The 71,335-nt window shown below is 46.3% G+C and overlaps 2 protein-coding genes across 2 annotated transcripts; one reads left to right on the forward strand and one right to left on the reverse strand.

The window, feature by feature from the left end:
* Positions 1-526: 526 nt before the first annotated feature.
* Positions 527-10,359, reverse strand: CLRN2 (clarin 2). Its single transcript, XM_065913998.1, has 3 exons — positions 10,107-10,359; positions 3,762-3,941; positions 527-792 (listed from the first exon to the last, which is right to left on the reverse strand). The coding sequence occupies exons 1-3, from the start codon at positions 10,357-10,359 to the stop codon at positions 527-529; spliced, it is 699 nt and encodes a 232-aa protein (XP_065770070.1).
* A 2,858-nt stretch (positions 10,360-13,217) lies between these two features.
* Positions 13,218-30,940, forward strand: QDPR (quinoid dihydropteridine reductase). The gene is made up of 7 exons (XM_065914297.1): positions 13,218-13,385; positions 16,393-16,485; positions 19,914-20,010; positions 22,889-23,029; positions 27,205-27,313; positions 27,679-27,762; positions 30,276-30,940. The coding sequence occupies exons 1-7, from the start codon at positions 13,284-13,286 to the stop codon at positions 30,379-30,381; spliced, it is 732 nt and encodes a 243-aa protein (XP_065770369.1). The 5' UTR covers positions 13,218-13,283; the 3' UTR covers positions 30,382-30,940.
* The last annotated feature ends 40,395 nt before the right edge of the window (positions 30,941-71,335 follow it).

Below are 71,335 nucleotides of genomic sequence, written 5' to 3' on the forward strand. Positions count from 1 at the left end.
CCACCTGATGTGAAGAGCCAACTTACTGGAAAAGACACTGACTGATGGGAAAGATTGAAGGTGGGAGAAGGGGGCAACAGAGGATGAGATGGGTGGATGCATCACGAACTCAATGGACATGAATTTAAGCAAACTCCAGGAGACAGTGAAGGACAGGGAAGCCTGGCATGCTGGAGTGCATGGTGTTGCAATGGGTCAGACGTGACTTAGTGACTGACCAGCAAAAAAATCTCATTATAACCTTGCAAGGTCATTAATACTCCCATTTTCTAGATATTAAGTGAATCGTCCAGCATCACAGACAGGCGATGGCAAGTGGCAGAGTCTCTAACTCCAAGGTCAGTGAGAAAGAAGTACAGAGATGCTAGAAATTCAGGAAGTTTTCTCTTCTGGTGCACGTACTACCCTCCCTCCTTCCACTTCCTTCTTCTTTCTGCCAGTAGCACAGACATTCTGGACTGTGAAACCTGGAAAAAGAAAAGGGAGGTTTCCACTCACACCAAAAACCGGTTTTAGGTGCAGGTCATTAATACAAGATGTCCTCGGCCGTGACCGTGGCCTCTTCGATCTTGGCCTTGATCTCCGGCAGGGGGATCTGACTGATGGCCACCACAACCAGGTTAGTGGCGTGGGCTGAGGCGCTGGCCACACAGATCCAGAAGGACTCCTCATACTGTTCCTCCACCACCACGAAGCGAAAGAGCTTCTCCTGGAAGTTGGCGATTCGTTCTGTCAGGTCGTGAAATTTTACCGAGGTCATGAAGCTGGCGATGGCCAAGGCCACGACTCCACCTGAAACCAATCAAGTTCACCCTCATACACAGCCCTTTCTTCTGCAGTTCGACTTCTAGAGGTGAGGTGGCTTTTCTGGGCACAAGCAACAAACTCTTGGGGTTTAAGTTGCTTGGCTGTGTCCGACTCTTTGCGATCCCATGGACTGTAGCCTGCCCAGCTCCTCTGTTCATGGGATTTTTCCAGGCAAGAATACTGGAGTAGATTGCTATTTCTTCCTCCAGGAGATCTTCCCAACATGAGGATCAAACCCAGGTCTCCTGCACTGGCAGGTGGATTCTTTACCACTGAGCCACCAGGGAAGCCCCTTAAAACATTCTGAGGGTGACTCAAATTTTAATTTGCTTTTAAAAGCGGCAGATAGTTCACTGTGTGGGGGGCAAGAAGTGTGGGAATAAACTTCCTATCAGATCAACTTTGAATCTCAAGCCCTTTAATTTTGCTTTACCCAGTGAAGGGCACTTAGCCACGTTGGATACACTCCATCTCTAACTAATGCAGCCCGTGTATGCAGACCCTGAGGGCTATAAGGAAAGACACAAGAGCATCTTATGGGCAGACTGGAGGATCAACAGAGGGCTAGATGGTTCTCTCCTCTTTAATATCCTCCTTCCAAGCTTAGTGATAAGAAGAGTTAAGAGAAGGAGGAAAAAAGAGGAGAGAGGGGAAGGCTTCATGTCTTTCTCTACCTGTTGCTTTGGATTTGTACCTTCCGGGTTCTCTCTGTTTCTCTCTCTCTCCCCATCTCTCTCTTTCGCTCAACTTTTCTCCTACCCTGATTTTAATTAATATTTTTAAAACATATTTATTATTCTCTTTCTTTAGACTATTATTCTTTCCTTGAAAAAAAAAAACTTGGACATTCAAGAAAATCATAAAGATAAGAAGACAAATTTGCTTTTCCCCCTAAAAGTCAAATGAAAACACCTGGAACATTTTAGTTTATTTCTTTACATTTCTCTTTTTAACAGAATTAGTTTTATGGTACTCCTACTGTTTTACACTTGATTTTTTTCTAACTTGAATATTTTTTTCCATGTTGCTGAATATTCTGTTACAGCACCACATTAAATTGGTCTATGATGCTTCATTCCAGTCACACACTTAATTAAGTTTAATTAAGGGTGACTTAATTTCTGGATTTTTAGTTTGCTTCCAATTTTTTATATTATAAAGTGCAGCAGGAAACACCTTTTAATGTATATTTTTGTGCTCTTTTCCAGTTATTTCCTTAGCATAAACGACTGCTTGGGGTTGTTTAATCAAAGGTTATTCATATTTTTATGCCTTTTGAGAGTCAAGTCTTGTCAAATTGCCTTCTTAAAAATAGTCTGAGCTTGAGAGCACTGCCTCAAGAAGGAAGGAAATTGACCTAGATAAGCATTTATTTAAAGAGTGAGATTGAACACTTTCTACATGCCAGTCACTGTGAGAATTCAGGCAGAGATATGCAAGTCTATATGGGAGTGAGCCATGTTTATAAGAAATTCTACAGGATGGTCACCGTCTGCAAATATAGGCAAGTATGTACAACTGATTTACTGACATTAGGTTCTAATGCATGATAAACCAACATCGTTGTCGTTGTTCAGTCCCTAAGTCATGTCCAGCTCTTTGCAACCCCATGGAGGGCAGCACACTAGGCTCCTCTGTCCTTCACTATCTCCTGAAGTTTGCTCAAATTCAGGTCCATTGAGTCGGTGATGGTATCTAAACGTCTCATCCTCTGTCGTCTCCTCCTTTTGCCTTCAATTTTGCCTTCTTCTTTTTTAAAGTGGAGAAAACCAACATTACTTGTTTTTATACTTGCTGATCATCCTGTATAAGGTAGTGAGGTAGTGAGGGGTTATTGACATCAGGGCACCTTCACCATTTGGCCTGGATTTTCTGAAATCATTCTTGTGATTTTGTTACTTTCATTACAAGTGATTTTTTTCAGTGCTGAACTAAAGGTGAATTAATTTCTATATACCAGATATGCTCCTAAATCAACACACCTGCACACACTTACACACATCTTTTGACTTGGGTTTTGTCTTGGAAAATAGGTCATGGTGGTCATAGATGACACCATGGAATAATGAAAAGACAAAAGGCTTAGACTCAGTAATACCTGGGTCGGAATCTTGCCTCTATTACTCATGACTATGTGTCTTTCAGTGCATCTTTTAATGTCTCTGAGCTTCAGGTTCTTCATTTTTAACTATGGGTCTAATAATATGGCAGAGTCCCTTGGGCTGCAAAGAGACCAAACTAGTCAGTCCTCAGGGAAATCAGCCCTGAATATTCATTGGAAGGACTGATGCTGAAGCTCCAACACTTTGTCCACCTGATGCGCAGAGGTGACTCATTGGAAAAGACCTTAATGCTGGGAAAGATTGAAGGCAGGGGGAGAAGGAAGTGGCAGAGGATGGGATGGTTGGATAGCACCATGGACTCAATGGGCATGAATTTGAGCAAACTTCAGAAGATAGCGAAGGACAGGGGAGCCTGGTAGGCTGTGGCCCATGGTGTCCCAAAGAGTCAGACACGACTTAGCTACTGAACAACAACAGACATAGGGAGGTTGTGAGGGTTACAGAAAATAAGGACTGTGAGCCCCCAGCTTCCTTCTCCTCTGTTCTTTGTGAGGCTCCTCCAGCATCATGGCAGCAGCTCCCCTGCCACTGGTCCCAGGGGCCCCACCTCTCCACCCCATCTCTCTGTCTTCCCTTATCTCTCATCCCAACCTTTTTGTGGCTCCAAGTACTCAGCTTCTCATATACACTAAGGCCTGATTCTTCGTGATGACAGCTAGTCTTCAACTTTAGTAAGAAGGACACTGGTGCCCATCAAGAAGGTAACAGACCCAGGGAAGTGAAGCTTGAGGTGGGGTATTGTCATTCCTTCACACCTTCTGCCCACCTGCTTGAAACTCAGCTTCCTGAAGGCGTGGGCAGGAATCTCTCTCCCCATGGGGCCTCCCTTACCTGCAAGAACATTCCATAGACAGATGCCCCCGGGGCCGTTGAGTGCCCGGTACGGAACTTGGATCATGTTGAGAATGGCGAAGCCCATGCTGACCAGAGACAGCGCCAAGGCCAAGAAGAGGAGCAGCAGAACCGTGACGTGGAGGCCCGCGTTGAGCTCGTTCACCAGGTGTGGGAAGACTGCGGAGATAAGACACAGCCAACACGTCAGCCTCAGAGCGCAGCTCGAGGGTACACGGCCCAGACCACTTACTGTGAAGGCGTTAGCATGGTAGAGTGAGGGCAAGGCAGTGAGCCCTGGGCTTCCACAAAGCAAGAGTCTTCCCAGATAAATTTACCCCTTCTCTGTTGGCCAGCAACCTTCGCTTCCTTGGGGTGGATGCAAAATCAGAACATGCCCCAGCTAGGTGTTTAAGCTGCATTGGCCTTGCGGCTCTGGGATCTGGTGTGAGTTGATCCACAGAAGCCTCAGGGGGTGTCTCTTCAGCAAAGGAGACTGGCACAAGAAGCAGGCTAAGAAGACTGATCACAAAGCTTTCATCAGGGTCAGAGTCTTGTTGTTTGTCCAGATCTTTTGCAACCCCATGGACTGTAGCCCACCAGGCTCCTCTGTGCATGGGATTTCCCAGGCAAGAATACTGGAGCGGGGTGCCATTTCCTTCTCTAGGGGATCTTCCCAACCCAGGGATCGAACTCGGATCTCATGCATTGCAGGCAGATTCTTTCCTGTCTGAGGTACCAGGGAAGCCCCATAGTCCTATATACTATATGGTATCTAGAGCTTAGAGTCACTGGTTTCAGTTATTATATATCAATGATTTAAAACAATGAAAGTGGGGACTTCCCTAGTGGTCCAGTAGGTTAAGACTTGGCCTTCCAGTTCAGGGGGTGCAGGTTCAATGCCTGGCCGGGGGAGCCAAGATCCCACATGCCTCACGTCCAGAAAACAAAACATAAAACAGAAGCAATGATGTAACAAATTCAATCAAGACTTAAAAAAAAAATAAAATGATGAAAGCTAAAATAAATAAATAAATAAAAACACCTGGGCAAACTCCTTCCTCTGCAACTACTCCGAGGTTTCTACTGAACACCTCCTGGTCTAACCTGGGGCCATCCTTTGCACTCCCGCCTCCCTGCTTCACTACTTGGCACCAAACAGACCAGCCGTCTCCCATCCCAATTGAGATCCAGGACTCAGAGCTTTCCTGGCTCCACTTTCTGCCTGACCTCATCCCCTCGCTCCTTTGCTGCTTCACCTGCCCATTTTTATTCAGAGAAGGCTGGTGTCTGCCAAGTCTGAGAATAAAAATTTTGGTCTCACTCCCTTTAAACTGTCCTTTCCACTCAGAGGTTTCCAGACACATCACAGTTACATCTTTAGTTCTGATCTAATTTTCCTTTTAGTTCTGTATTTCCATGTGTATTTATCTCCACGCAGTTATCTCCTCGGCCTGAGAAGGTTTACCCTGGAACATGAACTCCTTCCCATGGGACTTTCCCCTGTAGGGCTTCTCATTTTCATTTCCATTCCTTATATCTTGGTGTCCTTTAGTTTTTTATTTTTTATTGCAAACTCTCAGCATTTTTTTTTTTTCATTCCAAATGTGGTAGCTTGTGCCTGATTACCTAATCGTTTCCTTATCCCCTTACTTGCTCACGCAATCCTTAGGACATATGACCAGCATAATAATCCTCACCAAACACTTAAAATAGAAAATCATCACCTATGTGATTGGCAAAGATCAAAGGTTCACTAATATACAGTATTAATGAAGGTATAGGGAAGGAGATGCTGTCAAACCTGGTAGTGATATTAATTCATACAACTTTCTTTGAGAGGAATTTGGCAGCATGTCTCATTGCAATTTCACTTCTAGGAAAAGCACTCCCACATGTGCTTAAAGCTGTATGTGTGTGTGTGTGTGTGTGTGTGTGTGTGTGTGTGTGTGTGTGTATCAGATATTCATTAAAGTAGCAAAAGATTGGAGAGAAACGAAACTATGAATAGGTGCTGTGCTGAGTTCTGTCTGACTCTTTTCGACCCCATGGACTGTAGCCTGCTAGGCTCCTCTGTCCGTGAAATTTCCCATGCAAGAATACTGGAATGGGTTGCCATTTCCTCCTCTAGGGGAATCTTCCCAATACAGGGATAGAACCCAGGTCTCCTGCATCTCCTGCACTGCCAGGCAGATTCTTTACCACTGAACCACCTGGGAAGCCTATGAATCAGTAGGAGATTGATTTAATTAATTAAAGCACGATCCACACAATATAGCTTTTGAAAAGAATTAATCATATCCATGTAATGATATGAAACCATCTCCAGATTTGATTTAATAAAAAATTGAGAAATAACCAATTACTATGATGGGCGAGGGCATTTTGGGGCATATGAAGTGATGTGGGGGCTTCCCAGGTGGCACTGGTGGTGAAGAACCTGCCTGCTAATGCAGTTGATGTAAGAGATGCAGGTTCGATCCCTGGGTTGGGAAGATCCCCTGGAGGAGGGCATGGTGACCCAATCCAGTATTCTTGCCTAGAGAATCCCATGGACAGACAGGCCTGGCGGGCTCTAGTCCATGGGGTCGCAGAGTCAGACATGGCTGAAAGGACCTAGCACATACACACACAGAGCATAGCAGGAAAATCAGATAACTTGGATAAGCAAAGATGTAAAAATTTAGTTCTAGCAGAGCTGAAATTCTAGAAGCTTTATTTTGAATTTGAATATTCCTTTTTAAAAAAGAAATGTATTATTTATTGGCTGTGTCAGATATTCATTTCAGCGTGTGGGATCTTCCATCTTTAGCTGCTCCCTGCATTGGGAATGTTGAGTCTTAGCTCCTGAACCACCAGGCAAGTTCTGAATTTGAATAAATATTCTTATTGTGTACATATAAAAGCTGCCTTGCTTGAATCCCAGAAGTGATTAATACACCTATCAGTATCTCAAATTACATAATTACCTAAGTATTATATAATTTTTGATATCTGAGAGAAGTCCAGAGGTCATTTTTACCCCTAACAAGGCAAAAAATAAAGAAATGATTGATGCATTAGATTTCATTAAAATGGAAAGAATTCTGCCCTGTGAAAGGCAGTGTCAAAAAAACAACAACACGGTCCCTGAACAGGAGAAAATATTTGCAAAAGACACATCTGAGAGAGGACTGTTATCTAAAATAGACAGAAATTAAGAAAAGTGTGAGATCTGAAGTCAGCTCCAGGTCTGGCTGTGGACGGAATGTTTGAGGGTGAGAGATGAGGAGGGCCCCAGGAAACTGAAAATGGTCAAGCACATACTACCTTTCAGGCACCACATCAGCTGCTTTTGCAGACATTATTTCCCTTATCGGTTTCTCTGGTCCTCAGTTTCCTCGTCAGTTAGATGGGCATAAGTAAGATCTGTTCTCCAGCACCAAAGTGGCTGAAGGAAATGAACTAAGAAGGAAGCTTGTGACAGTAATGGGTCCCTGCTCAGGGATCACTTACTGCCTTTCTCTTTCCCAGATGGAAAGCTTCTGGAGGCATTCAGGCCTCTGTTTAGCTCATCCCTGTTTTTCTCAAATGCCAGGCCCACAAATACTCTACAATATGGCTGAATATGTGAGTGCGGCTAAATGAGCATTTGTCTCTTTCTTTCCACTCAAATGACTAGGTTGTTTTGCTTTTATTTCAGAAAGTCTGGGTATAAACAAGGATCTTAATCATGATTGTGCTGCATATATGAGTGCTTATATATGTGTTTAGTCGATCAGTTGTTCCAACTCTTTGCAACCTCATGGACTGGAGCCCACCAGGTTCCTCTGTCCACGGGATTTCCCAAGGAAGAATACTAGAGTGGGTTGCCATTTCCTTCTCCAGGGGATCTTCCCTAACCAAGGATTGAACCCGAGGTCTCTTGAGTCTCCTGCATTGGCAGGCAGATTCTTTACTGCTGAACGACCTGGGAAGCCATCCTATATACATAGCTCTTTGCTTTACTCCCTGGTTGATTTGGAAATTGACCTTCCTGGGTGGCTCTAGGGGAGACCCCTATGAAGGTGGGAACGGAGGCTGTTTGTCTTACTAGACCTAACCAAACCTTCCTACTCCAGTTTACACAACACAGAGTACTAACCACTATACGATCATGGCGAGCTACTGGGGACTTTTTACAAAGCACTTTCACACCCAACCCCCAATTCTGATCTGCACACAGGCCCTAGGAGTAGGATTTTTTTTTGTAATTTCTATGGATAGTAGCAGGTAAATCCTGATTTGTCTTGGGGGTGGTGGGCTCTGATGCACCCCCTAGGTACCTCACACAGGGAGATGATGTTGGCTCTAGGAGCTGTACATCTAAAGGTAGCGAGAAATATATGCTGGTTTCTCTTCAAATCATATAAATCTTTCACCTTTTACTAAAGGTAGTGAGGCTCACTTCTGATGCTGAGAATATCCAATACAGAATAAAAATTTTGCAAATTATCTACAACTGTTTAAAAAATTGTGCCATCTCCCACTTAATTTTTTTTCTTTTGTATAAGTGGTTATGAAATAACCTTAATGCTACCAATAATTTTTTCTTCCCCCTGAACCATTTGAGGGTACATCGCTCCTTCAACCCTGAGTACTTCAAGGGCAATTTCCTCAAAAAGGGCATTCCCTTTGACAACCGTGATACAACTATCAAAATCATTAGGTTAACACTGGCGTATGACTGCTGTAATCCTGTCGCCCAGTTCAAGTTCCATCAATTATCCTAGCGACGTCCTTTGCAGTAAACGGACCCAGCTCAGAACCAAGCACTGCACACAGTTGTCATCATTTCCTTTTAGGTTGTCCTATTTCTTTGCTATATTTATTTATCTTAAATGTGTTTTCAGCTTTTTATGTAATCTTTTATTACATTTTATTGGAGTATAGTTGCTTTACAATGTGGTTGTTAGTTTCTGCTGTATAGCAAAGTCAATCAGCTTTGCTGATATATTTTATCCCCTCATATTCGTAAAAGACCTAGGTATTTTTTTTCAGTATCCCTTGTCCCATTTAATTTCTGGGTAAATATAAATATTCCCTGAGTTTTTTTTTTATTGCTAGACCTAACAAATTTTAATATGTATATCCTTCATGTATATAAGTGAAGCCACTTTGTATTATTTGTCAGTAGTTCCAGTTTTCTCTCTTTATATGTTTAAGAAGATACTCTGGCTAAAGAAAGAAAGTGAAGTCACTCAGTCCTGTCTGACTCTTTGCAACCCCATGGACTGTAGCCTACCAGACTCTTCCATCTATGGAATTTTCCAAGCAAGAGTACTGGAGTGGGTTACCATTTCCTTCTTCACTACAATCCTGACATACAGAAATCAAATAATGAATAAAATTCCTTATTCCCTTGATTTTCCATTATGTGGATTAATTATGAATTTGTAGGCTACCGTTCCCACCGGCGATCTGTTTCACTCTGAAGACATGCAGAAAATTGGCCTTTTTGTGTTGGCTTTTCCTTCCCAGAGGACCCTTCGTACGCTGGGCTTGGGTTCCTGCTCCGTTTACACGCAGGGCAGCTCTGCGGTGACCTGGATGTCCGCCCGCCCAGGTCGGTACCCGCTCACGTTCACAGACAGCAGCTGTGCCCAAGCTCTCCCTGCCAGGAAACAACGGGTTAGGGCTTTGAACCCAGGTGGTCTGAGTCCAGTGCTCAGATGTAGGGCTCTTTTGCTTTTTCTCCGAATCGGAAGCGTTTATATTAATATAAACAGAAGTGTAAGCTTCGTTTCAGCAGGCAGTCTACACTCGCAGGCCAGACTGGCTGAGCACACCCCGGTTACGGGGCCGCGTCTAAAGTCTGACTCCGTTTCCTGGATGTTGACCTCAGGAAAGTTATGTAATAAACTCTCCAAGTCTCCGTGTAACCCTCTGCAAAATGGGAATGTTAATAACGCCTTCTTTATAAATTTACAAGGCTTAACAGAGACAAGCTGTGGAAAGCATTTCGTAGAATGTCTGACACAAGTAAGCACTCAATATTAATAGTGATTATTCATAGAGGTAAATTACAAACATCTACAAAAAAAAGAGATCTTTTCTTGATGCTGCACAAGAGTAAGTCCTTGGCTTACTGTGGATTTTGTCATCATGCCTTAGACTGAAGCAGCTCTTCAATTCTGCATTTAGAGACAAGCCTACTCCAGTATTCTTGCCTGGAAAAGCCCATGGACAGAGGAGTCTGGTGGGTGGGCCACAGGCCATGGGGTCGCAAAGAGTTCGACACGGTGCCGGAGCGCGCGTGCACACACCCCATACAAGCATTTACAAACGAGCGTTCCGAAGCAGCTTTTGTGGCCGCGGTATACTCACTGGTGAACTGGGACTGGCGGCCGCCCAGCCCGCACTGCCGCACCTTACAACCGCGGAAGAGTCCGTAGTAAATGTCTCCGACGAATTTGACCAGCTCTGGATCCGTGGCGTTGACGAGGTCCACTCCCGTCTGACAGAGGATTTTCCCACTCAGCCAGCGGGGCAGCGCCAGGGCAACGATGATCAGGATGACTGAGGAGAAGCTGAGCAGAGAAGCCAGCCCGTAGCACGCCTTTTTGGACCATCCAGGCATGCTGCCGGGTGCAGGTCATGCCCCGGGGATCCCAGCAACACCGGGGCTCCTCAGCATCTTCCGGACACTGGGTGATCCCCTGCTCCAAGCACTCCCGCTCAGGAGTTCAGGGGCGTCTGCTGGTCCTCCCTCAGCATCTGCGCCCACAGCCCCGGTTTACTACAACCACATGGCAAGTCTCTACAGAGGTGTCTTCACCTGACTGCAGGGTGGAGGAGTGTGTTACCAAGGCAGTAACCCTATATCTCCCACCAGACTAAGGTTTCAGCAGAGAGTTTAACTGTTCTCCATTTCGAGTATTTGAATAACCCTACTGTGGCTCTCTTAATGACGAAGGAGCTATTAGCAGGCAAAATCAGGTAGATCTGAGTCCAAACAGACAACAAGCAGGTCACAAAATGCGAACGGTGGAAGGAAAACAAAGACTGAAAGAGGAGCCTTTGAATGTTGCCAACAATGCAAGTATCAGATGGTGATCTCTTTGATGCGTGCCTGGGCATTTCTTTCTCTGAAATGTCACTGCTGTCAGAACCCCTAGAAGTGTTATTAACACCATGAAATGACTCCTGTTCTCAACCCTTTTAACTGAAATGCGTTAGCAAGGCTTTATGATTTTCGAATTTATCACTGGGTGGATCTGCTGTGGGTAAAATTGCAGCTTTGAGATGGCTGGGGCAGCCTGGACCCAACACTTGCACACACACACACACACACACACACACACACACGCCTGGACCCAACACTTGCACACCGTGCCCCCCCATCCCCTTTATCCCTCATAGGTCGTGTCATCTGCATGGGAAAGTGTTTTTCTAATGTTTTAGCAAATAATCTTCTCCCATCACCCTGCTGGGGTCTTTGTTTCTTCTGATAGTGGAGATTCCCTGGAGGAGGAAATGGCAACCCACTCCACTATTCTTGCCTGGAGCATCCCTTGGACAGAGGGGCCTGGAGGGCTACAGTCCGTGGAGTCACAAGGAGTGGGACAAGACCGAGAGAGGGAGCATGCAGTAGTGAAGATATGCCGCTTTCTTTTCATTTACAGGCACAAGGAATGCAATATTCCCTGGCTTCTGTCTTATACTGTGCGTTTAAAATTTTAATTTTTAGACTATTGCCGAATGTCAGCTTCACTTCACGTGAGGCTGGCAACAGCCACTCGGATAGGTTTGGGGGCAGAGTGGGGTTGAAGTGGCCCGGTGAAATTCCTCCTTTGGACTCAGAGCTCTGGAGGGGGTTCCGGGGTTGCATTGTTAACCAACGGGAGCTCAGGGAACCAGGCTCATCCCTGCGGGTGCGGCAACCCGCTGTGGCAGGCAGGGGACGGGCCATTCCAGACACTCTCTCCTGAGGAAACCGAAGGTCTGGGTTGGGGCTGGAGATCAGGTCTTTGAAAGGCTTCTTCATTACAATGACCTTGACATAGCAATTTTTTTTTTTTCTGGTAGTGAGCAACATACTGTGAAATGAAAATATCTCTTGCCATATCAATACACAAGAAATGAAACAGCCATCAGTGATTTCTGGCCTCCAAAGGTGAATGAGGGCTCCTAAAACTAATTGCGATCCGTGTGATCTAGTGGATGTGGTGGGCCCCCCTCCCCGGGTCCCCCCCCTGCCCCAATTGCAGAGGAGCTGGGAGAATTCTAGAAGCAAGGTGAATAACGAAACAGGATTGGCCCCAGATAGCTGAGGTGCATATGAAAGAAATGAATTCAGTGAGTACAGAGGCTTGCTTCTTCTCATACATAGAAGGCCAAGTTCCTTAACTTAATCCCTGATCTTTGATGTTCAGACTGCCTGCTCCCTTTGTTGCAAACTTGTAGGTAGCCTGACTTCCCCTCCTGCTTCCTGGGAGCAGTTTTCTCAGAGCTACTGAGATGCTGTCTCCCAGGTTCTGAGTCCTAAACTTGACCACCAAATAAAATAACTCTCTAATTTCAGGTTGTGAAAATATTTTTTAATGACAATTCAGATAACAGGGCTTCCCAGGTGGCGCTAGTGGTAAAGAACCCACCTGCCAATGCTGGAGACAGAAGAGACACAGGTTTGATCCCTAGGTGGGGAAGATCCCCTAGAGTTGTTCCTTTTTCAGTCTCTAAGTCGTGTCTGATTCTTTGCGACCCGGTGAACAGCACACCAGGCTTCCCTCTCCTTCACTATCTCCCCGTTTGCTCAAACTCGTGTCCATTGCGTGGGTGATGTCATCCAACCATCTCATCCTCCGTCACCCCTCCTCCTCTTGCCCTAGAGTAGGAAAAGGCAACCCACTCCAGTATTCTTGCCAGGATAATCCCATGGACAGAGGAGCCTGGTGGGCTACAATCCATGGGATCGCGAAAGTCGGACACGACTGAGCGACACACACACACACACACACACACACACACACACACACACGCTGTCACAGGCTTGTCGTGCACACACACACACACACACACACTCGCTGTCACAGGCTTGTCGTGCACACACACACACACACACACACACACACACGCTGTCACAGGCTTGTCGTGCACACACACACACACACACACACACGCTGTCACAGGCTTGTCGTGCACACACACACACACACACACACACGCTGTCACAGGCTTGTCGTGCACACACACACACACACACACACACACACACACTCGCTGTCACAGGCTTGTCGTGCACAGGAAAATGGAACAGCACTTGGAGATCACGTCTCCCAGTGGGTGTCCCGCCGGGGCGTTACTGAATAAACCGTGCCCTCCTGCGCGCGGGGCGGGGGTCGGCCGAGCTCCGGCGGGTGGCGCGCGCTAGGCGGCAGCAGCGCGCTGGGCTGGGGCGCGGCCGCCGCGCAGGTCCCTCTTGGCCGGGCGGGCGGGGCGGGGCGGGGCGCCGAGTCCGCGCTCGGGGCGGTGGCAGCAGCGGAAGCCGAGCGCAGCGGAGGGATGGCGGCGGCGGCAGCGAGCGAGGCGCGCCGGGTGCTGGTGTACGGCGGCCGGGGCGCGCTGGGCTCGCGATGCGTGCAGGCCTTCCGGGCCCGCAACTGGGTAATTCGGAGGGCGGGCGCGGAGGAGCCTTCCGGCGCAGCGCTGGAGGGCGGTCTGGAAGCGAGCTGGGGGGCCCTGAACCCCCTGAGACGTGATGCTTGCGGGTGCACCCGGGCCGAGGTGCAGGGCTTTGCTCTGCCGGGAGGCTGGTGGAGGCGGCTCTGCTCCCCGGCCTCTGCTGGGGCCCGAGTGTCGGGCATGATTCCGGACAGACCAGAAGCGGAGGGAGAGGTCACGGGAGGGAAGGATCAGAAATCACTGCCTTGCTCACGGCCATTGGGGTTACTAGCCTTGTGACCCTGAACCGACCGCTTCATGTTAGCGAGCCCCAGTTTCCCCATCTGTAAAATGGGGGTACTACTTGTATTTATTTCTTAGAGGTGTTATGAGAATGAAATAATTGGTGTCGTTACGCGTAAGTTGTAAATTACCTGACGCTGGTAAAAGCTAATTAAATGTTAGCTACTATTGATATACATATGTTATTGATATATGCCTGCTCAGTTGCTTCAGTCTTGTCCGACCCCGTGGACTGTAGCCAGCCAGGCTCCTCTGTGCATGGAATTCTCCTGGCAAGAATACTGGAGTGGGTTGCCATTTCCTTGTCCAGGGGATCTTCCTGACCCGGGGATCAAACCGTCTTTTGCATTGGCAGGAGCTTTTTGTTTTTTGGTTTTTTTTAAATCACTAGCGCCACGTGGGAAATCCCCTATTGATATATACCCCTGTTCCATTAGCTTCCCTTGTATGTGATACTTAGAAAGCTTGCAAATGCCTTTTGTTTGGCAAAGACTACTTGGAGTACTCGGCATCATGGATAGGAGGGGGGCCTGTCACCGAGCCAGGGACCCTGCCCCCTGCCTCCTGCCCCCAGCCTCCAGCCTCCAGCCTGCCCAGCGAATTCCAGGTGGAGACTCCGCCCACAGTGTCTTCAGGTGCCGCGGCTTCTTGCTCAGAGACCCCGCTGTAGCCCCGGGAGCTTTCCTGGGGGATTACTTGCCACAGAAGCAGCAGCCTGAGCATGGTGCACTGGGGCCAGAGCAAAAGGCAGCCAAGGTTTTCATCTCGTGTTAGTAGAGGAATATGCTTCGAAGGGTTCTGAATACACCAGCTTCGCGCCATTTACCTGTCTTGAGATGTCCTCCCAGGTCTGCAGGGGGGTGGGTGGTGACCATGGGAACATTTAAGGACGGCCAGCCCAGGGCCGGGCACTGAGCTCCTGCCTATCAGAGCCCCTACATGGTCTTAGTTCTGTTTAGTCTCCCCAGTAACGTTAATACAGAGTTAACGCATGTATATGTAGGATCTAGAAAAAGGTACTGAACCCTGGAGATCAAACCAGTCCGTCCTAGAGGAAATCAGTCCTGAATATTCATTGGAGGGACTGATGCTGAAGCTGAAGCTCCAGTGCTGTGGCCACCTGATGCAAAGGGCTGACTCATTAGAAAAGACTTTGATGCTGGGAAAGACTGAAGGCAGGAGGAGAAGAGGGCAACAGAGGACTAGGTGGACAGCAAGCTCGGGGAGTTGGTGAAGAACAGGGAAGCCTGGGGTGCTGAAGTGCCTGGGGTTGCAAAGAGTAGGACCCAGCTGAGCATCTGAACAAATGAAACGAATAGCTGATTCCCGCTGTTGTGCGGCAGAAGCTCACCCAACATTGTAACGCAATTATCCTCCTGTTAAAAAAATAAATCCAGAGCTCCTGTATCCATGTGTTACAGGTGCAGGGCTGTGCTTCCTCTGGAAGTGGGGTGTGGGGGCGTGTACAGTGGGTGTCCTTTCACTTGGTGAGTCTGGAGAGCTGACTCACCCGTGACTCTCTCTTTAGCTCCCTTCCTTCCTGGAAGCTCTGGGGACTCTGGGATGGAACCATTTCTTTATCTCAGTACCCTCTTCCCTGTGACCCAGAGCAGTGAGTGTTCTGAATGGATGCTGTGTTCTTCAAAGCTTGTGGGGGAGATGTTTATCTCTGGGGCCTTCAGACTGCAGGGCCCTGGAGCTTTCTGAGTCAGCACCACGTGGTAGCAGCTGATGTTGTTCAATCGTCAGTCGTGTCCGACTCTTTGCGACGCCATGGACTGCAGCACACCAGGCTCCTCTGTCCTCCGCTATCTCCCAGAGTTTGCTCAAACCCATATCCATTGAGTGGATGCCACTCATCCACCATAGAATCCTGCATTTCATTTAATTCTCACACTAATCCTGTTGATTGCTGACAGCCCTCATTTTGCAGGGGAGGAACCTCTGCTGAGTGGGTGGATGAAAGAGTTGCTGGATGGCAGAATCAGCATTCAAACTCTGACCTGATATCCACGCCCACAGTCATCCTTTTGTGCTCTGGGACAGGGATTGGAAAATTCTAGTTCTCCAGGGGCTGGATCTTGCCTGGCACCTGTTATCACAGAGCCCAAGAGCTAAAAAAGAGTTCCCCATTTTTAATTGGTGAAAAGAAATCCAAAGAAGAGTAGCCACGTGTGAACTTTATATAAAATAATAATCCAGTGACGGATGTCTTCTCAGCACACAGCCAGGCTCTTTCATCGATTCCTGGGCTGTTTTCTGTGGCTGCTGTCTAGCTGTGATAGCAGAGTTGAGTAGTTGGATGGGGTCACACAGAGTCGGACACGACTGAAGTGACGCCGCCGCAGCAGCTGCAGAGGCCGTGTGGCCATCACAGCCTGAAAGACTTCACCTCTGGTTCTTTAAGAAAAGGGTTGCAAATCCCTGGTCTCGGGCGTCTCTGCCCCAGCAGGGTTTGGCTCTCAGAGGTGAGAGTGGAAGGGAAAGAGGTGTTTGGGGGTACAGTGGACTGACCTGGGGCTCAGGAAGGGGTGTGCTGGCCAAAGCCAGAAAGCCCTGCGAGGGGTGCTAGAGGTCAGTTGCTAGGTCCTTCCTCTACTGGGTTTTCGAGTAAGCCTCTAACCTGTGTCCAACTCCCCGCATCCCTGCGCGTGAATCTGTCCTGCCTGACTGCCTCTTGACCAAGCCTGTTTTCTCCCCGCTCCAGTGGGTCGCCAGCATCGACGTGCAGGAGAACGAAGAGGCCAGTGCCAACGTCGTGGTTAAAATGACAGATTCGTTCTCGGAGCAGGCCGACCAGGTGATTCCAGGGACGGACCGCACGTGGGGTGGGGGGCCCTGGGGAGAGGACTCCATGGGCGGTGCATTCTTCCTTCTTTCAGGTGTTGCTTTTCTAATTATGAGAGCCACTGTGCTCACGGAGGGAAATTCAGAAAAAGTGAAAGGAAAAAAAAGACAAGTAGCCCATGATCCATGTCTAGTTAGCTCACTAGTTAGTTGACGTTTTGGCCCATTTTCTTGTGCTTCCTCTGCATACTATACAAGTCTTACGGGTTGACATAAATTCATATTTTATAAGCTATGGTCAGCTCCTCTTTTTTCAACTTATTTAGCTTGAATTCTTCCTCAAATAACTTAATAAAACCTCTGTGTCAACTCGTAATTTTTCTTTGTATGGATTGGTCACAGTTTCTTTGGTTTGTACTTGTACATTTAAACTTTTTTTTCAGTTTTTCTTTTTTTACTCTAATTTCTTTTACTTACTAGTGTTAAGAATACTGTGGTGAACATCTTCATCTCCATCTCTTTATTTATTGAAGATATGTTCCAGAAAGCAGAGCTCCCCCTACCCAAAGCAAGCATGCTAACAAACCAGGTCGTTTCCAATTATAAATCGAAAGTGACAATGTTAGTCTCTGAGTCATGTCCGACTCTTTGCGACCCCATAGACTATTGTAGCCCACCAGGCTCTTCTGTCCCTGGGATTCTCCAGGCAAGCATACTGGAGTGGGTAGCCATTCTCTTCTCCAAGGGAATCTTCCCACCCAGGCGTATTGTAAAGAAGTCAGGTAAGACCATACAGCTATATAGATAAATTGTGAAGTATCCCTCTTTCTCCCTGTGACTGTGTCCCCCTCCCACCTCCCCGAGGAGGAACTGTTGACAATTCATTGGATGTCTTGGTATTAAGCTTCTGAGATGCTCTTAAGCAGGTCTGCCTTTGTGGAAGAGCCCTTCCCACCAGCTGCATGAAGGATGTGCTATCTGTGGTCTTCATGCCAGCCCTGCAGTGCACAGTCCAAGGAAACCTCCTAATGATTCCTGTGCTTAATGGTCTTACTGGTTTTATTGGACTTAATAGTAAACTCAGTATGGCTTTGCTGTATGTCAGACATCGTAAGAAGTGTCTTATTTGCAATAGGCCGCTTAATCTCTTTAACACCCCCCAAAACCAAGTGTCTCATCGTATCTCCATTTTAGAAAAGGGTACGGGAGTCCCTGGTATTTGTTCGACCAGGTCGTAGGTGGCAGAGCCGGGATTTGAACCTGGGCTCTGGTAGGGAGTGGTGCCTGTGTTCCTAACTGCATGTTAAAGTTGCTTCTCAGCAGGATAGCTTCGTGTGAGTAAAGCAAGGAAAACTTAAACCAGATGCAAGGGAGCCCTGGGCGTGGGCAGCTGCAGCTCCTCCAGACATGGTCCTCTGCGGTCACTGTCTCTCCTGCTCCTTTAGTTGTAGGTTTCTGATGTCTGTATCCCATTTCGAATGTGAAATTGTCCACATCTGAGACTTGACTATATGGTGCGTCTTTAGGACAAAGATTGGGAAATGCCTTCGTTATTAGCTTTTAACATCTTTAAGCCCTCCTGCGCCTTCTCATCTCCTAGTCACTCAATCAGGAATGTCTGGACGAACAACATGACATCCAGTTTTTGATTCTAAAGCTCTAGAAGAAGGAAATTCAACCTTAGTATATATAAAAGTAGGGCTTCCCAGGTGGCGCTAGTGGTAAAGAACCCACCTGCCAATGCAGGAGACTTGAGGTGCATGTTCAATCCCTGGGTCCGGAAGATTCGCTGGAGGAGGGCATGGCAACTCACCCCACTATCCTTGCCTGGAGAATCCCACGGATGCAGGAGCCTGGCGGGCTACAGTCTGTAGGGTCGCAATGAGTTGGACGCGGCTGAGTGACTGAGCACATACACAGGCATATTTAAATTGGCTCTTAAGCTGAAAATTCACTAGAGACAGAAAGTGAAAAGTGAGAAAAAAATTAAACCTATAGAAGACTATTGGATAGGCAAAAGGAAGAATTTAGGGCGAGAAATTTTAAAATGCCTCATTTTAATTGTATTATAAAGATAGAACACAGAGGTGGTTTTAAAAAAGGCCAATCAAGCAGGAGCGTTGTTGCGTGGGCTCCGTGCTTCCCTGAAAGGCAGAGCGCAGGTCGTGTTCGGGTGCAGAGGTCAGGGAAGGTGACGCAAGTCCTGGCAGATGGGACCTTGCTGTTGGCAATGGGATGCGGCTTAGAGATGAAGGAGAGGCAGCCAGGGAACCAGGGTAACAGGAGGAAGGTCTCAAAGGCTGAACCAGGGCTACGTCAGCTACTTGCCAAGCGATGGTCAGGAATCTACTTAAATTGAGAGATTTTGGTATAGAATGTAGAGGAGAGGAAAGGTTGGTTTCCATTGTCAGGTTGATCTCCATGAAAGGGTAATTTATTTATTTCTGGCCATGCCCTGTGGCTTGGGGAATCCTAGTTCGCAAACCAGGGATCGAACTCTTGCCCCCTGCAGTGGAAGCGTGGAGTCTGAACCCTTGGACGGCCAGGCAGTTCCCCTGAAAGTGATCTGAGGCTCAGAAATTGTTAGGGAAAGCCATCAGGGACTGAAATGTTTCTGCTGGGAGAATTCCCCTGTCCTGTGTCAAGCTGCTGCTTTAGAAGCTTGATCTTAGCGAAGCTGTTGACAGGCTATGATCCTTTCAGCCGTTCCAGAAAAATATGGAAAGGATTCATGGATGATGGCCAGAGTTGTGGGTCTTCTCAGATTTTTGTTTTAATAAACTGTAACAAAAGACATGTGTATGTTTTCAACACTTTAAACATTTGAATCAAACAGCAGTAGAGAATTAAAATGAACCCCCATGTATTCATTGCTTACCAACATTTTGCCATGAATTATTTTTTATTGCTTTATTTTTAAGGAAAAAATTTCTCTTTGGCTTTGGGTTTTTTTTTGGAGTTACAGTTAATGGGATGTTTGTATTGGAGGGAGAGTAAAATTGATCTCAGTTTGTGATTCTGTGATTGGCAAAGAAATTCTGGAAAGAAATATACCAGAAATCTAGCTATAGGCAGTGAAATCCTAGGTGATTTTTTAAAAAATATGGAACGCTTCATGAATTTGCGTGTGATTTTTTTTAACTTTTCCTACTTTATTTATTGTTTTATCCCAGGAATGTGTATGTCTCCACCCTTTAGAATATTCAGAAGACTCTAGGTTGCTTTATAAAAATCATGCTGAAATGCAGTCAGGCTTTGCTGTCCAAAATGTTCATTGTAAATGGGTCCTGCATCTGATTTTCAAAGTGTGCATTGCCAGGTACTGTAAGCTGACTTACAAAGGAGTGAAAGGTCAATGGAGGTGACTACAGCAACGTCAGACGTCAGCCTGTTGAGGTTTACCTGGCAACCTGTGCCTCTTCTCTGGCCCCTCTGTTTCAGGTGACGGCTGAGGTGGGAAAGCTCCTGGGTACGGAGAAGGTGGATGCGATCCTTTGTGTGGCTGGAGGATGGGCTGGGGGCAATGCCAAGTCCAAGTGTGAGTCCTTTTCTGGGTTAATCATTCACCCTGCACTGCTCCCTGTCCAGGTGCATGGGTCGGGTCTGCACCCTGTGCCAGGCCAGACGTTTTCCTGTCTGCCGCCCGGAATCTTCCCAGTCGCTGTAAGGTGGGGGTCAACACCCCATTTTACAGAGGAAGAAAAAACTTCCCATAAAGGGGGTCGGGGGCTTCCCCAGTGGCTCAGCATAAAGGATCCAGCTGCACCTGCAGGAGCTGCGGGAGGCTGGGACTCGATCCCTGGGTCACAAAGGTCCCCTGGAGAAGGGAATGGCAACTCCTGTGTTCCTGCCTGGAGAATCCCAGGGACGGAGGAGTCTGGCGGGTACTGTCCGTAGGGGGCAAAGAGTCAGACCTGCCTGAAGTGACTTAGCACGCACGGATGCTCAGAGGAGTTAGGGCAGAGGGGCCTTGAGATTAAAAAGGAGACGGGATGAAGTCAGCATTGTTCTCACCGCAGTCCTTCAGGGCTCGGTACTGGGAACTGGAGAATGTGAATGGAATGCAGGGATGGTTCAGAAGATGAAAAGGACTCACAGTTGAGCTTTTGCTGAAGCTGTGAGTTTATTTGCTATTTTTTTATCATGAACTTTTTCAAATACACAGAAAAGACGAAAGAGCCGTTCAGGGCACACCTTTATGGCCCCGTCGAGGCTCAGCCCTTGTGAATGTTTGCCACACTCGCATCCTCCTGCTTTCTCGCATGCGTGTCCTCTGTGTGTGTGTTGTTGCTGCTGTTGTTAATCATTTGAAAGTTCTTTGACAGTTGACTGTACTTCAGTATGTGTCTCCAAGGATTAGGCCATTCTCTCACGTTAGCGTTAATACCGCTCTCATACCTAAGAAAATTACCAGTAATTCTGTAAGACTAATAGTACCAGCCCATGTTCCAGTTACCTCAGTCTGTTCCATAGCTGTTTTCCCTAGATTTATTCTAATCAGCATTGTATTATTGTTTGAGTCTCTTAATCTAGAATTTTTTTTCTTTCCTGTGATAGGTTTGGCAGGTCCAAGGCAGTTTTCATGTAGAATGTCCCCCACCTTGAATGTGTCAGACTGTTTCTTTAAGGTATCACTTACCTCGTTCCTCTGTCCCTGGTGTTTCCTGTGAACTGGAAGGTAGGTCTGGAGACTTGCTTAGATTCAGGTTAAATATGCTGAGGTGAGGATGGAGGTGAATATGGAGGTGAGGATGCTTCCTGAGTGATGTGGACTTCACCCTGCAGCCCTTTGAGTCCTCACCACATCCCACGGCCTGCTCCACCGTCCATCCAGAGTGATGCCAGCTCTGATGCTGGGTCAGGATTAAGGTGACAGATCTCCATCGTGAAGTACATTTTTCTATTTGTAATTATTAAGTGACCCATGGGATGGTATTTGGCATCATGTATGAGGATCCTGTTCCCAAACACCTTGAGAACCCCAAAGTCCCCAAAACTAGTGGTTATAAACATCCATTGATCATCTCTACCTGAATCAGTCGTTCCACTGGGGCTTGGACAATGGTAGTTTTCCAATTCTATCATCCCTTCTACATTTTTTTAGCCAAAGTGATTTTAAAAGGAATTGATTTTCTGTGTGCGCACGCATGTGTGTGTGCTCTGTCATGTCCCCGTGGACTGCGGCCCACCAGCCTCCTCGGTCCACAGGATTCTCCAGGCAAGAATACTGGCGGGGTTGCCGTTTCCTTTTCCTTCTCTGTGAACCACACTTGAATGTGAAATTGTCAGTTTGTCGGGGATCAGCTTGGCAGAACACCTTTCGTGTATTTCGGGAACAGGAAGTAACAATTGTGGGTCCATCCTTTCTTCCCCTGGTTCTTCTTAACAGGGAAATGCAGTTCCTTGGTCATCACCCACTGCAGACTCTCCTTCTGTATCAGGAGGGCTCTGTCTCTGGGTCATGGGTGCACTGGGTTCTGTGTATCCTGTGAGGGGGGAAGGGGATCAGCTGGTGATGTGACCTCCCTTACCAGTTCCTCCTCACGTCTCTGGCGAGGTCAGAGGGTTAAAACAAGTGTGAAATGGTTATTATTTCAGCTTTCTTTTAGAGAGTCTTTAAAGTTGGCATTAAACTTTCAACCATAAAAAACTTGTCACTCCATGAAAGCCCTCTTTATGTCATCATAATCCCTGAGATCTTTTAGCACAGATAAAACTTGACTTAGACATATAGGTCCTAATTAAAGATCTAATGTCCTTTATTTATTTTTGTAATTTTAAAAGTTATTTTTTTGGCCACACCACGCAGCTTGCGGCTCTTAGTTCCCCGACCAGTGATCGAACCCAGACCCTTGGCTATGAGAGCGTGGAATTCTAACCACTGGACCACCGGGGAAGGCCCCTAATGCCATTTATAAAGTAGGGCAGTGTTTGAATTAAAGCCAGTCCCACCTATCTGTCAGCAGCCCTGATTTATTGGTGGATGTTTAACCAGTTTGGCTTCCCCGGTGGCTCAGACAGTGAAGAATCTGCCTGCAAGGCAGGAGACCCGGGTTTGATCCCTGGGTCGGGAAGATCCCCTGGAGAAGGGCATGGCAACCCACTCCAGTATTCTTGCCTGGAGAATCCCATGGACAGAGGAGCCTGGTGGGCTACAGTCCGTGGGGTCGCAAAGAGTCAGACATGACTGAGCGACTAACACTAACCAGTTTACATGAGGAGGCTGAGGCTTGGGTGACCACGTGGCCTGGGTTTGAACCTGCATCTCTGAGCACAAGCCCTGGGCTGTGTGTGTTGGATCTCCCTGCAGACTCAGAGTGGCCATGGGGGCTTCCTGGAGGGTCGGGTGCTGGGGGTCAAGCTCACCCTTCAGTTTCTTCCCTGTGAATGCTGACCTCTTGTGTTTCTTTGCTCAGCGCTCTTTAAAAACTGTGACCTGATGTGGAAGCAGAGCGTGTGGACATCCACCATCTCCAGCCACCTGGCCACCAAGCACCTCAAGGAAGGAGGCCTCCTGACCTTGGCGGGGGCCAGGGCCGCCCTGGATGGGACGCCCGGTGAGCCTCCGTTTCCCCGTCTGTGAAATGGGAACGCTCACACATTCTTGCTCACTGGGCTGCTGAGCGCCTCCCTGGGAGGGGGAATATTAGAGCCCTTTACCCTCCAGGGCTGTTTGCAGTTGGGTGGATCCTGCTTCCTTTTAGGCCCCCGTCTTTTCAGGGGAAGCGCTCCTCGTCTTTTCATGTCCTCATGGTCGTGCTGGCCAAGGACCACGGTCCTCTGCCACCCCCTCGTCTCCTGTGTGTGTCTGGGGTCCACCCAGGGAGTGGATGGTGTTGCGGTGGCTCTCAGCTCCTAATATGGGCTTTTCCCTGGTGGCTCAGATGGTAAAGAATCCGCCTGCAGCGCTGGGGACCCAGGCTCAATCTCTGGGTCGGGAGGATCCCCTGGCGAAGGGAGTGGCAGCCCCCTCCAGTGATCCTGCCTGGAGAATTCGGATAAGGCTGAGTGACCAACACTTTTACTGAGGTGCGGGCAGGGGATGGTTAAGGCTTCACCATCTGGCACAATTCACTCTCCCTTTGGGATCGGAATAAAGGAATTTAAGCAGGGAGTAGAGGACATAGTTCAGGGAGCCAGAAACTCTCTCCACTACCTAAATTAAACTTGTTAAAAAAAAAGAGGGGGAGTGTTTTTGAACCTCTTTAGTAAGTGGTAGAAACCTTAAGCTTCTTTTTCAGTTTTCATGTAGTGAACTGAACTGGGAGGCGTTTACAAATCAATAATTTTTTTGCCACTCATTTTATTAGGTTTCACAGAGAAAGTGATCTTATAAATCCATGCCTCTTGCAGTAACTCACACTGTGTGAATGTTCAGTGGTAGTCTGGCTGAGATCTGATTTTCATTAAAATCAGAGACTCTAGAGAGTAAATACAGAAGTGATAATAGCCTGACATTGAAAAGAGAAAACCCTAGGACTGAAACACTAATTTTCCTGAAGGACGAAAGAGCTTCCTACCCTTGCTTTTGGTTTACTAGTATCATTCTTTGCTTATAGTTTCACATACTGGTTAAAACTATAGGATCTGGAACTATACGGGTTGGTTTCGTATTGTGGTTTTGCCGTTTAGTTGCTGTGTGATAGTTGGCAAGTTACTTAACCTCTCTGAGCCTCAGTTTTGTCGTTTGTATAATGAGAAGTAATGGTAATACGTCCTTTACATGGTGGTTGGGACTTGTAAACATCTTAATGGGTGTGATGGTTTAAGACAGGTATTGCAGAGAGTTAGCAGTACTCCAGGTTTGTTTTTGGTCAGTTACTCCTTCAGGTGTTGTTAAGTTTGTTCCTCTTTTAGCTCTTTAGTTAGACGTTGTTAAACTTACTTGAGTCATGAAATCTTTTCTCTTTGATTCAGACTCCAGAGAAATCTGGGGAAGTCTATGAAAGCAGATGATGAACAGGCTTAATAGTCCTTGAAACCCCAAGAAGAGGTGTTAAAAAATGAAAAGCTTTTCATGTGGAAACACACTGAGAAACCCCTCCCTCTCCTGTGTCCAAGGCCGTTTATTTGTGGACAGTCCACTGGAGGATAAACGGTACCAAAGAGATGGTGATCTCTCTCCTGTAGCCTGTAAGGGTCTGCGCTGTGTTTAGAAATCAGTCTTCAGGGACTGCACTGATCACTTGATACTTAGGTATCTTCGTGATGAAGTGCATGCTTTCCCTGTATTTTGCACGTGGTCCTCGCCAGCGTTGTATAGGATCCTGTGGGATTAAACCTTCAGGGCTCCTGGCTGCTGCTTGCTTGCTTCTCCTCACCCGACTCCTTGCTTTCTTGCTGTTTGAATGGGGTGAAGAGAGAGTCCTGGGAGACGGGAGCGTGCTGGGTGACGGGCTGGTGGGATGAAATCCGCGCGCTGGTTTGTTTAAAGCTGTTGGGATGGTGACTTTTCACTCATGTCTTTGTTATAATTTTTATTGGGGTATAGTTGCGTTACAGTGTTGTGTTGGTTTATACTGGGCGGCGGAGTGAATCAGCCATACGTGGACACACGTCCCCTCGCTTTTGGAGTTCTTCCCGTTTAGGTCACCCCGGATCCCTGAGTAGAGTTCCCTGAGCTGTACGGGAGGCTCTCTATTCTGTCTGTTTTGTACATAGCAGTGTGTCTGCAGTGTCAATCCCAGTCTCCCAGCGCGTCCCATCCCCTGCACTGGTTTGTTTTAATCGCCGCAGGGTTTGTCAGATCTTCCTGCCACGGCCGGCTTTCTGCCCCAACGAAGCCAAGCAAAGCCAGGCGTGGTGAAATACTCTTCTTGTGTTTCTAAAGAACTTTCTGAGACCTTGACCCTCTTTTGCAATTTGAGTCACTGTGGAAGCGGTTCAGCGATTGGCTGCTCCGCTGGGCTGTGAGTCCCACCTCCCACCAGACGCTGATGCCTCTTGAGCGGTTATACTGTAAACAGCCGACCTGCTGGGGTTTTTAGGGAGCGGCCGACCTTTGGAAGTAGTGGTTTTCTGAAGGCGGAGGGGTCTTGGCAGCAATGAGCCGTTCTTTGTTGCTGTGACGGCTGCATTTAGTGCACCTACAGCTGGGTGCTGTGGGGTGCTTCTGAGACGAGAGAGCTCGCCTGCCGTGTGTCTGTGGGACAGATGGGGTCCTGTCCTGATGAGGCTGATACATATAGACCAAGTAAGCAACAGGATCCTACTGTGTCACACAGGGAACTAGTCAGTATCCTGCAATAAACCCTAATGGAAGAGGATATTAAAAAAGAGTGATATATACAGGGCTTCCCTGGCAGCTCAGTTGGTAAAGAATCCACCTGCAATGCAGGAGCCCTGGGTTGGGAAGATCCCCGGAGAAGGGAATGGCAACCCACTCCACTGTTCTTGCCTGGGAAATCCCATGGACACGTGAGCCTGGTGGGCTGCAGCCCATGGGGTCACAAGAGTCGGCCGTGACAGCCACTAAACCACCACCATGTGTGCGTATGTGTATATGTACATACATGTCACCGAATCACTTTGCTGCACAGCAGAAATTAACACATTATAAATCAACTCTACTACAATTAAATAAAAGGAAAGGCATGCCTTGCTTCTATCAGCAAGCCTTCGCTGACTGGCGGGAGGAAAGGAAGGCTGATAGGAAGGATGTGTACACGTATGTTGCGATTGCTCAAATAGTATAGTTTGTTTTTTAATTAATTTTTTTGGAGTCTGGTTGATTTGCAATGTTGTGTTAGTTTCTGCTGTACAGAAAAGTGAATCAGTTACTTATCTGTGCACACAGCCACTCTTTCTTAGGCTCTGTTCCCGTGTAGGCCGTTACAGAGGAATGAGTCACGTTCTCTGTGCCGTACGGTAGGCCCTTCTTAGTTTTCTATTTTATATACAGTAGTATGTACGGCTTGATCCCCATCTCCCAATGTATCCCACCCCCGCTTCCCTCCCTTCTTTACCATAAGTTTATTTTCTGTATCTGTGTCTATTTCTGTTTTGTAAATGCGTTTATTTGTATTGAGTTGACCACAAAGTTCGTTCAGGTTTTTTTCCATAACATTTTACAGAAAAACCTGAGGACCCTTTTTGGCCAACTCAGTATTTTTTTTAGATTCCACGTGTAAGCAGTCTCATATGATTCAAATGGTGTCCTTTAATGGGAGCTGGACTCCAGAGCACAGCTCGTATGTTAATATGATGGGCAAGATGTATGGAGATCCTACCCTGTTCTGAGCCTAGAACTGAGTACTTTATCCCCATTTTACAGGTGGGAAGACTGAGGGTTAGACAGGTCTTGAGAACCTGCCCGGGATTTCTGTAGCGGTAAATGGAAGAGCTGCACAGCCTGACTCTAAAGCCTGTATTTCAAACTCCTGCTTGATTTTGCCAACTCACTGGGCACCCAGTGTTGTGTGCTGGCTCCTCATAAGCTGTTATGGATTCAAGGGTTCAAAACCCTTACCTGGCTTTCCACGTCTCTGCTGGCCTCAGTACGCGTCTGTGTGTGAGCCTGGGCCTGTCCAAGCCTCCATTTCCTTAGCAATAGAACTAGGGTTGGCCTTGCGGCTTCCCTGATAACTGTTAAGTGCCAGGTGAGTAACAGGTTGTGTCCTTCCCACTTTCCCTGGTTCTCTCTTCCCGGCCTCCTTGGGACCCTGGCGCGGTGCCATTTGGACGTGCCAGTGGCGGCTGGTGGTCACTGAAATGTTTTCTTCCCGTTTCCCAGGGATGATCGGCTACGGCATGGCCAAGGCCGCGGTGCACCAGCTCTGCCGGAGCCTGGCCGGGAAGAACAGCGGCCTGCCGCCCGGGGCTGCAGCCATCGCCCTGCTCCCGTAAGTGGCTGGGGGTCCCTCCCCGCCTGACCCCCGCCGAGGGTTCACGTGGGTCCTGGAGTCACCTCACACCAGGGCTGAGTGCGTGCTGTCCCCTCGGCCCCCGAGAGGCGTCAAAGGCCCTGACGACACTTGTTTGGCTTTTGGATTACCCTGGGCTTTCCCGGATGGTTGCCTGGCTGATGGGATGGGTCCTCCTGGCCTGCGTCTTTCCCATTTTCTGTCCTTCCGTCCTTCTTTATTAAGAAATAGTGGACACATTTAATTTTAATATCTGTACTCGGTCCAGGTCGGCACGGTCACCCTCGGTGCCGTGGCTCCTGGGTGTGGGGACACACACGTGACAGGTTGTCTCCGCTCTGCAGGGTCACCCTGGACACCCCGATGAACAGAAAGTCGATGCCCGAGGCCGACTTCAGCTCCTGGACGCCCTTGGAGTTCCTGGTTGAGTGAGTATCACAGTCACGTCTCTGACCCAGCAGCTCCCGGCCCCCGTGCCTCCGTCTCGTGGGTGAAAGGACAGGCCGTGTTCTCCTGGCTCATCAACCCGGCTGCTCCATGAGATCTTGACCTCCAAGGGCGCCTCGCACCTCCGTGTGAACCTCGCAGGCTGAAGGGGTAGATGGTGCCTCCCCCTCCACTGGGAGTGGTTCAGCTCCTCTAGGCCACAGTTTCTCAGTCTGTACAATGGGGGCCTGTGATGACTGTTAGGAGGGTAAGCTATCGTAGAGTGGGCCAGGCTCTCAGCCCGCATCTGACCCACAGAAGTGCTGGGTGAGCCTGGCTCCCGGAACGCTCGCTCTGTCTGCTAACAAGCACAGCTGTGTGGAGTGAGCCGCTGACCTGGGTGGGACCTCTGGGCCCAGGTGTCTGAATTAGTGCCAAGCCTCAGAAAAGCGTCCTTTGTCCCCAAGATCATATTCGGCCCCCAAGGCCCTTTGTAAATACAAGTGGCTTTGGAAGCTCAGGAGAGGGTTCGCTTTCTGCTCACTTGTGTTCACCTGGATCTCAGCTCCCCCAGACCCCTCTGTTTAAGGTGGTATTGAGCACATGTTCGCTGAGAATCCCACAGAGGCTGGGGGCTGTGCTGGGCCTGGGGACAATGAGGAGGGAGACGTGGAGCAGGGACCACCTCGCCCAGCAGAGTGAGTGTTGAGCCGCCTGGACGGCTATGTTCATATGGGATGTTTGTAGAGCTTGGGATGTGTGCTTCTGGTCTGAGGTTGCCTTTTGCTTAGATGTTTTATGTTTTATGTTTGTTTATATTTGGAACAAGCACTTACGTAGTACCTATGCGCCAAGCCGTTGGAGCACTTCATAACCCTGGTCTTACTAAACGCTCGTAGCAGGGGCTTCTTCAGTGGCTCAGTGGTAAAGAACCTGACTGCCGATGCAGGAGACTCAGGAGATGGGAGTTCGATCCCTGGGTCAGGAAGAGCCTCTGGAGGAGGACATGGCAACCCACTCCAGTATCCTTGCCTGGAGAAACCCCGTGCACAGAGGAGCCTGGCGGGCTACGGTCCATGGGGTGGCAAAGAGTCAGGCATGACTACTGACTGGAAATACATCGGCTTCCCTGTACAGCTCGAATGACTGGCCAGCTCTGGTCCAGCAGGTTGCTCATCGGCGCTGAAGACCTCAGGAGCTCCTGAGGACTTTCCAGTGAAGGAAGGGCCGCAGTCCCACCTGGGGGATGTCAGAGGGGCCAGTATTCCCCACAGCAGGAGTTAATGCTTTAAAAGTGACCAGGGGACTTCCCTGGCAGTCTAGTCCCAATGCAGGGGACACAGGGTCAGTTCCTGGTAGGGGTACTAACATGCTGTATGATGTGGCCAAATTAAAAATAAATAAATAAGAATTATCAGCCGCTTGTTAAACCTTAATAATTCCTTATACCCTTTTTCTTTCCTCGTTTTTTGTTTTTCTTTTTTTGCGACTGCTAGATTTTACTGAGATATAACTGACCAAAAATGATACAGATGGAAGGTATAGAGTTTGAGTTTTTATATTCATATACATTGTGAAAGAGCTTCGCCTGGTGGCTCAGACAGTAAAGAATCTGCCTGCAAAGCGGGAGACCTGGGTTCCCTCTCTGGGTCGGGAAGATGCCCTGTTGAAGGGAATGACTACTCACTCCATTATTCTTGCCTGGAGAATTCCACGGACAGAGGAGCCTGGCGGGCTGCAGTCCATGGGGTCACAAAGAGTCAGACAGGACTAAGAGACATAATCATACACACACACACACACACCAAACTGCAACCCCCTCAGGCACCCAGCACCCTTCCCCACACAGAGCTTGTTATTAAATGCCCCACCTTGGCACTGAGTGTGTTTTATTATAGTAGTCTGTTTTTTTTAAATACCTTTTTCCATTGCATGGTACAGCTGTGGCTGCTCCATGGGTGCTCCATGTTTGTTAAGAAAATAATTTTTTCTCTTTCTTTTCTGGGAGGTAATATAACAAAGTATAAAATGTTCTCCCCATCTCTCTCTCTCCTTTTTTTTTTCTAATTCTTTCCCATTTATTCTATTTTTTAAATTTAAATATATATTTAAAAACATTTTACAATGTTGTGTTGGTTTCTGCCGTAACAACAATGCAAATCATCCCCTCCCTCCCTAGCCTCCCTCCCCTCCCCGCATCCCTCTTGGTCATCACAGAACGCCAGATTGGTGCCCATGTCTTTTAGGATGAACTCATGAAAATCTTTAATCACATAAAATCACTGTGTTCCAACAAGGCAGGAAAATGGCCAAACGAAAACCTTGCCAAATGGTAACCACTCAGGAACTGCAGTCAGGGAAGTCCTAGAATCACTGGGGCCTGGGTTAGGGTTAGGGTTAGGGTTAGAGGCCTTGGAGGCTTTTTTACAGTTGCTGCTCAGCCCCTAATGTGAGTACAAGCCTGTGTCCAGATTTTTGCTTTTAGAATGTAAAGCTTTTCTTCTTTTTGTTGTAGAACCTTCCATGACTGGATCACAGAGAAAAACCGGCCAAGCTCAGGAAGCCTAATCCAGGTGGTGACCGCGGAGGGAAAGACAGAGCTGACCGCAGCATCTCTATAAGCCTCGTTTCACCATCTGTCAGAAGAGTCATCAGTCCATCCACGTGGCCCAGTGTAGCCCTCCTGTTCTGTAATCCTGTTTGTGGGACGTGGTTCTAAGTCCTGTTTTCCTTTCGCCTGATGTGCATTTGTTCTCCTAGGACAGTGTCCAAGTTTGTGTGAAATAAAAGCATGTGAGGCTTACACACAGCACCGTGGGTCAGTGTTAACCACGTGATTTGGGGAGGTCTCGGGACGACCCCCTCTGCATCGGTGTCGTATTGAATTGCTTTTGAGACTCTGCATCTGAGTCCCTGACAGCAGCTGCCAACCGAGTTGTTCAGGGATGTGTTGGGAACAGGGACGTTTGGAGCCTGAGTCATTTCTGAATGTTGTGCCTGTATCACATGTAGTTTTCGTGGCCTCAAATTCATCTGCCTTAAAACTCCTTCAATGGTATAAGCAAAATCCTATGGACTCTGTCAAGTTGTCTTTTTTCTGTGAAGTTGCCAGGTGCCCAAGGGAACTACTTGTAACGGTGTGGCATCTATCTTCCTAATAAATGCACTTCATTTATGGTATCGTCTTCTCTCATCAAACGCATCTTATAAAGAGTCATAGGTGAATGCACTAGAATCGTGGGCTGCCAGTGCTCTTTAGCCCGATGTTCTAGAAAGGGGGTTGGATTCAGACCCTGAAATAGGTGTTCTCAGCACAGCGGCAAGAGGCACAATGCCCTCTTAGGTGTACCAGAATCTGAAGGGTGGTCCATGTGTTCAGAAGCAGTGCTCCGTGTGACTTGACTCGGGCTGCTCTGACTGAGCACTGGTGGTGTGGTCCAACCCATTTTACAGGTGATGAAACTGAGGCCCACAGCACTGCCTTGTCATCCTCATGGTCAGAAAGTATCAGAGCTGAGCCCAGAACCCCAGTCACCAGGTGGCTGCTATTCACAAAGCCCCTTACCATGTGTGTCCTCTTTTAAATCTTTTAAAGACATTTTTTTTTTCATTGAAGTAAAATTCACATAGCATAAAATTGGCCATTTGAAAGTGAAAATTTTGGTGGCGTTTAGTATGTTCACAGTGCTCTGTAACCACCTCCTCTGTCTAGCTCCCAAACGTGTTCATCATCCCCAAATCCAGCTCCTTAGCTGCCAAGCAGTAAGTCTTCCTCCTGCCCCCGGCCCCTGGCAACCAACAGTGTGCTCTCCATCTCCGTGAATTTACCTGTTCCGGATGCTTCAGAATGTAAACACAGTCATGCACGATGTGTCTGACTAATTTTACTTCCCAGGTGGCTCAGTGGATGAAGAATCTGCCCTCCAGTGTAGGAAACGTGGGAGACATGGGTTCAACCGCTGTGTTGGAAGATCCCCTGGAGGAGAAAATGGCAGCCCACTCCAGTATTCTTGCCTGGAAATGTCCATGGGCAGAGCAGCCTGGCAGGCTATATCATCCATGGGATCCAACGAGTCAGACACAACTGCGCACGCACGTGTATTTTACTTAGCCTGTTTTCAAGGTTCACCCACCATGTGTGCTCAGACACATGTTTGTCCTCGGGAGACGATTTTATGAACCCAATTCTTGCAAGAACCATACCCCTAGACCAACAAGCCGCCCTAATTAGGATGAGATGAGGTCGTAGGGGAAGCAGTCACGAACGGGATTAGTGTCCTTATGAGAGCCCTGGACACCTCGCTTCCGTCTGCCCTGATCTGCACCATGGGTGGACATGACGAGAAGCTGGCCGTTGCCACTGAGAACGGTCCACACCAGGACCCAGACATGCCGGCCGCCCGGTCGCAGCCTTCCGGCTCCCAGAACCTCCAGAACGTAAGTTTCTGTCGTTTACAAGCCACCCCATCCGTGTTAGTTTGTTATAGCCACCTGAGCTAAGACACTAGCAAAACATAAAATGTGTGCAGAGAAGAGAAAGATGACCATGGACAGCTCTCCAAGACTGGGAAAAAGAGGAAAACTCAGCAGAGGACACTGGAAGGAACAACCAGTGGGCGGAGTGTGCTGTCTCAGGAGTAACGTGAGGAAAGCATGTTGAGGAGGAAAGGATGCACAGCCGGGCCAGATGCTGCTGAGACGTTACGGAAGACGACGCCTAGAAACCAACCATTGGACTCAGCGGCGGGGAGATCCCGGATGACGCTGGCAAGCGCTTTCAGGGGAGCGGTGGGGGTCAAAGATCCCAGTAAGCTTCAGAGAGGGCGTCCCTGGTGGTTCAGACACCAGAGAATCTGCCTGCAGCGCGGGAGACTTGGGTTCAATCGCTGGGTCGGGAAGATCCCCTGGAGGAGGGCATGGCAACCCCCTCCAGTATTCTTGCCTGGAGAATCCCATGGACAGAGGAGCCTGGTGGGCCACAGTCCTTTGGGTCACAAAGAATCAGACTGGGCGACTAGCACTTCCACGTCAGAGGGCAGGGAAGAGAGGGAACGAGTATGTAGACACCTCTGTCTCCGTTTACTGTTTAAATGTCTGTTTGGTTTAATTTTTAGCTGCATCGTGTGTTCGTCGCGACGTGCAGGATCTGTCACTGGCACACGGGCTCTCCAGTTGCAGAGCACAGGCCCTAGTGCTCACGGGCTCGGGAGTCGTGGTGCTCGGGCTTAGCTGCCCTGCGGCATGTGGAATCTTAGTTCTCCGACCGGGGATGGAACCCATTCCCCCACGTTGGCAGGTGGAGTCTTAACCCTGGACTGCCAGGGAAGTCCCTATCTCAGATTAGGTACTTTGTTGGAGTCTCTCTATTTCTGCTTTATTGACTATGCCAAAGCCTTTGACTGTGTGGATCACAATAAACTGTGGAAAATTCTGAAAGAAATGGGGATACCAGACCACATGACCTGCCTCTTGAGAAATCTGTATACAGGTCAGGAAGCAACAGTTAGAACTGGACATGGAACAACAGACTGGTTCCAAACAGGAAAAGGAATATGTCAAGGCTGTATATTGTCACCCTGCTTATTTAACTTACATGCAGAGTACATCATGAGAAACGCTGGGCTGGAGGAAGCACAAGCTGGAATCAAGATTGCCGGGAGAAACATCGATAACCTCTGATATGCAGATGACACCACCCTTAAGGCAGAAAGTGAAGACGAACTAAGAAGCCTCTTGATGAAAGTGAAAGAGGAGAGTGAAAAAGTTGGCTTAAAGCTCAACATTCAGAAAACTCAGATCATGGCATCCAGTCCCATCACTTCATGGCAAATAGATGGGGAAACTATGGAAATAGTGGCTGACTATTTTTGGGGGGGTTCCAAAATCACTGCAGATGGTGATTACAGCCATGAAATTAAAAGACACTTACTCCTTGGAAGGAAAGTTATGACCAACCTAGACAGCATATTGAAAAACAGAGACATTACTTTGCCAACAAAGGTCCATCTAGTCAAGACTACGGTTTTTCCAGTGGTCATGTATGGATGTGAGAGTTGGACTGTGAAGAAAGCTGAGTGCCGAAAAATTGATGCTTTTGAAGTTTGGTGTTGGAGAAGACTCTTGAGAGTCCCTTGGACTGCAAAGAGATCCAACCAGTCCATCCTAAAGGAGATCAGTCTTGGGTGTTCATTGGAAGGACTGATGCTGAAGCTGAAACTCTAATACTTTGGCCACCTGATGCGAAGAGCTGACTCATTTGAAAAGACCCTGATGCTGGGAAAGATTGAGGGCAGGAGGAGAAGGGGATGACAGAGAATGAGATGGTTGGATGGCATCCCAACTTGATGGGCATGGGTTTGGGTGGACTCCAGAAGTTGGTCTCAGACAGGAAGGCCTGGCGTGCTGTGGTTCATGGGGTCACAAAGATTCGGACACGACTGAGCGACCAAACTGAAAAGAACTGGTGTCTCCTACACATTATTCTTGACCAGGATCTGGCAAAGTCTACCAGGCATTTGGCTCTGCTTTGCTCTCAGCTGTACTTTTTGGCTGAAGTCTTTTCTGGGGAGCTGACCTGAGACGTATGATTTGCAGCCTCCTTGAGGGCATTTTCCATTCGCCTTCACCAGAGCCCACCAGAAGGTCCCTGGCCCCAGGTGCTCATTTCTGGCCACGCTCCAGAGGAAGGCTTCTGCTTAGTCCCAGATGGGCTCTCACCAGCTCAGAGGTCAGCATCCTGGCCACTCTTCCTCACATCCTTAAGGGGGTCCACATCCAGGGGCGGTTTTCACAGGAACCTGCCTTTCCCTCTCTTCAGGTCCTCACCCCAGGACGAGGAGGACAAGGGACTCATCCGACTGTAGAGGCTGGACGTAAAGAGTGACCAGCCACCCGGATGGACCACGTGGGGGCAAGGACCCCACGTGGCCTTTGGGCAATGTGTGTCTCCCGCCCCCCTGCCCTCCCTCCCAGGCCCTCAAGGAGCTGACTTGTATCACCCTGGCCTTTTTGTCTCCTGTTGCCTGTTCCTGATGGTTCAGAAGGTAGAGGAGAGGAGACATGAACGTCAGATTCCCCTGAACCCTAAAAGCACTGTTTGCCATCTTGTTTCTCCCCATCCTCGGTGTTCTGGAGAAGGGAATGGCGACCCCCTCCAGTATTCTTGTGCCTAGAGAATTCCATGGACAGAGCAGCCCGGTGGGCTCTAGTCCATGGAGTTGCAAAGAGTCGGACACAACTGAGCTACTGACGCAGGTAAACACATCTTCAGCTGTTCAGGAAACGAACGAGCAGACGGAAGGCTGGCTTGGAGCAGTGAGCTAACCCGTGTGCTCCCAGGACGAGATGCAAGCAGGTGATGCAGGCAGGTGTCTGCAGACCCCGCAGCCCGTGTTGCCTGTGTGATGCCCTGGTTAGAGGACTGTGTGCTGCCGGTCATGTTAAGCTGCTTCGTGTCCGACTGTTTGCGACCGCATGGACTGTAGCCCGCCGGGTTTCTCTGTCCATGGGATTCTCCAGGCATGAATACTGGAGGGGGTTGCCATGCCCTCCTCCAGGGGATCTTCCCAACCCAGGAATCAAACCCACATCTCTTATATCTCCTGCGTTGGCAGGCGGGGTCTTTACCACTGAGCTATGAGGGAAGCTCCTAGTCAGCGAAATAGAACATGATTATTTACTCTTATGACCATACTTCTGGAGAAGGAAATGGCGACCCACTCCAGTCTTCTTGGCTGGAGAATCCCATGGACAGAGGAGCCTGGTGGGCTACAGTCCATGGGGTCGCAAAGAGTCGGACACACCTGGAGCGACTTAGCATGCAAGCACCATATTTCAGGGGGAAGTAGCGGGCCTGTTTCAGGAAAGAGTCTGCTTTGACGTCTGCAGTTTTAATTTGCCCCCACAGTCACTGGCGCTCAAGTTCGCAGTGTCCACTTACTGCAGTGAGGTGGTGACAGTGTCATCACTCACCCTTCCAGACATGCATGAGGGGCTGGATCAGTGCAGCTGAGTGACCAGGGGCTGGAGTGAGGCCTTCCCCAGTGTGACCATGGTCCATGGCAGGAGGCTCAGCTGAGAGTCTGGGAGAGCCAGTTGCTGCTCCAAGCTTGTTCAAGTCGCAGCTGTTTAAAACCCCAGGAAAGGGAAAGGCTAAAGCATCCTGTCTAAGGAAAACGTGAAGGCTGGTGCTTCGTCGACCGTGGAGCTGAGAGCTGATCCGGAGGCTTGGAAAAACGGCTAGGAAGGCTCTGATTCCGGGTTTCCGTTGGTGGAACATAATCTGGATTGAGTCTAATGGTTTTCCCATAGATCAATTCTACTGTGACATTACCACTTTGTTGCGTTCAGTCACTCAGTCATGTCCGACTCTTTGTGACCCCGTGGACTGCAGCACGCCAGGCTTCCCTGTCCTTCACTACCTTCTGGAGTTGGCTCAGATTCATGTCCCCCGAGTCCATGATGCCATCCAACAATCTCATCCTCTGCCACCCCGTTCTCCTTTTGCCCTCTGTCTTTCCCAGCATCAGAGTCTTTTTCCAATGAGTCAGCATTTCACATCAGGTGGCCAGAATATTGGAACTTCAGCTTCATCATCAGTCCTTCCAATGAATATTCAGAGTTGATTTCCTCCAGAATTGACTGGTTTGATCTCCTTGCTGTCCAAGGGACTCTCAAGAGTCTTCTCCAATGCCACAATTTGAAAACATCAGTTCTTTGGCGCTCAGCCTTCTTTATGGTCCAACTCTCACATCTGTATGTGACTACTGCAAAAACCACAGCTCTGACTAGATGGACCTTTGTCAGCAAAGTGATGCCTCTGACTTTTTATATGGTTAAAATAAATACTCCTTGGGGCATTCTAGGGAGAAAGAAAGAAGGCCAAAGCACCATGGAGGCTAAGAGAAGCACATCTCAGTCAGAGGCGTCTGCCATCTTGAGGTCCAGACAAGCCATGTGCAGGGGATTATGGGTAGAAACCTGCTGGGTTTCTAGAATGTTCTTAGCACTGAGAGGCTGTGTCCTGGGGAATACTCCTAAGTCCCTTTCTGCCCTCTGCCTCAGTGTCCCAAAGATATATTTGCTCCATTTTCAGGGAGAATTTCTAAGTTAAAAAATACATTTATTTTTAATTGGAGGATAATTGCTTTACAAATCTGTGTTGGTTTCTGCCACAGACCCACATGCATCAGCCATAGATATACACACACCCCCTCCGTCCTGAATCTCCTCCCCGCCTCCCGCCCCATCCTGCCCCTCTCGGTTGTCACAGAGCACGGGATGTGAGGTTCGTCTTCAGGGAGCATTTCATTCCAAAATGTTTTGCAAACTATGTCATCTCTGGATAAAGTAGTTTGGATTAGAAATCTGACTGAGAGGAAATTTAAATGCCCCACCTCACTCGATACTGAAGAAATGCAAACGGAATCAGCAAGATGGCTGTAGTGGTCATTAAGCATAAGGGAGCAAGATCTGTCACTTCAACACGTATCTCTTTGGCAGGAGGGTTGTTTTAGGCTGAGTATCTTTTATTATTATTATTATTTGAACACTGTTTCTTGTTTTTATATTTTTTGGTGGCATGTGGGATCACAGTTCTCTGACTAGGGACTGAACCCTCGCCCTCTGTATTCGAAGCTCGGAACCTTAAGCTCTGGGCCACCTGGGAACTCCTAGGCTGATTAAGAAGAAGGAGATTTAGGACTTCATTTTTTTGACCTCTCCCTTAGCCTAAGGAGATCAAACCAGTCCATCCTAAAGGAAATCAGTCTCGAATATCCATTGGAAGGACTGGTGCTGATGCCGAAGCTCTACTACTTTGGCTACCTGATACGAAGAACCGACTCATTGGAAAAGACTGATGCTGGGAAAGATTGAAGGTGGGAGGAGAAGGGGAGCACAGAGGACAGATAGCATCATTAACCCAGTGGACATGAATCTGAGCAAACTCTGGGAGATAGTGGAAGACAGGGAAGCCTGAGTACTGCAGTTCACGGAGTTGCAAAGAATCAGACATGTCTTAGTGATGAAAAACAACAAGAAGAATTAGGTGCCTAAAGAATCTAGATAAAGAGCTTGTTCCGAGAACAGAGTCACCTCCAGAGAGGTCTGAGAAGAATATGGGCCGGGTGTGGTGGGGGAGAGACCAGGGTCCACTCTGTGTCACTCATCTCTGCAGGGTCCAGCAAACATTTGTTTATTCTTTTCCATCATCCCACGGATTGTCTTTCTCCCCTTCCATGTCCCAAACTACTACCCACAACGTCCTCTTTTGTCTTTAGCTGAAAATTGTATTTAAGGTCAGGACTTTGGCCATTTTGGCCATTTTCCTGGGTCTCTCCCATGCGTACGTGTCAGCAAACTTTTATTTGCTCTTCTCCTATTAATCTGTCTCATGTCAATTTAATTTTTAGACCAGCCAGAAGAACCTAGAAGGATGGAGGAAAATCTCTTCCTTCCTGATACAAACCAGCAACTATTTTCAATGTGTGTGCTGACACGTGTTTTCCAGTCCTGCTTAGGGGGGGTGGGACATAGGAGTTTTTAGGAGCATCATTGGATCTCTGTCGATATTCTTAAGACCTTACAGCATTTGATCTAGTAACCCCGAATCTTAGATTCTGTGAAATAATCAGAAACAAGATAGAATGAATAAGCAACAGGGAACTATATTCAATATCATATAGCACAGGGAACTATATTCAATATCATGTGATAAACCATAAAGGAAGAGAACACACATACACGTATATAACTGAATCATTTTGCTGTAAGAGCAGAAATTAGCACAACATTGTAGATCAACTATACTTCAGTAAGATAAAAAGAAAGAAGGGCTTCCCTGCTGTCTCGGTGGCAAAGAATCTACCTGGCAATATAGGAGACACGGGTTTGATCCCTGGTATGGGGAGATCCCACATCCCACGGAGCAACTAACCCTCACAACTATTGAGTCTGTGCTCTAGAGCCCAGGAGTCGCAACAACAGAAGTCACCACAGTGAGAAGCCCGCACACTGCATCCAGAGAAAAGCCTGGGCAGCGACTGAGACCCAGCACAGCCGGAAAAAACAAACAAACAAAATGGACAAGAAATTATAACGAGTATATTAATTTCTGCAATCTTTCAAACAACTCAAAAGACCAACAATGAAATATTGTTCAGTAATCACTGTAGCTAATGTTATCAAGCACTTTCTTTACCTACAGCTTTACAAGGATTAACCAGTCCTCACAATTCTATTGAAGAAACTCCTGTGTTTGTGTCCATTTTACAGCTAAGAAGAATGAGGCATAGAGAGAAGTTACTTGCCCAAGTATTCACAGGAGGTGGTGAGAGCCAGCATTTGAACAGGCATTCAGACTACAGAGTTTGTGTTCTTGGTCAATAAACCACAGCAGCCTGCAAATAAGCCATACAACTGGTACAAGTTAGTTATACTAAGGACAAATCTCATACCACTCTTAAAGATCACATTTTCAAACAGTTCTTGTTGATATGAGGAAATCCTCATGGGATGTGAAAAATACCTGTCGTGGAGAAGCAGACTTTTGTTAATAAAAATTTCACGCAGAATGATTTTATTTATTTATTTATTTATTCTTCCATTTATTTTTATTAGTTGGAGGCTAATTACTTTACAATATTGTAGTGGTTTTTGTCATACATTGACATGAATCAGCCGTGGATTTTGAACAAGTTTATTTCCATGGGCAGAAGCTGACTCAACATTTTGAAGATACTTTTCCCACATCACTTTTTTGGCATTGTTTGCTCTGAATTCACGGTTTTCCTACATGACCTTCCAAACCAGACTTCTCAGGAGGCAGAGGAGAGGGGCTTGCAGTTTAGGAGGCCACTAACTGTCCCGCCTGCCAACGCAGGAGACCTGGGTTCCCTCATCCCCCGGAGGAGGGCACGGCTACCCACTCCAGTGTTCTTGCCTGGAGAATCCCATGGACAGAGGAGCCTGGTGGGCTACCGTCCATGGGGTCACAAAGAGTCGGATGTGACTTCGTGACTAAACAACAGCAAAGCTGGTTGGCGGCAGAGAGACACACAGGCTGTGAATCAGCATTTCAGTGGTGACGGTGGGTTTTAGGTGCCTGTGGCTGCAGGTGTAGAAAAGGAAACCACTAAGATGAGAGTTTCTTTATTTTTTAATTGGAGTATAGTTGCTTTACAATGTTGCGTTTGCTTCTGCTGGACAGCAAAGTGAACCAGCCACATGCACACATACCTGCCCTTCCTTAGATTTCCTTCCCACTTAGATCACCGCAGTGTATGTATCTCCCTGGGCTCCACAGTCGGCTCTTATTAGTTATCCGTTTTATGCGCAGTGAGATGCTTAGATAGCTTGACTGACTCAAGGGACGTGAGTCTGAGCAAACTCCAGGAGATAGTGAGGGACAGGGAAGCCTGGCTTGCTACAGTCCATGGGGTCACGAAGCGTCTGACACAACTTACAGACTGAACAACACAGTGTATATTTTAAAACGCCCACATGGTGGTGCTGTGAGCTTAGCCGGAAGTGTGATGGCTCATCCGCAAGCTCCTCCAGAGCTGTTTCAGTGACTCTTAGAAACTGCTGCCCCAGGACACTGTCTAGCTCCATGAAACTCAGATTCTACAGTCATGACTGAGCAACTTGCAGTGAGAAGATGAGTAAGCTCTGGAGATTTAATGCACAGGATAAGGATTATAGTTGACAATACTGTATTCTATACTTCAAAGTTGTAAAAGAAATGTACTCCTCACAGAAATGATAATTACCTGATGTGATAGAAGCCTTATGGAACGCTTTATGGTGGTCATTGTATTGCTACATATAAGTGTATCAAATCACCACACTGTACACCATAAACTGACACAATGTTACAAGTCAGTTATATCTCAATAGAAACAAAATCCAAGACCCCAAAACAGTGTTTGCCTGTTGCAATAATCACTTCATGACAAATAGATGGGGAAACGATGGAAACAGTGGTTGACTTTATTTTTCTGGGCTCCAAAATCACTGCAGATGGTGATTGCAACCATGAAATTAAAAGACACTTGCTCCTTGGAAGAAAAGCTATGGCAAACCTAGACAGCATATTAAAAAGCAGAGACATTACTTTGCCGGCAAAAGTCCTTAGAGTCAAAGCTATGGTTTTTCCAGTGGTCAAGTATGGATGTGAGAGTTGGACCATAAAGAAGGCTGAACACCAAAGAAATGATGCTTTTAAACTGAGGTGCTAGAGAAGACTCTTGAGAATCCTTTGGACAGCAAGGAGATCCAACCAGTCCATCCTAAAGGAAATCAGTCCTGAATATTCATTGGAAGGACTGACGCTGAAGCTGAAACTCCAATACTTTGGCCACGTGTTGTGAAGAGCTGACTCATTAGAAAAGACCCTGATGTTGAGAAAGATTGAAGGCAGGAGGAGAAGGGGACGACAGAGGATGAGATGGTTGGATGGCATCACCGACTCAACAGACACGAGTCTGAGCAAACTCCTGGAGATGGTGATGGACAGGGAAGCCTGGCGTGCTGCAAAGAGTCGGACACGACTTAGCGACTGAACAACAAAACTGCCTGTTGCACCCGGGGGCTGTGAGCTTGGTGGAGGCACTGAATACAGAGGCACCAAATGTCAGGACCCCAGAGACCCTGCTCTGGTCCCGTTCTTCCTCTGACTTTAGTCATCAGAAGGATCATCTAGCGAGTTTGTTAAAAGCGCATTCCTGGAGCTCTCCTCTGTTCTGAATCAGTTGTGGATGGAGCCACTAATTAGTTGTCTGCTGATGAGTAACAAACAGTGGGTTAAAAGACCATTATTCCTTATCCTCCTCAGTTTCTGTTTTGGGGGTGGCTAATTTGGGGATCCTGGCTCAGGATCCTGGCTTCAGCTCCCTGAAGTTGCTGTCAGATGTCGTCTGGCGCTACACTCATCTGGGGGCTTGGCTGGGGCTGGCGTGTCCACCTCCGAGGGTGCCGGTAAGTTGGCTCCAGGAAGAATGCAGCACCAGGAGGATGTGCTGGGCTGATGCAGGTATATTCAGCCACAGGTGCTTTCTGGGAATGGCAGTTTTACAGGCTAATTATTTCATCGAGTGCATCTCAGCTGGAGTCCTCGAGCCACTGCCTCAAACCAGCAACACTGAATATAGCTTTCTCCTCCCGCAGGTGTAACCCTCGGCCACTAGGCTGCCATGAAAGTGAAAGGAAAGTGAAAGGGTCAGTCGCCCAGTCGTGTCCGAGTCTTTGCGACCCCAGGGACTGGAGCCCACCAGGCTCCTCTGTCCATGGGAATCTCCAGGAAAGAATACTAGAATGGGTTGCCACGCCCTCCTCCAGGGTTTCTTCCCAACCCAGGGATCAAACCTGGGTCTCCTGCACTGCAGGCGGATTCTTCACGATCTGAGCCACCAGGGAAGAAGCGGCCATAGTCACTGCCTTTTGATGCCACGGTGCCTTAGTCCCGCCAGGCCACTTCTCCTGGGCCGTGTCCTTCCCAAGAGGCCTTGCGGTTGGCCCCTTCCCACATGGCCTGCCTCTGGCTTGCCCAGCGAGTGTGCATCTTGGCTCCTCTCTCTCAAAGAAGGGCAGGGACGAGCCTCAGCTCTTCAGTAGCGCATCTTTCCCTCCATCCTCTGCTCTGTCACAGCTGGGGGTGGTGTGCAAGGACTCTAGCAGGGACTTCCCAGGCCCTCGAGGGCCCCACACCACAGCAGGCACGCAGCAGGTATCATGCTCTCACCCGCAGCACCAACAGAAAAATGGACTCATCGGGTCCCATTCAACCTCCGTATTCCAGTGCTGAAGCTTCCCCAGTTACTAGATTCCGGTTCCTCTCTGCTTATTGACCCTTTCCATTGCAGTGTCCAGAGGGAGCTTGAACGTGTTATGTCAGAACTCAGCATCCGTCCCCGTCTTAGTCCATTCTGGCTGCTGAGGCGGGAGGACTTACAAATGACAAAACTTTATTTCCCAGAGCCTGAGGCTGGGGGACAGTGGGATCAGGGTGCCAACAGGCCTGAGGAGGGCCCTCCTGGGGGTCCCAGACCTCTCAGTGTGTCTTCACACGGCAGGAGGGGCTAGGGAGCTCTGTGGGGGCCTCTCTGATAAGGGCACTAATTCCCATCACAAGGGCTCTACCCCTACGGAAGCAGGGACGGACTTCATTTTCCTGGGCTCCAAAATCACTGTGGATGGTGACTGCAGCCATGCAGTTAAAAGACGCTTGCTCCTCTCCCAAAGGCTGAGCTGTGTTAAGGGTCTGTCCTCCACTCCTATGATCTCCTGGGCCAGCATCAGACACCTCTTGTGCCCAGCCTTGCATCCTGCTGCTGTTCAGTTGCCAAGTCATGCATGACTCATTGCGACTCCATGGTCTGCAGCACGCCAGGCTTCCCTGTCCCTCACCATCTCCTGTAGCTGGCCCAAGTTCATGTCTGTTGCATTGGTGACGCCATCCAACCATCTCATCCTCTGTCGACCTCTTCTTCTGCCTTCAATTTTCCCAGCCTTAAGGTCTTTTCCGATGAGTCGGCTGTTCACATCAGGTGGCCAAAGTATTGGAGCTTCAGCTTCAGTATCAGTTCTTCCAATGAATATTCAGGGTGGATTTCCTTTAGGATGGACTAGTTTGATCTCCTTGCTGTCCAAGGGACTCTCAAGAGTCTTCTCTAGCACCAAGTTCTAAAGCATCAGTTCTCTGAGTCCTGCCTGCCCTCACTTACTCCAGCTGTTCCTGGGCCACCAGCTCTGGGTAGGTGCAAGCTGCCCACACTTCCTCAGCTGTCCGGCTAGTTTTGCTTCCTGCCTCTGGACTTGCCTGACCTTGGGGCTCAAGATGCCTGCAGAGATGTGGTGGGCGCTTGCAGGCACGCAGGCCTGGGAGACTGAGGGAGTCAACACGTTAAGGGCCTAATTTTGCTTTTTTCCAGGAACTCAAAATCTCTTGAGGTTCAGATGGTAAAGAACCTGCCTGCAATACAGGAGACTCAGGCTCAGTCTCTGGGTCGGGAAGATCCCCTGGAGAAGAGAATGGCAGCCCACTCCAGTATTCTTCCCTGGAGAATCCCATGGCCAGAGGAGCCTGGCGGGCTACAGTCCATGGGGTCGCAAACAGTCAGACATGACTGAGCTAAGGATGCAAAACTACCCTGAACTCTACCACTGCCTTTGCCAAAATCAAAAATATCATGATTGTTTATATTTCTTTCTCTTCCACTTGACTATAGGTCTTTAAAAACTGCTTTATTTGTCATCTGTGTAGTTCATAAAAAAAATTCTTACTAAATGAATGGTTTAGAGGCAGATCCCCTGGAGAAGGAAATGGCAACCCACGCCAGTATTGTTGCCTGGAGAATCCCATGGACTGTAGCCTGTCAGGCTCCTCCGTCCATGGGGTCACAAGAGTTGGACATGACTCACTGACTAAACGTTAGAGGCAGAAAGAATGAATTTACAGACAGGGCTTCCCAGGTGGTGCTAGTGGTAAAGAAGCCGCCTGCCAATGCAGATGTAAGAGACACGGGTTTAATCCCTGGGTCAGGATGGTCCCCTGGAGGAGGGCATGGCAACCCACTCCAGTATTCTTGCCTGGGAAATTCCATGGACAGAGGAGCCTGGCTGGCTACAGTCTGCGGGGTCCCAAAGAATGGAACACAATGGAATGACTTAGCACACAGCACAGAGAAAGCAGCTAGAGTTCACTGGGGTGTGTGACCTTTGTACGACAGTTCCCACGCTTTATGGCATTTAGCCCTACAACAGCCCCAGGAGGTAGGTGCTATCTTTGTGCCCATTTTACAGATGAGGAACAAGCTCAGAGAGGTTAGGTGACTTACCCAGAGTCACACAGCTGAGGTGGAAAGGAAGACTGGAGTTTGAACTCTGATCTGATCCCAGGGTTGGTCTCTGATCACAGCTGTTATTGGGGAACTGTGAAGGCTGGTGGGGGCGGACACGGAGAGGAGGCTGTCTTGGCAGGGACTGGATCCCGAAGGATCTTTGCTTAGTGAGTTTTATCTTGCAGGCAATGGGGACGCTCTGAAAACTGAATACGTTGTTTTCCAATGTGAGCCTTTCCGTTTCTGAAAATCCAAGCGATGGGAAGAATGTCCACAAGGGGGCAGGCCTCAGCAACAGATGAGAAGACTGGAGTAGGAAAACCAGCCTGAGAAACTGGTCCGATTCTCTTTCTCGTGGGGCCTCTGCTCCGCTTTCTGAGTAGGCCTAAGATCGATACATAACCTCGGGCACTGGAGACTCGCTGCTGTTCATTCCAACCCCTTTCTCCCTCCCCTTCCTTCCTCCTCTCCGCTCACCCTTTCTCCTCTGGATTCCTCTTGCGAACTTTCTTCACTGAAGGGGAAAGTCAGGTTACAAAGACAAGCCCAGTAAGTAGCCCCACATACGAATGGGTTTACTTCTGAGAGCTCATTCATAAAAGTCCAACAGAGGTAGCCTAGGAACCCAGCTAACACAGTCGGCTATATAGTACTATATTGCAACGGGGCTATAACACTTTTTATACAAATGATACATAAAGAGCAAGCACGCAAAAATAAAGAAAACACTTTCAATCTTTCAGCACAGTGCCTTGAAAAGTTCAGTAGTTCAGTACAAGAGCTGGTACCCAGGGGCTGGCATCGAGTGAACAGGCAAGAAGGGTTACTGCCTGGAGGAGGGAGAGGAGGTGGGAGATGGTAGGGATGAAGGGACACGGAGGGCCAGCTGTGATTTCACTCACGCCTGTCATATGGAGATCACGTCTGTATCTTTGAAAGCTCATGACTTGAGAGTTCTCATGTACTGGACTTACTGTAGATCCTTCCTAAACATGACGGGGTTTGCAGCATTTTAAAAGCACCATCCTCCTGCGGACAGATGACAACACACACATGAAGAACAACTGTTTAGACCAAAAAGGACTCGTCCCCATCAATACGTCACAAGTCTCTGTAAAGGCCCCATCACCTCTGCACACTAGGAGACAGGTTTGTTGTTCAGTCACTAAGTTGTGTCTGGTTCTTTGTGACCCCCGTGAACTGCAGCACACCAGGCTTCCCTGTCTTTCACTATCTCTGGAGTTCGCTCAAATTCGTATCCATTGAGTCAGTGATGCCATCCAACCATCTCATCTTCCGTCGTCCCCTTCTCCTCCTGCCTTCAATCCTTCCCAGCATCAGGGGCTTTTCCAAGGAGTCAGTTCTTCACATCAGACAGAAAGTATTGGAGTTTCAGCTTCAGCATCAGTCCTTCCAATGAATACTCAAGGTTGATTTCCTTGAGGACTGACTGGATTGATCTCCTTGCAGTCCAAGGGACTTTTCAAGAGTCTTCTCCGGCACCACAATTGGAGAGCATCAATTCTTTAGCACTCAGCCTTCTTTATGGTCCAGCTCTTTACATCCATACGTGACTACTGGAAAAACCGTAGCTTTGACTCTATGGATAGGCAACAGCAATAGCCCCACAAAGACTTAATCTAACATGCAATTTTAATAAGAAAGACTAAAGACCAGCTGACCTTTCAAGCCACTTGAAACGCTAGCAGTTAATGGCAGGATACTACGCCTAATTAGACTAGTGAGCAGCTCTTTTTAAAATGCAGTGCTTACACTGGATGCCAATCTTTCCTTTGGCCAGGGAACTGTACTGTACATTGTTAAGTGAAAGGAAGCAGCCAGGTTAAATTCTAATTAAATGTTACCATTGTTATTTGAAAAATAACAGCTTAGTGTTGGTGTCAAATTTACTTTTATCAGCAGATGGAATTAGAGCATTTTGTCATTTTAGGGCTGTCTAATGCATGTGAATAACACTGCCTAAGTAGACTTCTTTGACTTTAGTTCAGGTTGAAACAAAGAAAATTAATATGGCGAGGGTGTAAATGAGAGTACAAGAAGAGGATTATGTTGTCCCTGATTCTCTTTGAGCCTCCGCGGCTGATGCTTTGTAAGCGGGTTGGACGGTTTCCTGGGCTGTGAATTCCACATGTAGCTCATGCTCCTGGTTGGCAGTTCAGTGAACAAGCAAGTCTCCTTCCTGTGTACGATTTCCCTGAAAGGGCTGCCTGAGCAGGGAAACGAGAGACCTTTCCCCAGGGGCCCGAGGATAAAAGGTGAAAGAGAACTTTGAGATTTAAGACAACAAGGGAACAACCCCATCAAGACTCATCTTGGGGTGGGAAGTGAATACAAGGCAGAGTTGCACGTCTACGAAGCTGCCCGGGGAGGTGACCTGATGCAGCACCGGGCCTCAGAGGTTTATCACTGGTTACTGGTCGGCCCTCCTGTCCCGGAGCTCCGTGACACCCTGGTGATGCAAGACGGTCCTGCTTTCAAGGATCTCAGATTCCAGAGCAGCGGGAAAGACCTACAGTGGAACGTAACTCTGAAGCGGATGGCAGCCTTCAGTTCCCAAGTTTTCCCATTTCTATCTATGTGAACTTGGACTCGTTACTGCAGCCCTTGATTCCCAGGCTCCCCGCCTGTGAAACCGGGGCACAGATGCCTAGCGAGGGGAAAAGTGGAAACGGGCACAGACTTTATTTTCTTGGGCTCCAAAATCACTCTGGACGGGGACTGCAGCCATGAAATTAAAAGACGCTTGCTCTTTAGAAGAAAAGCCTTGACAAACCTAGGCAGTGTATTAAAAAGCAGAGATATTATTTTGCTTACAAAGATCCGTCTAGTCAAAGCTGTGGTTTTTCTAATAGTCACGTACGGATGTGAGAGTTAGACCATAAAAAAGACTGAGTGTGAAAGAATGATGCTTTCAAATTGTGGTGCTGGAGAAGACTCTTGAGAGTCCCTTGGACTGCAAGGAGATCAAACCAGTCCAACCTGAAGAAATCAGTCCTGAATATTCATTGGAAGGACTGATGCTGAAGCTGAAACTCCAGTACTTTGGCCTCCTGATGCGAAGTGCTGACTCACTGGAGAAGACCCTGTTGCTGGGAAAGATTGAAGGCAAAAGAGAAGAGGGTAGCAGAAGATGAGATGGTCGGATGGCATCACCAACTCTATGGACATGAGTCTGAGCAAACTCCATGAGATAGTGAAGGACCTTGGGGTCGAAAAGAGCCGGACGTGACTTAGCGACTGAACGACACAATGATGCCCACCTCGCAGGTCTTTGTAGGGTGAGGTGCTGAAGTATGTTATTAGCTCCTGCACACACATAGCCAGACCTCAGGGACATGCTCCTCTCCTTTCTCTGAACACCTCCCTTCTTAGGTTAAAGGATGACTTTGATTGGACAAGTAAGAAGAGGTCTGCATCAAGACAAACAGGCCACCCCTTCCTAGTCAATGACAAAGAATGAGAGGTCTACTTGATCAAGGGACTTCTATCTCTTCTCAGCGGAGCTCACATTAAGACCCCATTCCGTCTTGGGGAATGACTTCAGAACATGTGAAAAGCAAGTAGGCTTCATCACCCAGTGGGAAAACGGGTCACAGAGCTGGGTCTCCCTGTAAGACCTTCCACCTCCCTTCTCCACATTTCAGATACTGCCCTTCTGAACAGCAAATTAATTTCTAGTTCATCTTTACAAGTGAGTTCTAGCCCTTTGTAATGCCAGCTTTATAGGTAGGAATTGGAAGTCAACCTTAGAAAGGGGTAAAAATAACAAGAATTGGCCACTCTGAGCAGTCTACGTTTTCTGTCCCATTCCTACTTTCCAGCCCCCGCCCTGACCCGGGAAAGTTCAAGTTCTGTAGGGGTAACAGAAAACATCAGCGAAAGTCGGTCTTAGAGCTTCATGACCTCCTGCTTTTGTCTTGTTTATTTTTGCCCCTCCGCACACCTTACCTCTGTCCCAGTTTACCTGGTGATGCGTTTAAAAGATGCTTTTTAAATATTTCATTTCAGGGACCTCCCTGGTGGTTCTGGGTTAGGAATCCAGGTGTCCACTGCCAGGGGCCAGGGCTCAATCCCAGGTCAGAGAACTAAGATCCTATAAGCTGTGTGGTGAAGCCCAAACAGTAAACGAAAGAAAAGGGGTATCATGCTATTAAAAAATATACCATTTCATATTTTAGTGATTCTTCATTGGAAATGTATTTCAAAGTACGGGGGTCTGCCATCCTGCCAGAAACACAAGGTGAAGTAAGTCGGGAAGAGAGAAACAATATAGTATATTAATGCCCTTATGTGGAATCGAGAGAAATGGTACAGATGAACCTATTTTCAGGGCAGGAAAAGAGATGCGGATGTGGAGCGCAGACACGGGGCCTGGGGGTAAAGGATGGGAGGGATGAATGGGGGGGCGGCACCGATGTATGCACTAAAATAAGTAGCAGGTGGGAAGCCGTTGCATAACACAGGGAGCTCAGCTCGGAGCCCTGTGATGGCCCGGAGGGGTGGGATGGCCCTGGGTGGGAGGCGGGCGAAAGGCGGAGGGGATATATGTATGCATGTAGCTGATTCACATTCTTGTGCAGCAGAAGCTGACACCACATTGCAAACCAATCAGGCTTCACTATAGATAAATAAATGTCTTTAACCAAAAAATTAATATAAATTATAAATTAAAAAGTCACTCAGCCGTGTTTGACTCTTTGTGACTGCGTGGGCTGCAGCCCGCCAGGCTCCTCTGCCCATGGAATTCTCCAGACAAGAATACTGGAGTCGGTTATCATTCTCCAGACCCAGGGATTGAACCTGGGTCTCCCGTGTTGCAGGCAGATTTTTACCATCTGAGCATAGGTACAAAACTGACAAATTTGGTTGATGTCCACAGAACAATAATAAATTGTATTCCACTGGAATAAAAAAGGTTCCATCACTGTATCTTCCAGAAAAAGTCTGTTCTCTCCCCAAGAAGAGTTTTGCTCGAGCTTTTGAGATATTTCCCCTCACTGTCACATCTAGTCTCCTCTGTTGATCTGGCCACTTGTTTATTCATCAAATGTCTGCTGAGAGCCTCCTGTGTGCCAGGCACTGCTTCAGATGCTGGGATTCTAAATTTGTGTGCAATAGATAAAGAAAATATGTATAAAATCAAATGTAAGAAGGCCTAAACAGAAGGCTTATCTCTTGTAAGGGAGGGTTTGTTCTCCAAAAGCCCCCAAATATTATAACATCTTAATTTACATCTTGTCTTTGGATGGCAAATGTTGCCAGTAGTTTCCAATATTTTAAGATATTTGTAAATTTGTTTTTGCTTTGTGGCTTCCGTGATTGAATCCACCATTGCTTATGTTAAGCTTACGAGCATGTGTTTGAAGCTCAAGATTTGCTGCTGTAGGGGCACATATGAGGATTCCACCTCCATCCCAGTTTGTGATATTTACATATCCACCAGAGCATTAGCATTTTATTTTTTGCAGATTTTTATTCATGTTAGGAGATAAAGATACAAATTTTACAAATTTGCCAAACAACATAATAGTTGATTTTTTTTTTTTTTTTTTTAATAAACTGCTTAACTTTGTTACGGACACTTTGTTAAGTGAATGTGATCCCCCTTAATCCTGGGGTAGGGTTTGCCTGGAATCTCTGGAGCATGTAACAGAATGGCATAGTGTTTAATGCCTTGTTTAAGAGAAAGGGAAGTTGATGCAGTTTAAAAGATTATCATGGCATAAGGAATAGTACACAGAAGCTATGATCAACATTCTTTCAAATTTCAGATAGAACTGTGGTTATTTCAGTGAATGAATAATCTCTTGATTATACTCTTCAAATACATAAAGTCTAAAAAATCAGGCTGTAAGCCCCAAACCTCTAAGTTCTAATTAATCTGGAGTGAGTATGTGGAAATCCCTTGTTATGAGCCAGAGAGATGTGGGTTGAGATCGCCTTTCCCCACTATTACCTGCCATGACCTAGGTCATGTGACTTAATTCTCTGAGCCTCAGTTTACTTGGCTGTAAAGTGGGAGCAGTCATGACAATCCCCCCAAAGGTTGTGAAAAGGGTAAAATAATTTATGACTTGTAAAGAGCATATAGTGTGAAATTTCAAACATCACAGTGGTTCAAAAAATACCTGAGTCCCCATTTTCTGCAGTCAGGTATATTGTGAGTATGTAATGACTATTTGTTGAAGCTGTTATGATATTAATAATCAAAATGAGGTATAACATGAAAATCAAATTACTGAAGTTGGAAAGAGGGCTGAAACCATTCAGACTTAACTCTTTCTTCCTTTCCTGGTCATGGAACTCTTCAAGGACAGATGTCCTGGAATGTCCAATTATTTGCCCAATTTCTTTGTGTCTAACTAAACGATCTGTCAGAACATCCACACGTTCGTGTTTGGTCGCTCAGTCATGTCCGACTCTTTGCGACCCCATGGACTTTAGCCTACCAGGCTCCGCTGTTCATTGGATTCTCCAGGCAAGACTACTGGAGTGGGTTGCCATTCCCTTCTCTGGGGGATCTTCCCAACACAGGGACTGAACCCAGTTCTCCTGTGATGCAGGCAGATTCTTTACCGTCTGAGCCACCAGGGAAGTCCGTGCCTCCAGGAAAATAAGATTGCAGATGAGAAAGGAGGAGGATGCCCTTCCTCTGTCTGCTCCAAGCAGGTGAGCTGTACAGAGCTGAGGACGCCTTCCCTGGTTTCTTAGCTGTGTCTTAGGACAGAAGGCAAAGCGGGGAGAAGCTGCCCCTTCCAGCCTGCCTTCCCTCTGCCTTGACTTATACAGTCCTTATGAAGCCTTGGAAATAGATAGAACCAGAGCTCACTGGTTTCCTCGCCTTCCCGTCCACAGAGAGAACGGCACTTCTTAGCCTCCTTGCCTGTTAGTGGGGTTACCTGTCTCGTTCTGGGTGAGGGGCTGCAGATGATGGAGCATGTGGCACTTCTGAGTCACAGCAAAGGATGTGCAGACGTGAAATCTCCATGCTCTTCTTCACCTTCTCTCAGAGGAACCAGGTGAGTCCCCTGCACCACTGAGTTAATGCCTTAGTCACAACTGCCCTGGGGCACTGCCAGGACCCTCAGTGGACTTCACAGAAGTGAGAAATAAACTATTAAAGCATTAAAGCCCTGAAATTTATTGACACTTGTCACTGCCTCATCATCTAGCTGATCCTGACCTGCAGAGACTCTTTAGAAGAGCTTCAAATGGCATGAGGAGCATTGCATGCTTCCAACAAAATATCTTAAGATTCTGCCAGAGAAACAGTCCTTTCTTAGCTTATGAGGGATTGAGGTTTGAGGTGGGAGGTGAGAATAAGGGAAGCAATGAATCAAGACAAACTGCAAGAGAGTTACAGCATACAATAGTGCCTGATTATATTTTCTGAGTTTTGAATTAGTTTATAAACTTTTTGCATTCCAGAATTCTCAAATAAATTGTTTACTCTTTGCCCAGCTCCAAAGACTCCCCCTGAAGACCCCTGTTTTAAAATGCCTTGAAGACTGCTCACAGCAGAAAGCAACCGGGTGCCTGTCTATGGCTGGGGTCCTTGGCAATCCAGAGACTTCAAGCTCCTGTTCATTTGAAATGAAGAAATTTGGCTCAAGATGTACAGGTGGCAGATTTACCGAATCAAGTCGTGTGACTGGCTCTGGGAGGCCTGGACCCTCCCCTAGAGGAGCTCACAGTGCAGTGGGGGAGAAAGATGCAGACAAAACTAGCTGCAAAACAAGTTAGCCTGGGGAAGTGCTTCAGTGGCGGCATAAATAAGAAAAAGCTGGGACCCAGAGGAGAGAGAGATCCATTGGTACGGGGGCAGTGGGATGGTGGGAAGACTGTGTGTTTGAGCTAGTACTTGAAGGACGAGAAAGACCTTGACAGCTTTCTGTGGGAAATGAAAAATGGCCAGTGCTGTATCTCCAGCTTTTTGGATTTTTATTCCTAGGCTGTGGAAACATGAGTTCAGGGAATGTGTGATTTGGGCCTTTTTAAAGCCGATGTAACCAGATTTCTGGGCTAATGGGAACATAGTCATAACATTGTCACTGAATGCCAGAACTTGTTGATATATTTTGCTAAATTGCCCTTATTAATGATTCATCAACTCTTTTTTGCTTCCTGCACTAAAAAAAAATCTCACTATAGAATTTAACCCACATATCTACACACCCAGCTGCTGGTGCCTGGCAGTCTTCCTAAGCAGCATGTGTTTTCCAGATGCGGTTGTTGACATGCGAATTTTGGAATTCAGCAACAATGAATACTTATAAGGAGAACAGAAAGCTCAGAATAAATCTATGATATACAAAGATCAGTGCTTCTTAACCCGTGGTGCCCAGAACATAATTTCTTCCTGGGAATATTCACAGAGGTTAAACAAAAGGTCTGTGAGGTGTGTAGAGTCCCTTGGACTGCAAGGAGATCCAATCAGTCAATCCTAAAGGAAATCAGTCCTGAATATTCATTGGAAGGACTGATGCTGAAGCTGAAACTCCAGTACTTTGGCCACCTGATTCGAAGAACTGACTCACTGGGAAAGAGCCAGATGCTGGGCAAATTTGAAGGCTGGAGGAGAAGGGGAAGACAGAGGATGAGATGTTTGGATGGCATCACCGCCGGGATGGACATGAGTTTGAGTAGGCTCCAGGAGTTGATGATGGGCAGGGAAGCCTGGCGTGCTGCAGTCCATGGGGTCGCAAGGAGTCGGACACGACTGAGCGACTGAACTGAACTGAGCTGAGTGTTTTAAGTCAAAGTGTCAGCTATCGATTTATCACCTCTTCATTACAAATGCACCCTGAAGATTACCAGCTCCATCATGGAGCGGTTAAGTCATTGTCCTTTGTAGAGAGCATATTAGGACTTGTCGGTAGAGGGCGCTGGAGAGACGCCGCAGGAGGAAGAGGATGCTCTTCCCGGGCCCAGCGGCTGTTTTCTGCTTGCTTCAGATGCACCGTGTCAGCAGCTCTGTTCCTCCACCGCGGGTCCAGAGCTTGCGGTTGCTCTGCCAGCTCACAGCCCCCACGCAGCCTGGAGACCTGCTCACACCGTCCTGCTGATGAACACTGCCGGCGCTCAGGCTTCGCGCTGCCGGGACAGCAGGGGCTTTGCGGCCTGCCCTCCTGAGCTCTGGAGGAGTGTTTCCTGCTCGCCTGGGCCCTGGGGGGCTCACCCTCGGCCCCGTCTAGCGGCTGCAGCCACGCCTGGTCCTCTGGAGTCCCAGCCGTGGGCGAGGGGCTCTCTCGTGCAAGTTTTGTCTTTTCTTTGTTCTTCTTGTGCAGCCCTAGGATATTATTTATTAAAAAAAATTTTTTTTTCATCTCGACCATTTTTGAAAAGTCTTTATTGAATTTGTTACAATGTTGCTTCTGTCTTATGCCTTTTTTTTTTTCTTTTGGCCATCGGGCATGTGCGATCTTAACTCTCCGAGGAGGGATGGAACTCACACCCACCCATGCGCTGAAAGGTCCTCAACCACTGGATGGCCAGGGAAGCCCCCTAGGGCATTATTTAGAGTTCTAGGTTCATCTTTATAGTTACTCCTTTATGATGTTGGGAAATTCTTTATAGAGTCAGTAATCTTTATGTTAAGCTTTCCCTGTTCAAGTTCCCGTGGGGCTCCTGTCTCCTCACTGGTCCTCCTGGGACTGTGACAGATCAGTAGCAGTTCTCAAACATTGATTTTCAGGACCCTGGCTATACTCTTAGAATTACTGAGGACTCCAAAGAGTTTTTGTTGACGTATATCTCTTGATATTTCCATATAAAAGTGAAACAAATTTTAAACACATGTATTTATTAATTCCTTTAAAATGATAAACCCATTACGGATTAACTCATATTGAAAAAATATTTATTTTTCGAACCAGAAGTATTCATGAGAAGAGTAGTCTGGATTTATGTTTCTGCAAATATCTTTCCTGTCTGGCTCATGAAGACAGCTGGATTCTCGTATCTGTTTCTGCAGTCTCTTGTGCCATGTTGTTTAGGTTTCCCCCCTTTCATGGCATCAAGTATGTTGTGCCATTCCCTTCTGGCTTGAGTTTCTGTTGAAAAATTAGCTGATAACCTTATGGGAGTTCCCTGGCATGTTATTTGTCATTTTCCCCTTGCTTCTTTTAATATTTTATCTTGGTCTTTAATTTTTGTCAGTTCGGTTACTATGTTTCTCCATGTGTTCCTTCTTGAATTTATCCTGCCTGGGTCTCTCTGTGTTTCCTGGACTTGATTGACTGTTTTCTTTCCCACATTGGGGGAGTTTTCAGCTATTATCTCTTCAGATATTTCCTTGGTCCTTTCTCTCCTCTGCTTCTGGGATCCCTATAATGTGAATGATGGTGTGTTTACTGTTGACCCCGTGGTCTCTTAAGCCGTCTGCGTGTTTTTTCATTCTTTTTTCTATAGTTTGTTCCGTGGAAGCAATGTCCACCATTCTTTCCTCCAGGTCACTTTCCCACTCTTTTGCCCCAGTTATTCTGCTACTGATTCTTTCTAGTATATTGTTCATCTCTGTTTGTTTGCTTTTTAGTTCTTCTAGTTTGGTAAACATTTCATGCATCTTCTCCATTGTGATGTATTAGTTTGAAATTTATGAAGAAAAATTGGCTTCTCAAAGATACATAGTTTGGAAAGTGGGGAGTATTTAAGACACTTCTGAATATTCTGTGATACAACACAGAAATTCAACAACTGATAGTTTTCAAGAGGTTAGTTGCAACGTGGAATCTGAAATTAAAATTCATTGATCTCTCTTGAGTGTCTTTTACACATGAATTTTCAGTTTCAAAATTGGTCATTTGGAAAATACTGGTTCACCGAGTTATACAGATCCTCTGAATGGTGACATATTTCATTACATTATATCAGAAAACTACATTCATTAATATCACCACTGATCCCATCAGGGAAAAAAATAAAAAGTCTTTTTTAGAAAGTGCCAAGATCACAATGACGATACAAGCTTAAAAACATTAAAATATTCACTAGAATATTAGTATTATAATATTAATGCTAGCATTAACATTCCAATATTAATTGAATTCTAATATTCACTGAAGTTCAGCATTGGCAGGGAAGTCTTTGACAATTGACTAAGTCTGAGCAACCATAGTTTGTCAGTTACCCTTTCAAATAAAAAAGTTTTTTAAATGAAAAAGTGGCTAATTCAGCTTGTAACTCAAACAATCACAAGTGACTTTCCTCATGTCACAGCTCAGCAAACAGCTTTCTGCCCACCTTCCATTTCATCTCAAAGAGTATTAAGAAGATGTGTACTCAAGAGTGAGGCCTATAAAATTAATCCCTTTTTCTGTTTCATTAGGTGATAAAGTGAAATTTGCATTTTTAAAAAGAACTTTGAGTGCATGGGTAGAAAATACAGTGAATTCTAGCACAGTTTGATGTCACCACTTTGACTGGTGATAAGGACCAGTAGTTTTACCCACCATTACTTTCCTGCCTTTAATGTGTCAACATAGTGGAAAAGGCAAACAATGTCTTAGTATTATTATCGAAATAGTTTTGACTTCTTGGGTACTCTTAAAGAGTCTGGGGACTCACAGGAGTTGAGGACCACACTTTGAGAACCATCAGAACCTTGAAAACAAATGATTACAAAACGTCAGGGGCTTACACCACAAGGACGCATTATTTCTTGCTGGCACTGCATGCCTGTATGGCTTGGTTAAAGGCTTGTTTTGTGTCTTCACTTCAGGACCCAGGAATTGGAGCAGACTGTTTCTGGAATACTGATGACATTAGTTAAATTTTATAAAGGTTTAAATTTTTCACCCAATTATTGGAAACTAAATAAATTTGGAAATTTATTCTGTTGAGGGTGAATTGTATGGCATTATGGTGACTCTTGTGAATTAAGTTCAAAAAGTAAACATTAAAAATAAAATTATTTGTCTAACAAAATAAAACAAATGCAATTTTTGGTACAACACAATGTCAAAGTAAAATAGTATTTTTTTAAATTATGAAGGTTGAATTATAAAGCCTATGTTGCAATTTTTCACTTGGGATTGGTTGAATTATACACATAATTCAAAACTGCATCCAAATAAGCACTAATACTCTACTAATGAAAATAGAGCTTTGCATGTCAAATTTTAAACATTTTTTTGTACGTGCAGTTTGAGTAACTGAACCACACAATTTATTGTAATTAAACTAGTGTCAGATATAAAAAAAAAAACCTCAGCATGTCAGAACATGCCTTTTTTTCCTTAGTGCCCACTAATAAGCAGATAGTAGAAATGTTTAAATCTACAAACAAGTGTCAACCAAAGCTTTCAACAGTTTCAAAGTTTATGAAATATATAATACAATTTGGAAAAGCAGGACAGGCAATTGTGTGAAAACATTAAAACTGATAAAACCATCCATTCTTTCGAAAATAACTGACATTTTACTAGAGACAGATATGGTTAAGAATTTGAAGTACTCAATGTGCTAAGAGTAATTATTCTGTTATTTTGAATGTTCAGAAAATAAATGTAAAGAAAGTTTCTCCCATTTTACTCTACTGGTTACATTTTTTTTAAGAAAATATTGCATACTTGGAAAATATTACATGGAAATAATATATCTGTGATTCTAGAGGGAGGGATAAATTGGGAGATTGGGACTGACATATCTACAGTACTATCATAAAATATAAAACTAATAAGGACGCTCAGGGAATACTGTGATCTACATAGGAAAAGAATCTAAAAAGAGTGGATATGTTTATATGTGTAACTGATTCACTTTTCTGTGTACCTGAAACTATCCCAACAATGTGAATGTGACTCCAATGAAAATGTAAAAGATGATGTCTTACACAAAATAGAAATATTTACTTTCAAAAATTCTAGTCATATTTTATTGGCAGTGTCCTTTCTACAATTAATTTTCACTGGAATACGATTGTTTTAAAGTGTTGTGTGTCTCTGCTGTCCGGCAAAGTGAATCCGCTGGACATATATACATACATATATCCCCTCTTTTTTGGATTTCCTTCCAGTTTAGGTCACCACAGAGCACTCAGTGGAGTTTGCTGTGCTATTCAACAGGTTTTCATTAGTTATCTAAGAAAATATTTACTCTTGAAAACAGTTTTTTGAATAGAACAATTTTATAGGTCTACTGATTGAAGAAAACCAATCTGTTGGTCAGTAAATAAATATTTCAAAATTACATGAGGTCACCTTAAAACATACTACTTTAGAGAATGCCTGACAACTTCCTTTCCCATCCATCTGCCGAAGGACATCGAGGTTGCTTCCATGTCCTAGCTGCTGTAAATAGTGCTGCAGTGAAGGTTGGGGAACATGCATCTTTTTCAATTCTGGTTTCTCATGGTACATGCTCAGTAGGGGGACTGCTGGGTCGTGTGGCAGTCTTATCCCTAATTATTTAAGGAATCTGCATGCTGTTCTCTATAGTGATTGTATCCTTTTGTATCCCCACCAACAGTGTAAGAGGGTTCCCTTTTCTTCATACCCTCTCCAGGCACATTACTCATCTATAAAAAAGAATGCATTTGAGTCAGTTCTAATGAGATAGATGAACCTAGAGCCTATTATACACAGTGCAGTAAGTAAGTCAGAAAGAGAAAGTACCGTATATTAATGCATATATATGGAACCTAGAAAGATGGTACCAACGGTCCTACATGCAGGGCAGCAAAGGAGACACAGACATAAAGAACAGACTTTTGGACTCAGTGGGAGAAGGCGAGGGTGGGATGATGTGAGAGAACAGCCCTGAAACATACACGTTACCATATGTAAAACAGATAACCAGTGAGAGTTTGATGCAAGATGCAGGGCATGTAATGTGGTGCTCTGTGACAGCGGGAAGGATAGGGTGGGGAGGGAGGTGAAAGGGGAGATCAGGATGCAGGGGACGCATGTATCCCTATGGCCGATTCATACTGATGTGCGGCAAAGACCATCACAATACCGTAATTATCCTCCAATTAAGATAGTTAATTTTAATTAATTCTTTAATTAATTAATTAATATATTCTTCAAATGTATTTGAAGAATATATTTTATTGTCATTCTCGGGATGGGCGTGATCAGTCCCACTGGAAATCCACAAGCTGAGAAAGAGAGACGAGGGGCTCTTCGAAGGGAAATAATCACAAGTTTCTGGGCAGACAAAAGCGGCTGTGAGCACCCATGTTCCAGACCAGGGCTCAGGTACCAGGGCTCAGGTTCCTTTGATGCTCTGGCACCAGATCTCAAGTTCCGTCTCCTCTCCTCTTTCAGGTTATAACTTCTGTTCCCCTTGGCCCTCTGTCTGCCAACTCCTCCGGGCAGCTCCGAAGAGCGCAGCTTCCTTCAGTGCTCTGACAGCGGCCGAGAGGTTCCATCTTTAAACATTGCTAGAAATTGCAGTAAAGTGTGTGTTAGTCGCTCAGCCTTGGCCGACTCTTTGTGACTCCATGGACTGTAGCCTGCCAGACTCCTCTGTCCATGAAATTCTCCAGGCAAGAATACTGGAGTGGATTGCCATTCCCTTCCCCAGGAGATCTTCCAGACTCAGGGAATTGAACCTGGGTCTCCTGTATTGCAAGCAGATTGTTTACTATCTGAGCCACCAGGAAAGCCCCAAATCACTTCTCAATTCATTGCAATACAAATTCATAATGTGTAAATGCAACATGAGTTGAAATGGAGCAGCAGCAGATGCTTTCAAACAAAGCCTCAGGAAAATGAGAAGACTCTCAAAGACTTTTTCTAAAGGATTACAGCTCATTTCACCTGCTTCTCCCACTCCCATCCTGGGGGAGGGGCTTCCCTCCAGTAAACTGTAATTGTCAAAGCAGAGCAGTCACTCTGTTAATTATAAAGTAGTAAAAAGAGTGGGCATTGATCTTAAGCATTTCCATTCTACATGTTCATGTTTAATTGAGGGTTATTCCTCTGATACAATTAAAAGAAATGTAAGGCACTGTAGAATCTGCCTGCAATGCAGGAGACCCGGGTTCAATCCCTGGATCAGGAAGATCCCCTTGAGGAGGGAATGGCTACCCACTCCAGTATTCTTGCCTGGAGAATCCCATGGACAGAGGAGCCTGGAGGGCTACAATCCATGGGGTCGCAAAGAGTCAGACAGGACTGAGCCACTAAAACTTATCACTTTACTTTCACTGGAAAATAATGTTTTAAGTATTCTTTCAAGGTTAAGTGAACTCAGAGTTGAGCTTCTATAAACAAGGTATTTTCAAATCTGAACTGGATTGTATGTGAGTGACGGAATGATTTCTGAGATCCCTTTACAACTCACGCTTCAAAATTTACTTTCTGGTATGTATGCCTGGGGATGGACATAGTAAGCCTCTGCTGGCACAAGGGTACTACCCTGCTCCTTAACCAGAAACGCCCCTTGTGAAACCAACTTCTATTCATTCACTTGATGATTTATTCAGTCACTCATTTGAAACACCAGGATTTCAGTGGGACATCAATTTAGGTGTAATGTCATGCCAATCCTGGTATTGTTCATTGTGCAGTCGCTGAGTCGTATCTGACTCTTTGCAACCCCGTGGACTGCAGCACACCAGGTGCCTCCATCCTACACCATCTCCTGGAGTTGGCCCAAACCCATGTCCATTGGGTTGGTGATGCTATCTAACCATCTCATCCTATGCTGCCCCTTCTCCTTTTGTCTTCAATCTCTCCCAGATTTAGGGTCTTCTCCAATGAGTTGGACAATCCAGGTGTAACACACCAATCTAGGTATAGAAATACTTTGGAATAATAATATTTTGGCTTATACTTATGCTGACTACATATAATATATTATTCTGAATGTTTTATACATATTAACTCATTTAACCTTTACTACAACTTCTAAGGGAAATAGGATCATCAACATTTCCACTTTACAGAAGAGGAAACTAAGCTATGAGGATAACCTGCCCAAGGTCACATATCTGGTAAGTAGAACAGCCAAGATTTTGACCCAGGCAGCTTTAAAATATTGTAAAGTAATTAGCCTCCAACTAATAAAAATAAATGAAAAAGAAAAAAGAAAAAAAAATCTGTGCTCATAATGGCTACTGTTTACCACAACTATACAAGTTATATTTTCCATCTGCAGTAAGATCCAAGATATTCTTTGGTGACTTTAAATGGTTTAGCTGAGAATTTCCAACCCCATGCTCTGGAGCAAGAACTGAAGATAGTCAGTATGAGGATAATTTTATCCAATAACTATGACACAGTGGGCTTCCGATATTTATTTTCAATTCCTTTTTCAAAGAATTGGAGAAAATCTTTATAGGTTTCTAGCAGTTGGTCCATTTAGTTCAGTTCTGGATTATGTTCTTTTAATGTTTTTAATGGGATGCATATGGGTTTAGGCGTAAGAAAGACCCTGTTCACGCTCTAAGCTCCATCACTGGTTTCCTTACCAGTAAGTTGAGTACGGGCTTCCCTGGTGTCTCAGAGAGTAGAGACTGCCTGCAATGCCGGATACCCAGGCTCGATCCCTAGGTCAAGAAGATCCTCTGGAGAAGGGAATGGCAACCCACTCCAGTATTCTTGCCAGGAGAATCCCATGGACAGAGGAGCCTGGCAGACTATACAGTCCATGGTGTCCCAAAGAGTTGGATGTGACTGAGCGACTAACACTTTCACTTCACTTTTTCAAATGAGTGTATCTTTGCCAATTTTGCAGGCTTGCTGTGGGAGCTAAAAGAGACTCACATTTATGACTCCAGAGACGTTCTGCTGTAATACTGTATGAAGCATTTGCTGTGACGCAGCGCCTCACTTAGCGTCTCTATATCTTGTGTGTTTCGGCGCTCAGCTGTGTCTGACTCTTTGCGACCCTGTGGACTGTAACCCACCAGGCTTCTCTGTCCAAGGTGATTCTCCAGGCAAGAATACTGAAGTCGGTTGCCATGCCCTCTTCCAGGTGATCTTCCCAACCCAGGCATTGAACCCAGGTCTTCCGCATTGCGGGCAGATTCTTTAACATCTGAGTCACCAGGGAAGCCAATGAATACTAGAGTTAGTAGCCCATCTCTTCTCTAGGGCAACTTCTGGACCCAGGAATCGAACTGGGGTCTCCTGCATTGCAAGCAGATTCTTTACCAGCTGAGCTACCAGTGAAGCCTTATGCTATATCATAGGGGTATAATAAATACAAGTTGAGTGATGAATGAAAGTGCCTGAAACACACTGTATTTCATTGACTCTCAAAACACTCTTTCATATTTTAACTTCTCCGGACTTGGGATGTATCCCACCATCGGTGGAATATTACAATAGGTCTTGGCCAGGTGACTGTTGAGCTGTCACTGTCATTGTCCCTAAAGCTATGAATTTGGTTTTTATTCCAGGGGTATTCAAAAATTGAATATAAGTCCTGGTAGCCATTTGAAAAACCTTCCATTGATACCTTTTGGTAAAAGACATTTCAGCATCAAAACTTACAGAATGGGCATCAGCTGTATGGAAGAATAGCTCTGGAGAAAACAGTGTACCGCTTTCAAGAAATGCTGTATTGTCAATGCATTCAATGGCGCAGAGGATGCTCTTACATGGGAAGGAAAAATGAACATATCTATTCTGAGTCCAAAAAGGATTAGAAGAGTTGAACACTGAGTGTCACTACCTTAAGCAATGCTTCAGGCAATTTATCTTGTGTATATATTCCATTTTGTGTTGGTACAAGAATGATGCAAGATAAGAGTTCAGATTGAGATGAGTCTAAAAAGCATTTCCAAATAAAATTATGAGTGGTAAGTAGGCACAGTGCTGTTTAGCTGGCAGTGGTTTTTGTTTTGTTTTGCTTTTAGTGTGGGATATGTTTAAAGGGCTTCCTACGTGATGCAGTAATGAAGAATCTTCCTGCCAATCCTGGAGATGCGGGTTCAATCCTGGGTCAGAAAGACGCCCTGGAGGAGGGAATGGCAACCTACTCTAATATTCTTGCCTGGAGAATCCCATGGACAGAGGAGCCTGGTGGGCTCCTGTCCATGCAGTTGCAAAGAGTCAGACAGGACTGAGTGACCGAGCACCGCCCCTCCACACACACGTTAAAAGGTGCATAACATTACACGTTTGACAACAATGCCATGTTGCATTCATAAATACGATACTACAAACTTAAGAAATTATAGCGATTAATTATTACTTTGATTTCATCACTGAGTGACAGATTTGCATGGAAAATAGATCCTTTACTGTGTATAACCTATACAACCAGCACTTTTTTTAATTGGAGTAAAATTGCTTTACAATGTTTTGATCATTTCTGCTGTAGAACACCACGAATCAGCCATGTGGATGCACACGACCGCCCCCTCTTGGCCCTCCCTCCCACCCCCTCATCCCACCCCTCCAGTCATCACGGGGTGCTGAGCTGAGCTTCCTGCGCGTTCCAGCAGGTTCCCACCAGCTGCTAAACAGAAAGCTCCTGACTGGGAAAATGCACTAACATGTTGCTCGTGCTTTATAGCAGGCTAGCAGGAACCTGCCGTAACGCACAGGCTGCATAGAGTGGGAACCATTCAGGGTGGTTGGCTTTGTTCACTTAACAATATGCATCTAAGATAATCCTCCTTGATCACGCTTCCTCACCTGCAAAATGGGATTGATAACACCTGGTCTGGACAGTTACCGAGGAGATTAAAGAGATAATGTGTGTAAAACACACAAATAGAGCTCACATGGACTAAGCATGTATGTGCCAGGTTTTTTATAGGTATCAAACAGTTTAATCCTGGTAACAATTTCATGAAGTGGACATTATGCTTTTACAGAGACAGAAACAAGGAATTTGCATCATCAGAGCCAACTTTTAAACCCAGGCCATCTGGTTCCAGAGCCTGCGTTCTCAAATACGGCCCTCAACTGCCATCCTGGGCATGTAGCATCTGTCGGGCTACAGCCCGTGGGGTCGCAAAGAGTCGGACATGAATGAGCACACACATACACAAGACGATAATTACCATTATCATTCAGAGCTTGGAGTATCCAATTTTTATTTGGAATTATGTTATGCTCATTCGAAACTCTGGTTGGTGTAGTGATGAAGAAAAATGTCTAAGAAGAAATACTATTTACACTAACCTTGGAAATGTAGGTATTTCAAAATGAGAGATCCACTGGCAGTACTTCCTCTCCATTTATGCTGTCCCAATCTTGGTAGGGGTGTGGGCTATGATAGACTCGGGTGGCTATTTAAGTTAAAATTAACTGAAATTAAATTCAGTCCCATTAAATTCAATGGTACTAGTGCCATTTCAAGAGCTCAGCGGACACCTGTGCCTATTGACCATCACCTTACAAGGCATTTCCATCATCACAGAAGGTTCTCCGGTTCAGCGCTGGTCTAGGCTCTTACAATTTCTCTCTTGCATCATCATCTCCTAAGTGAGGTCCACATTCCTAGGTCTGCTTTCCTGGTTCATTTAGTAAATATTTACTGGGCATCTTTCACATCTGAGATATTTGTGGATGCAGCAAGGCACAGAATCAGACAAGGGCCGCCTCCCAGTTCTTGCTGGCTTCCTCCAGCCTGGACTGTCTCCTTCCGTCATGGTTTGTCTGCCTCCCAAGGCATCTGCTTTAGAATGCAAGTCTGAGTGTATCTCTCTTCTCCTTGGATCCTTCCAGAAGAATCTCTTTGCCCACAAAATAACCTCATTGCGCTTTAGCATGCAGCAAGGTCCTCTAATACCTGGCCTCTGCCTTCTCCAGCCTTCCAGCCCTCACTGGTCCAAAGGGCCATGGGTTATCTGCTGCCAGTGTCCTCCCGGGTGCTGGTCCACTGGCACCACCTTTTTAGACCATGCTGAGCTCTGTGGGTGCAAAGCCAAATAGGACCAGCCCTTGCCCTTTAAGGGACCACTGACCCATCAAATATAACCTGCGATGTGACTCGCATGGTAATGAGGGAATACAAAGCAGGAAAGTGAAGAGATGTTGTTCAGATGAGGGTCGTGGTTCATAGAAGGCTTCTGTCTAAACAAAGGGGCTGTCTCCTAGTAGACTCTCCATAGATGGCTGTGCAAAAAATGTTTGTTGTTGTTCAGTCCCTGACACTTTGCAATCGGATGGACTACAGCACGCCAGGCCTCCTTGTCCCCAGAAAAAAATAAGTGCATTATGTTAATAATACTAACCAACAGGCCTTGAGAACACATCACGTGCCCAGCTTGTGGTAAGTGGCTTTACATGCATTTTAATCACTTATCCTGCATAACCACCTGTGAGTTGTATTTGTTGTTGTTCAGCCGCTCTGTCGGGTACAACTCTTTTTCACCTCATGGACTGCAGCGTGCCAGGCTCCTCTGTCCTTCACTGTCTCCTGGAGTTTGCTCACATTCACATCCATCGAGTCGGTGATGCTCTCTAACCATCTCATCCTCTGTCATCCCCTTCTCCTTTTGCCCTCAATCTTTCCCAGCATCGGGGTCTTTTTCAATGAGTCAGCTCTTCCCATCAGGTGGGCAGAGTATTGGAGCTTCAGCTTCAGCATCAGTCCTTCCAATGAATATTCAGGGTTGAGTTATGTATTCTGCTCCTGTTTTACAGATGAGGAGATGGAGGCTTAAGTCCCGTGCCCACCGTCACCCTAGCTAGTTAACTGCTGGAGCATCACATGAATTCAGAAAGAATGGTCTGACTCTAAAGCTTGATCTTCTCATCACCAGGCCAAACCCTCGCCCACTGTGAATGCAGCAGGGTTTTGTAGAGTGAATAGGAGTGTCTCACCCGGGCCACAAAGGAGATGGACATCAAAGGTGGAGGGCAGAGCAAAGATATTCTAAAGGTGAGGCCCAGAGAAGCTCACTCAGTTGCTCGAATACACACAGTGAGCATTGGGAGTTTCAACATGTTTCAGAGAATGCATTAAATGTCGAGGCTGGAGATGATGAGATGAGAAATGGAAGGAGTCTTTTTTTCTTTAAACCCCTTTTACTCTCCCACTTGCTATGTAAAAATAAAAGGACTATTGATTGGTAGGGCTGAACATGCCGTTAGTAATAAGATTCCCTCTGAAAATCCTTTAAAGTCTCCATAATTAATTTATTTGGGAGGTGAAACAAACCGTGCACATGAAATGAGTTGAAATTATTAACAGGTCTGTGCAGGGTCCATTGCCTGAAGCCACCCAGCCTGACGCTGGGCACTGGGACTCAGGTCTGCACTCAGCATCTCCATCGCAATTGGAATCAGTCTCTGGATCAATTATTGATCACACCTGGGATTCAAGCAGCAGTCTCTGTCTCAGCTACAGCAGCTCAGTTCTGCTGACGCTTCTGCCCCTGTTCTTGCCCTGTTGGACAGGACCAAGAGTGGGAGGTGTGGAGGAGAGTGGGAGCCCTTTCATCCTGAGAACTCCCTACTCCATTCTCCCCCGTTGCTTCTCTGAGTATATCCAGTGGAAACACACCTGACTGCAAGGATCTGGCCATTGAGAACCCCTTGTTGCATGACAGGGTAACTTGGCTTAGAAATGATGCATTAAATTCAAGAAGAGGCAAAACTCATCTATGCTGATAAAGTCAGAAACGTGTGATCTGGGTGAGTAGAGTGTTGGCTGGGAAAAGGACATGGGAACTTAATGGGGAGATTGAAATGTCTGCCTTCGTCCTGATGGTCTCCTAGCACCAGCTAAGGTTTGTGCATTTTATTGTACGTAAGTTCAGTTCAGTTCAGTCTCTCTATGCCGTCTGACTCTTTGGGACCCCATGGACTGCAGCATGCCAGGCTTCCCTGTCCATTACCAGCTCCCGGAGCCTGCTCAAACTCATGTCCATCGAGTCGGTGATGCCATCCAACCATCTCATCCTTTGTCATCTGAGAAAAGAAAGAAAGAAATTGTTTTTCATTACTTGTCTTGTTCCTTCCAATATAAAACAGTAAATAATAATAATAAACAATGGCTGAAAGTGAAAGAAAGTGAAAGTCACTCAGTCGTGCCTGACTCTTTGCGACCCATGGACTATACACAGTCTATAGAATGCTCCAGGCCAGAATACTGGAGTGGGTTGCCATTCCCTTCTCCAGGGGATCTTCCCAGTTCAGGGATCAAACCCAGGTTTCCCACATTACAGGTGGATTCTTTACCAGCTGAGCCACCAGGGAAGCCCAAACAACGGTTAGCTCTGGTATACTTCATGCTGGGCATTGTTCCAAGAGTTTGTTAATTAAAAAAATTATTAACACTTTATAAGAGCAGTTTTAGGTTCATAACAAAACTGAAGTGAAGGTACAGTGATGTTATATATATTCCCTGCTCCCCTCCCTCCAAATTGTCCCCCAATATCAACATCCCCCCCCCAAAGTGGTACTTCTCTTCCAACTGATGAACTTACACTAACACAGCATAATTATCCAAAGTCCACAGTTTACATGGGGCTCATCCTTGGAGCTGTGCATTCTATGGCTTTCAGCAAGTGTATAATGACATGTAATGATATATCCAACAGTGTGGTATCTTTTTTTATTTCTACTGCCCTGAAACCTTCTGTTTTCTGCATATTCACCGCCCCTATGCCCTATGCCCAGATTCTAAGCATCTACAAATTAGTCTAATTCTCAAAACAATTCTATGGGGTAGGTTTACTTTGTGGCTCAGCTGGTAAAGAATCACCTGCAATGCAGGAGACCTGGGTTGGATCCCTGGGCTGGGAAGATCCCCTGGAGAAGGGAAAGGCTACCCACTCCAGTATTCTGGCCTGGAGCATGGGGTGGCAAAGAGTCGGACACGACTGAGCGACTTTCCCAGAGGGCGCGAGTGGTAAAAAACCCTCCTGCCAATGCAGGTAGGCGTAAAAGGCTACGGTTCAATTCCTGGGTCAGGGAAGAGCCCCTGGAGGAGGGCACCGCAACCCACTCCAGTATTCTTACCTGGAAAATCCCATGGACAGAGGAGCCTGGCAGGCTGCATTACATGGGGTCACTAAAGAGTCAGACGTGAATGAGTGACTAAGCGCACAGCACCCACAGAGGGCTCCAGGAGGGACTGGGGCCCCAAGGCACCTCCTTGAGTTTCCTGCAAAGCCCCACGACCTTCTTATGTCCAAGTGAGGGTGAACCTGCTACCCAAAGACAGAGATTAGGGTTCCCATCAACACTGAGATGTAAAATCAGAAGCATTTTATCTGAGAGCCACAGAAAAAGTCGTACAGGTTACATGGCTTTGCAAGTATTTTAAAAATGCCATCATTTAATCTTAATGAAAACTGTATGAAAGAAGAGGATTATCATTCTTATTCAACAGATCTGGAGAGAATGAAAGCTTAAAGAGGTGGATAGTGGCTGACGCCAGGCTGAAATCCAGGAGCCTAACTCCAAATTCATTGCTTGCTTTCTTATACCACAATGACAAGGGCATCCTTTGAGGAGACAAAGGGATTGCCCAGAGGTGTCTCTTGGGAAATTATCTTGCTACAGTGCTAACTCTATGAGAGGCTGTTGCAAAGCTCTTATAACAGAAAGGCTCAAGGACAAAGTGAAGATCCTCCCATCGCATGGTTTAGTGCAGGAATTTAAAACACAGAGCGCAAAGCAAGAGGAGCAGGGTGGGTGGTTGATGGGTTTAGGAGCTGGAGCAAGTAGGGAAGAGGGACCACATTGCCTGCACCCTGGTTTATACGGTGCTTCCGTGACCCAGCTCTGCCTGCTTCCTCAGTCTTCCTGCCTGATGGAATGCCTACTAGGGGGAGAGTTGAGGCTAAAGAATGCTGGGCAGTGCTCCGTTGCTCCAGGCGTGTCTGACTGTTTGTGACCCCATGGACTGTAAGCCCGCCAGGCTCCTCTGCCCATGAAATTCTCCAAGCAAGAACACTGGAATGGGTTGCCATTTTTACTCCAGGGGATTTTCCCAACCCAAGGATCTAACCTGTACCTCCTGCACTGCAGGCAGATTCTTCATGACCGAGCTGCAGGCTAAAGAGGCATGATGACAGATGAAGATGCCTGGGACCCACATGGTGTATTTGTTCTGTCGGAGGGATGGAGGGGCGGTTACTCCTGACCCATAGTTGAAGCTCAGCACCTGATGAGCAGCTATGGCCTCTTTCATTTGGCAGAGGGCTTGTGGGCCCAGAGTGGGAGCCCCCAGTGGGTGGCTGATTTAAGAGCTCATAAATGTAGAGTGCCTGGTGTATACTGAATGCACTATTAGCATCTGGAACCTCAGGTGCTTCATGTATATTTAGTGAGTCACGGAAATTTGGTGCCTCTTGGTTTTTCATCCGCTTCAACGTTCAGCACACACATGATCTCCTTCACCTAGGCTAACGTCTGCCTATGTAACTTACCTGTATGCACTTAACACAGCTAGTGAATTCTGCCTGTATCTCACAAACTGCTTGCTTCTATACTTCATTTTGTTTATTCTCCCTGTTTGTGGCTTTTTATTTCTACCTAGCAGAACTGAATATCTTAAATAATACAGCAAACATCTTACAGATGTGTAGGGGTGTCTGCATGTATCTTTGTGGGGACCAGGGACTAGGAGCCTTCTGGAATAATGGATGGCCAGAGACAGCCAAATACAAGGAACATATGTAAGCTGTGGAGTTAGACCTGAGCTTGAGCTCAGCTCCATCACTGCTGGGGGCAGGTTATTAGCCTCGCTGACCTGTTTTCTCATGGAAAAGGATATGAGTACATCTGCCTCCAAGTGTTTGAAGATTTCACGAAATATTAAATAAGATAGAAAATTTAAGAGTGTACTAAGCATTAACACATGCCCTAGAAGTACTCTATAAATGTAGTTTTACATTGATGAAAGAGTTTTACTCCGATGAAATTTTACACCTCCTTTCTGTGCCTTTATAAAAAAAAATGAGATATATTTGACATTGAACATTAGTTTCAGGTGAACAATATGATTCAATATTTGTATATACAGTGAAATGATCACCATAATAATACAGTGATAAAAAAAATCTAGTTAATATGTGTCATCATATGTGATTACAATTATTTTTCTTTCACTGAGAACTTTTATAATTTTTTCTCTTAACTTTCAAATGTGTGATACAGTAGTATTAACTGTAGTCTCCAGGCTGTACATTAAATGCCCATGACATATATGTTTTACAACTGGACGTTTGTGTTTTTTAACCCCCTTGACTCATTTTGCACACCTCTTTCCCCCACGCTGCAGCAACCATCAATCTCTTCTACCTATGAGTTTGCTGGTTTTTATTTTTTCAGATTCCATGCGGTGTTTGTCTTTCTCTGTCTGACTTATCTCAGCATGATGCCTTCAAAGTCCACTCATGTTGTTGCAAATGGCAAGATTTCATTTTCTTCATAACTAATATTTCTCTATCTTTTGCAATCTATTGGAATGCAAAAGCTGGAAGTCAAGAGATACCTGGAATAACAGACAAGTTTGGCCTTGGAGTACAAAATGAAGCAGGGCAAAGGCTAACAGAGCTTTGTCAAGAGAATTCACTGATCATAGCAAACATGCTCTTCCAACAACATAAGAGATGACTCTACACATGGACATCACCCGATGGTCAATACCAAAATCAGATGGATTATATTCTTTGCTGTCATAAATGGAGAAACTCTATACAGTCAGCAAAAACAAGACTGAGAGTTGCCTGTAGCTCAGATCATGAAATGCTTATTGCCAAATTCAGAATTAAGTTGAAGAAAGTAGGGAAAACCACAAGACCATTCAGATATGACCTAAATCAAATCACTTATGATTATGACAAACAAATTCAAGGGATTAGATCTGATAGACAGAGTGCCTAAAGAACTATGGATGGAGGTTCATGACATTGTACAGGAGGTGGTGATCAAGACCATCCCCAAGAAAAAGAAATGCAAAAAGGCAAAATGGTTGTCTGAGGAGGCCTTACAAAGAGCTGAGAAAAGAAGAGAAGTGAAAGGGAAAGGAGAAAAGGAAAGATATTCCCATCTGAGTGTAGAGTTTCAAAGAATAGCAGGGAGATATAAGAAAGCCTTCCTAGACGAACAATGCAAAGAAATAGAGGAAAACAACAGAATGGGAAAGACTAGAGATCTTTTCAAGAAAATTAGAGATACCAAGAGAATATTTCATGCAAAGATGGGCACAGTAAAGGTCAGAAATGGTATGGACCTAACAGAAGCAGAAGATATTAAGAAGAGGTGGCAAGAATACACAGAAGAACTATACAAAAAAGATCTTCATGACCCAGATAACCATGATGGTGTGATCACTCACCTAGAGCCAGACATCCTGGAATGTGAAGTCAAGTGGGCCTTAGGAAGCATCACTACGAACAAAGCTCGTGGAGGTGATGGGATTCCAGTTGAGCTATTTCAAATCCTAAAAGATGATACTGTGAAAGTGCTGCACCCAATATGCCAGCATATTTGGAAAACTCAGCAGTGGCCACAGGACTGGAAAAGGTGTTTTCATTTCAATCCCAGAGAAAGGTAATGCCAAAGAATGCTCAAACTACCACACAATTGCACTCATTTTCACAGGCTAGCAAAGTAATGCTCAAAATTCTCCAAGTCAGACTTTAACAGGATGTGAACTGAGAACTTCTAGATGTTTAAGCTGGATTTAGAAAAGGCAGAGGAACTAGAGATCAAATTGCCAACATCTATTGGATCATAGGAAAAAGCAAGAGAGTTCCCAAAAAATATCTACTTCTTCTTCATTGAGTACACTAATGCCCTTGACTGTGTGGATCACAAAAACCTGTGGACAATTCTTCAAGAGATGGGAA

Source organism: Muntiacus reevesi, chromosome 22 (genome assembly GCF_963930625.1).
Source record: "Muntiacus reevesi chromosome 22, mMunRee1.1, whole genome shotgun sequence".
NCBI lineage: Eukaryota > Metazoa > Chordata > Mammalia > Artiodactyla > Cervidae > Muntiacus > Muntiacus reevesi.

Bases quoted from the DNA above. Each gene is read 5' to 3' on its own strand.
- CLRN2 (XM_065913998.1), bottom strand. From the start codon at position 10,359: ATGCCTGGATGGTCCAAAAAGGCGTGCTACGGGCTGGCTTCTCTGCTC. The intron at 3,942-10,106 runs GTGAGTATACCG...TTATCTCCGCAG, and splicing joins CCGCCAGTCCCAGTTCACCA to TCTTCCCACACCTGGTGAAC. The intron at 793-3,761 runs GTAAGGGAGGCC...GATTGGTTTCAG, and splicing joins TCTATGGAATGTTCTTGCAG to GTGGAGTCGTGGCCTTGGCC.
- QDPR (XM_065914297.1), top strand. From the start codon at position 13,284: ATGGCGGCGGCGGCAGCGAGCGAGGCGCGCCGGGTGCTGGTGTACGGC. The intron at 13,386-16,392 runs GTAATTCGGAGG...TCCCCGCTCCAG, and splicing joins CCTTCCGGGCCCGCAACTGG to TGGGTCGCCAGCATCGACGT. The intron at 27,763-30,275 runs GTGAGTATCACA...TTTTTGTTGTAG, and splicing joins CCCTTGGAGTTCCTGGTTGA to AACCTTCCATGACTGGATCA.